At 40.9% G+C, this 72089-nt stretch overlaps 2 protein-coding genes and 4 long non-coding RNA genes across 8 annotated transcripts; 2 read left to right on the top strand and 4 right to left on the bottom strand.

Annotated features, from left to right (window-relative positions):
• Positions 1-5943: 5943 nt before the first annotated feature.
• On the top strand, positions 5944-7580 carry LOC123379374. Its single transcript, XR_006583763.1, has 3 exons — positions 5944-6258; positions 6533-6695; positions 7321-7580. It is a non-coding gene; the product is annotated as an uncharacterized LOC123379374 (long non-coding RNA).
• A 14949-nt stretch (positions 7581-22529) lies between these two features.
• LOC109502612 (late cornified envelope protein 2A-like) lies at positions 22530-32110 on the bottom strand. 3 transcript variants are annotated; one of them, XM_045033543.1, is made up of 3 exons: positions 31959-32096; positions 28913-29005; positions 22530-23109 (listed from the first exon to the last, which is right to left on the bottom strand). In XM_045033543.1, exon 3 carries the CDS (start codon positions 23086-23088, stop codon positions 22777-22779), a length of 312 nt encoding a protein of 103 aa, XP_044889478.1. In that variant the 5' UTR covers positions 23089-23109; positions 28913-29005; positions 31959-32096; the 3' UTR covers positions 22530-22776. The 3 variants fall into 3 exon arrangements, with proteins under 3 accessions (XP_044889478.1, XP_044889477.1, XP_044889476.1); XM_045033542.1 differs by lacking the exon at positions 28913-29005 and having other exon boundaries at positions 31959-32110; XM_045033541.1 differs by lacking the exons at positions 28913-29005; positions 31959-32096 and adding an exon at positions 23746-23862.
• A 15481-nt stretch (positions 32111-47591) lies between these two features.
• LOC123379068 lies at positions 47592-49126 on the bottom strand. The gene is made up of 2 exons (XR_006583053.1): positions 48914-49126; positions 47592-48715 (listed from the first exon to the last, which is right to left on the bottom strand). It is a non-coding gene; the product is annotated as an uncharacterized LOC123379068 (long non-coding RNA).
• A 45-nt stretch (positions 49127-49171) lies between these two features.
• Positions 49172-50210, bottom strand: LCE6A (late cornified envelope 6A). The gene is given in 3 exon segments (XM_045033631.1): positions 49172-49224; positions 49304-49577; positions 50034-50210. Coding segments are annotated over 2 exon segments (306 nt in total). The 5' UTR covers positions 49557-49577; positions 50034-50210.
• Positions 50211-59047: 8837 nt separating this feature from the next.
• On the bottom strand, positions 59048-60864 carry LOC105260846. The gene is made up of 2 exons (XR_002162023.2): positions 60774-60864; positions 59048-59716 (listed from the first exon to the last, which is right to left on the bottom strand). It is a non-coding gene; the product is annotated as an uncharacterized LOC105260846 (long non-coding RNA).
• Positions 60865-66425: 5561 nt separating this feature from the next.
• LOC109503124 lies at positions 66426-68475 on the top strand. The gene is made up of 2 exons (XR_002162022.2): positions 66426-66739; positions 67807-68475. It is a non-coding gene; the product is annotated as an uncharacterized LOC109503124 (long non-coding RNA).
• The last annotated feature ends 3614 nt before the right edge of the window (positions 68476-72089 follow it).

Raw genomic sequence — 72089 nt, 5'->3', positions numbered from 1 at the left:
TGTCAGTGATAATGAAGCCAAATGAGACTTTATAGATATCCTCAGACCCAACCATTCAGGACTTGTGTAATTTCCTAGTTCTTTTAGGAGTGGGAAATTTCAAGACAATCCTGTCTTTGCGCCTCACCCACCCAACCCAGGAAATCCAAGTGCCCCTGAACAGCTCCCAAGGTCTCAGTCCTAATATGTGGCTCTATAGCAGCCCCTTCTTCTCCCACCCCCACACCCTGGTTTTTGCCCCACCTCCCCAATAGCAGGTGGATAAAAGCTGCTGTCAAGGCCTCAGAGCAGGACAGAGGGTCTAGAAGTGGCCAGGAGTCAGAAGGCAGAGGGACCTGGGGAGTCATCTAGACTTGAGGCAGACAAGGAAGAAGGGGGAATGAGCATGTGCCTCCAGTCAGGTACATCCCACAGGCTATACGCCCACACTGGGAGGTGCCAAGTCTGTGAGAGCCTGGCCTCCTGGGTGGAGGACGATAGGCGTGACAGCTGCTGAGGTAAAGCTGCCACTGCCATCTGGCCTCCAGCACTCACGGATAAGCCTCTGGCCTACATGGGTTTTTTAAACTGAACCAATTCCTGCTATGGGCTTTCCACGAGGCATACACATTCATGCATCTGGTGTGTGCGTGCAGAAGCACAGGCACAAGGACAGCAGGACTTGAGGTTTCTGACAACGGCCGTGTGGCTGGACCAAGCAGAAATTTCTGTGGACTTGTTCATTAGGCTCTAACACTGGAGCATGTGTGAGCAGCTCACAGGGAGCTTGTTTCTGCTCTGGCCTCATTGCCTCCTGTCCATGGGCCTTCTCCACCTCATTCCTGCCCTGCCCTGCCCTGCTCCAAATACTCCACTTGATGCTTTGAAAGCCATATCTTTCATCTTTTTGTTCTGTTCTTTTCTATGTTCTGAGGATGGGGGAACTCCATCCCCCTAAAAATTCCCCTCACACCAAAGACTTCCTGAGGGTTACCAGAGAGGGGCAGAAAGCTGTATCATCCCCTCCTTGCCAAGACCGCTTCTGTTCACTGAAAATGTGCAGGACTCTCAAATCAGGTGTCTTTCTGACACCTGAAGATGACCTACTTCACTGCAGACACAGGGCCTTGGTGGCTTCAGATGATAGGTTTCAGGCTGGCAGCCTCAACCCTTTTCATCTGCAAATCCACCCCAGTCTGCTCATGTGTACCAGCGGCCTCCCACTGAGCCAGGCGTGGCAGACACGTCCACCCACTGAAAACAGTAACTTTCAAAGTGACGATCTGTGCGCTGCCCCAGTCTAAGCTCTCCTCACCTCAACTTTTGGAACCAACAGAGCTTCATCTTGGAGTTCCTCTGTGGGAAAGAACCCTTGGGGTGTGCCTGAGGCACCTGTCACTGTGTTCCTTGCTGCTGAGGGACAGACTGTGGCCACTACCCTTTGGAATCCACTATGTTATGAATCTCCTGAACTAGAGCAGCAGACGTGAAAGAAATTTGAGGAGGATCACCTTGCAAGGGCCCCCACCGCTGGGTCTACACCCTTCACACTCCCAAGTCCTTGGTCATTTGGCTACAGTCTGAACTGGGTCAGCGGCAGGCTCTCACCCATGAGGGGAAAGTGACTGTGGGAGGAGGGTGTTGGCCTCAATTTGTTTGTGACTCTTTGCCTGTCTATCTCTCAGGAATTCATTCTGTCATTCAGGAAGAGTTTTCTACTTAGTTTTAAGACGACAGCTGGACCAGGAGTCCTAAGGGGTGGGAGTGGGGACAAGTGACACAGTCCCTTCTTCCAGCTCAAGAGATGCCAAAAAAGCTGAAGTGGCAGAGACCTGTGGATGCCCTGACTTGCCTGGGAGGGAAAAGGAAGGAAGAGGCAGAGCAAGGGAGACACACAGAAAATGAACACAAAACAGTCATCAGCATAAAAGTGGGGAAAAGGAGGGGAGTAAAAGGCCACAGGAGTTTTGCTCCCTGTCTCCTCAGAGACAGAGCTTTGGGAGCTGTTTGGAGTAAAGTCTGTGTGTGTGCTTGGGCACCAGCAGCCACAGCAGGGTGTGCGTGTGCAGGGAGCCTGCTATCTATCCTCTCTGTCTACACCTGTCCCCTAGGGGCCAAACCCAAGTTCAGGATCTGAGAGGTCGAAAAGGTGGAGGGAGCCCCTTTCTCACTTTCTGTTGCTTTTCTTTGTGAATGTTTTTGCCTCCTTTATGACTTCTTCTCTCTGCCCCTCTCTATCTCTCTCTCTCTTTCTCCTCTTCTATGTCTATGGTTTACCTTTCTCCTCTGAAGGGCAGTGCTCCCGAATTGACAGTTTGGAGCTTCCTTTCTGGAAGGCCAGACTGTTTGTCAGGCTCTATGCTTTCAAGTCCCAGCTGGGCTATTTCTACAAAATCAATTCTTATCCTGGTCGCCAGAGGGCACCCAGAGCTCTTGGCCAGGGGTTCCCCTAGCTTCCCCCACAGACATCCCTGCTGAGCCCATCCCCTAAGGACAGTCCCTGGGAACAGGTCCTGAATGGGGGAAGGTTGCCATGTCACAGATGAAGAGGAAGTGAGAAATCAGTCTTCTGCACTGTGGCATTGGGAGGGCAAGGAGTGGTCTCAGGTCCCTACCTCCTGAGCTACCTGAGCTACTGCTTTGCTGCCTGGACAATGGCAAGGCTGGCTTCTATTTGATCTCCGCCCACCAGCCCCACCCCATCCCCTCACTACATGTGAATCTTAACTTCAACATCATCCCCTTGAGGAAAACTTCCCTAGCCCAAAGGGGTGATGCCGCCATGTAACTTCCTGGGGGGGGTCCCTTCACTTCTTGTTACATTCTCACACACTTGTGGTTTCCCTCATGATCTGACTTTTCTAGTCTGTTTGCTTCCTGAGCACAGATATCTGTGCTTCCTGCTTGCCACTATTCTCAGTGTTTAGCACAATGAATGACATGATGTGGGCTTCAACAAGTGAGAAATGACATGAAGAGAGGACCCAAAGAAACAAACTTTCTCTGGGTTACCTGTTTTGGCTACTTCTCTTCAGTTTCTTCTTAATTTATGATGGTCATTTTTGACCCCTCAGAAAAACAGTCTTCTCTGGACTGGTTCCAGCAGATATGACCTCCTCTCAGCAACCTAGTGAGTCCATGACTGTGAGATGCCAAATGGTTTCTCTTCTCTCCTAGATTCTGAGGTTCTAAGCCTCTGTGACACAGTCATTCTTCCCCCAAGATTCTGTGACTGTGACTGATCAACCAGCATGCCCTGCTGGTGGGACCGCTCAAATCCTCTTGTGTTTTTCTCTCCTGAAGGACAAAGGGAGGTCTGTAGTTAATCTAAAATCATTCAATCACCTAAAAAGGAAAACTAAAGGTCACATTTGTATAAACTGGCCACTATCTGCCAGGCTCTGTCCTAAACATGAAGTGTGTAAGTTCAATAAGATATAGTTCGCATGCCCAATGCTCTTCCAATTCAGTATAGAGACAAAAAAAGTGTCAGTCTTATACCATAAGAATGATGTGAAGGTAAGCCCTGGGTGTCACAGGAACACATGGGGCCAGGCCTGGGATAGGGAATGCTTTCTGGAAAGAGTATGTTTTGAAGTGGGGCATGGAGGTACATGTGAAAGGGTGTTTAGACTCAGGTGCACCAGCACTGATGAGCTGTAGGAGGAGCCTAGTGTGGCTGGACAGCCTGGGGAGAAAGGAGAAGAGGTCCAGTAAGCCACAAAAACAGGTACAGGCTGTGTTGATGACGGTCTGTACACCATGAGAGCTTAGAATTTATCCTGGGGGTCTGGGGAGACTTTGAGGGTCTTTTTTTAATGTTTATTTATTTTTGAGAGACAGAGAGAATGAGCAGAAGAGGGGCAGAGAGACAGACAGAGAATCCTAGGCTAGCTCAGCAGGCTCAGCAGGTTCAGCGGTCTCAGCGATGACAGCACAGAGCCCAATGCGGGGCTGGAACTCATAAACTGTGAGGTCATGACCTGAGTTGAAGTTGGACACTTCGCCTACTGAGCAGCCCTGGGCCCCCAGTCTTCAAGGGGTTTTAAACAGGAGAATCAAGGGCAACACAGAATCAAGGAGTCCTTGGGGGGCAAGGACTCCCATTTTATTCATTTTGATATTCCTCTCATCTAGCTCAGCACAAACACACACATGCACATCCAAGAGCCCTTTGTGCTGGCTCAGACTCTCTTCCCTGTGGTGTCTTCTTGACTAACACCCTCACCTCCTCTAAGTCCTCGCTTGTATGTCACTTTCCAAATGATGTGTTATACCGTGATCTTTCCATTTAAAATTACAGTCAGCCACCGTTTCCCTCACTCCAGTCACCTTTATATGGTTCTGTTTTCTTTCCCACAGGAGCACTTTTCAAGTACATGCAATATACTATGCATATGATGCACTATACATACATTATACTATACACACATACAATATTTCCTGGCCATTTTTATGTTTATTGTACACATGTGTGTATAGTATTTTAAAGTTGTTTTATTGAACTATAGCATGCATACATTGAGAGTCTGCACGAACACCACCCAGTCAAGAAACAGAGCATTACTTCCTGTACAGACTCTGCGTCACACAATTCCAGGAACTGAATTAGCAAGGGTAGAGCCGGCGAAGGCTGAAATATCACTGACAGGTGGAGCAGAGAGGCTCTGTGGTAGAGCTTTCTCTGAGATTGCTGTGGACAGCGGCCACAAAGGGGAGTGCATTGTTTGCTTTTGCTGGGTTCACAGGCTCCCACCAGAGATGGCCAGTTGTCCCAATATCTGCCTCTTCTTTGTCCATCACGCTGAATACTGTTCATCTCAGATACTTCTTGGGCCTTGACAGGCTAAGCTGAGCCACATGTGTCATAGTCCTCTCTCACAGGCCTTAGATTGGGGAATGTGTGTTTTCCAGGGAGCAGACCTTTCAGGGTAAGGACTCAATCATCTCCCTCACAAGTGTTTGTGCTTCTGCTGAGGGGTCTTTGGATTTATTATGGGCAATGGCCATATTTGATACCTTGTATAAGACTGAATTGAAACACAGCTAGTGAACTTTTTCTTTGTATAGAACTATAAGCAAAAAAGAATGTGCTTGCTATGCAAAAAAGCTTTTAGGCAAATCCCCTGGCTTCTCTTTCCACCCATCCCGATTGCTGTCTCTAAGCCATGTATACATTCTGGAACCACCCTGGGTCCATTTAGTAAATTCCTTGCTTTGGGGGTCAGTGGCCCCAAGATCAGAACAGGTTCAGGGCCATTTCTGTTCCACAGTATCCTGAACAGTCTGTGTACAACATGCATCAGCTTGCTGTGGTGTGTAGCAGGCCAGGATGGCATGATCAAGGGATGCCTCCTAAGTCCCACTGTATGAGTGGAAGCAAAACTAAAGCTGCAGCCTTGAACTCAAGCCCTTCTCTGTCCCCTGCTGAGATCTGGAAAGACCTCCTGTTATGATTCTGCTTTCAGGGAGTAGAAGTTTCACATCCTTTTCACAACCTCACTCTGACACTTTAGGTCCAAACTGCAATTAGAAATCAGAAGAACTACTCCTGAATGTAACCGTGGTTGCCCCTCTCCCCTTCCCCCCATAATGCCTCACCATTAGCAAGAATTCAGGAGGCCTTCAGGGTCATGACACAGTGTGAGAATGCCCAAGTAATTTGTGTCCATACACAGCTGTGCAAAGTCCAGTTTAAGGCTCAGCTTTCCTGCCCCTGATGGAAAACACAGCCATCCTTATAGTCCTGAAATGTGAACGGCATTTCCTCCTGAGTTGATTTACTGTCATATGAATTACAGTTACTGTCCCCAGTGAATAATCCTTCCAGGACAGAGATGTAGTCCATTTGTCAGAGAAACAAAAGTCACTGTGGCACAGTGAGTGCACATGTGTGAGTGTATATGCATATGAGTGTGTGAGTGTGCGTATGAGCGTGTGGGTGTAGGTGTGGGTGTCTGTGAGAGCACTGTGAGTGCACGTGTGTGTGTGTGTGAATGAGTGTGTGAGTGTGAGTATGAGTGTGTGGGTGTAGGTGTGAGTGTCTGTGAGAGACAGAGAAAGCATGCATGCCAGTATGCCTGTTGTCCATTTATTACCTTTCAGCTCCAAGTGCACCCTTTAGTAGAAGATCTATGATAAAGAATGCAGTCCTCTTGAGCATGCCTCCTCTGAAGTGAGCAGATGGTAAATCTTTTCCGTAGAGGGCACTGGAGAGACACTACAAGGGGGAGAAGCTTCCTGCAGATTCCCTTTCAGAGGACACGCAGGCAGATACAGGTGTGTGTGAAGACATCTGACGGCACCTGCCCAGCCATGGACCCATAATAGGATCCTCTGCCACCTTGCAGCTTCTGCATGAGGGTGACCTTTCCACAGGCCTCTTAACCCTGAAACCAAAGTTCCCACAGGGTTGGACCATGCACAGGCTCCTATGTGAGGGTGGGGTGGGGGTTGTCCATAAAGCTGGTGTTCCCCTACTGGGCATCCCTGCTGCTGGTTGCTCTGAAGGCCTTCTACCCCAATGTGGCCCATGCTCCCATCTCACATACAGGCCACTGTGGGTTCCTGATATCCCCTCCCTGTCTCACCCTGCACCTGAGAAGGTGGCCTCTGTTCCAGCAACTTCAGACCAGCTCCTGTTTGGCTAGACCAGACAACTCCTGTGCTGGTTGATGGCTGAACCACTCCTTTCCAATCATATGGACCCCTTCCAGGTTTGTCCCTGTGTGGTACTCTCCATTAGCCTTTTCCTTATAGTTACCTTTTCTTTTATTATGATTAATAATTCTTATATTGAATCTCCTTTGTCTAACCTAATAGTTGGTTTCTTTCCCATGATTGCATCCCCTGCTGCAGTCAACTAACCTGGACTTAAACCTCACCTCTATAATTTACCAGCTCTGTGACCTGGAACAAATTGCTTAACCTTAAGTTTCTGTACAGTGAAATGAAGAGAGACAGTACTCTTTCATAAAGAGTTGTTGTGAGGGCTGCATAACATAGTACATGTTTAGCTTCTAGCAGAATGTCAACACAGGGTTAGCAAGTATTGCAAGACATGGCCAGTCAAGGAGACAGAAACACTGAGAGACAGAGAAGAAAAATACCAGAAAAGGAAAATAAGCCAGAAAAATGCCAGACAGAACAAAAGAGAAATGTGAACATACATACATCAAACAAAACACAAGAGATCAATGTCCTCTAATTTTTTAAAAATAACATTTTATACAGTAGTTTACAATTTAGAAATAATTTCCAAATACATTATCTCATTTAATCTTTAAACTAAACCAACCTAGTATGTGCTGTCATTAGTGATGGTGTTGTTTCCATTTTCAGATGTCTAAAACAAGGCTCAGAGACAGGGTCTGAGCCACACCACTGGCTTGTACCGGGATCTGCCTCCAGATACTGTGGTCTTTCCATCACTGCCCTCTTGTGGTCTAATAGGTACCAACACCTCATTCTTCAGGCACCACACTACCTGTTGGCCCCAGGGGCAGGCAGGGGGTTTAGCTCTGAAAATTGATGCTCTGTTTCCATTTAAACCAAATGTCGTCTCAAAAAAAAAAAAAACCAAAAAAAAACAAAAGAAAACTACACAACACTGAAGGGTGTCCAATGTGACTCAAAGGAAATATTTCTAATTATTATCACATCTTGTAAATTTTTATTTTTTGTTTTGCTTTATATTGTACTTAAAATTAATACAGTAATATGTGTATAGAATTCATTAATAAATTAACACACATGTGTTGTTTACTGATGGAGTTTTGATGAATGTTGCTCTGGACTACGTTTCTCCAAATTATTAGAACATGGCATATGTAATATTTTTAATTTAATAATGGAAGAATTCATTTAATTTTGTTCAGGAAATACACATAACACCTTCTTGCATTAAAGTAGAGAAAAAAAAACCAAAGATCCCACAAATGTATTTTCTCAGTAACACATCAAAGGGGATATATTTGTATAGTAATTTACCCAATATTTAATAATATTGAATAGTATCTCAAGTATACACTAATACTGTAAAATAAGATAAATAATATTAATGAGTGTTCCCATTCTTTAGACAATATACATCAAGGCAGAGATTAACCAGAAATTCCACATGTGAATTAATGCCTAAGTTATAGGTCATGTGTAACCAGCTCAGATAATCAATTTGTCGGTGACTTTCTGGCTTTCTCTGATTAGGCATGTTATTTTCTTAAAACGCAGATGGCATGTTAAAATAAAAAATAATATAAATGTCATTAATATCACAATGAAACATATTATTTATAATATTTATAAAGAAAAATATTACTTGCAAATTTTAAAAATACAATCCCTATTGGTGTAACATGGAATCTTTAATATTCTTTGGAAGCTTTCAATATTTTAACAACTGCAACCATTTTTCAAATAAAATCTTACATTGGAGGCATTATATATAAAACAGACAAGGGTTTATCTATTCATTTAAGTTTTTCACATTAAAATTTGCATCAGTTAATCAATTTAGAGAAATTTGGCTATTTTGATGAATACACAAAAAAATTAATTAATGGACTGCAGATGATGGTTGCAGCCTTATAATTGGTTTTAGCATCCACTCTACTTCTGGATTTTTTATCTGGTTGGACAGGATTGGTGAATCATAATTGCTGCTTTGCAAATAGTAACCAGGGCCTCTGCTCAGAGTTGCGCAGACCATGTACTGCTCAACCCAGGGGCTTCCCCTATCAGCTACCACCAATGGTTGTCGGTGTTTGTTTCTTTCTTTGTTTTGTTTTCAATAGATCCATTTTCAATTTCAGCTTATTTTTTTCAATTGGACTAATACCATCATTTGAAAAAAGAATCATAGACTGTCAGACCTGCTCACATTCTTTAACTGGAAAGTGTGAAGTCAAAAGCAAACTAAATTTAGTATGTCAGACAATGCAAGTAAGTGTTGTTGAGTAGAAAAATATATATGATATGTATGGTATGGTGTGATGCAGTAGTATTTGATATAATACTTAGGGGTATAGAAGAGTATGAATAGTCCACAATGCTGTTCTTGACACTCTAAGAATCCTTGGTCCTTAGTTCTTACTCCTTGAAAGAAATTCAGTCGCAACCAGCAGGAATGGTGGCAGTGGAGGCAGTGGGGAGGCAGGGTACTGCTCCCCGGAGCTGATGGCCTTCTACTCCACTCTGTCTGGAGGACTCTTGGCACTGACCCCATCACACCCTCTCTGCCCACCTGTTTCAGTCACACTAGATGTGTGTGACTGAAACTCACAGGTCACATGTTCCCTAATGGGACCCCATCTTCCATCCTCTACCAGCACCCCAGACTTCCCCCAGAGCCCTCAGAGACTCATGGTTCTACATAAGCAAAATGCATTTCCAGGCAACGCTTGTCTCAAGGCCCCTCCACCTTCTCTCTTTTTCTTTTTCTTTTTATTTAAATTTTAGTTAGTTAATGTATTTGCCTCATACATTGGTTTCAGGAGTAGAATTCAGTGATTATTCCCTTACATACAACACACAGTGCTCATCACAAGTGCCCTCCTTAATTTATACCCATCACCAATCTAGTCCATTCCATACCCACTTCCATCCATCAACCCTCCTTTTGCTTCTCTATCATTGACATTCTCCCATGGTTTGTTTCCCTCTTTCCTTTTTTTTCCCCTTTCCCGTATGTTCATCTGTTTTGTTTCTTAAATTCCACATATGAGTAAAATCATATGGTCTTTGTCTTTCTCTGATTGGCTTATTTTGCTTAGCATAATACATTGCAAGCTCACGTCATTGCAAATGGCAAGATTCCATTCTTTTGATGCTGAATAATAATCCATTGTGTATATACATACCAAATCTTCTTTATTTATCAGCTGATGGACTTTTGGACTCTCCATAGTTTGGCTATTGTTAATGGTGCTGCCATAAACATTGGGATGCATGTACCCCTTCAAATATGTATTTTTGTATCCTTTGGGTAAATACCTAGTAGTGAAATTGCTGGATCATAAGGTAGTTCTATTTTTAGTTTTGTGAGGAACCTCTGTTCTCCAGAGTGGCTACACCAGTTTGCATTCCCACTAACAATGCAAGAGGGTTCCCCTTTCTCCGCATCCTTGCCAACACCTGCTGTTGTTTCTTGTGCCATTCTGACAGGTGTGAGGTGGTACCTCATTGAGGTTTTTATTTGTATTTCCCTGTTGATGAGTGATTTTGAGCATCTTTTCATGTCTCTGTTAGCTTTCTGGATGTCTTCTTTGGGAAAATGTCTATTCATGTATTCTGCCCATTTTTTAAAGGTATTTATTTATTTTGAGAGAGAGAGAGAGAGAGAGAGAGAGAGAGAGAGAGAACAAGCAGGGGAGGGCCAGAGAAAGAGGGAGAGAGATAGAATCCCAATCAGGCTCCACACTGACAGCACAGAGCCTGATGCGGGGCTTGAACAAACCGTGAGATCATGACCTGAGCTGAAACCCAGAGTCAGACACTTAACTGGCTGCCACCCCAGCACCCCTCTTCTGCCCATTTCTCGACTGGATTATTTGTTTTTGTGTGTTGAGTTTGATAAGTTCTTTATAGGTTTTGGACACTAACCCTTTATCTGATATGTCATTTGTAAATATCTTCTCCCATTCTGTAGGTTGCCTTTTAGTTTTGCTGATTGTTTCCTTCGCTGTGCAGAAGGTTTTTATCTTGATGAAGTTCCAATAGTACATTTTTATTTTTGGTTTTCTTGCCTCAGGAGATGTGTCTAGTTCGAAGTTGTTATGGCTAATGTCAAAGACATTTCTGCCTGTGTTTTCTTCTAAGATTTTAATGGTTTGCTATCTCACATTTAGGCCTTTCACCCATTTTGAATTTATTTTTGTGTATGGTGTAAGAAAGTGATCCAGTTTCATTCTTCTGTGTGCTGCTGTCCAGTTTTCCCAACACCATTTGTTGAAGAGACTCTTTTTTCCATTGAATATTCTTTCCTGCTTTGTCAAAAATTAGTTGGCCATGTGGAAATCCATTTCTGGATTTCTATTCTGTTCCATTGATCTCTGTGTCTGTTTTTGTACCTGCACCGTATTGTCTTGATGACCACAGCTTTATAATATAGCTTGAAATCCGGAATTGTGATGACTCTGGTTTTGTTTTGTTTTTCTTTTTCAGAATGGTTTTGGCTATTTCGGGTCTTTTGTGGTTCCATACAAATTTTATGGTTGTTTGTACCAGCCCTGTGAAGAATGCTGATGGTATTTTGATAAGGATTGCATTAAATGTGTAGATTGCTTTGGGTTGTACAGACATTTTAATAATCTTTGTTCTTCCAATCCATGAGCATAGAATTATTTTTCATTTCTTTGTGTCTTCTTCAATTTCTTTCACAAGTGTTCATAGTTTACAGAGTGCAGATATTTTACTTATTTAGTTGGGTTTATTCCTAGGTATCTTACAGTTTTGGTGTAATTGAAAATGGAATCAATTCCCTGATATCTTTTTCTCCTACTTAATATTGGTTTATAGAAATGAAATAGATTTCTACACATTGATTTTATAACCTGTGACTTTGCTGAATTCATGTATTCGTTCTAGAAATTTTTTTTGTGGAATATTTTGGGTTTTCTTCATAGAATATCAAGTCCTCTGCAAATAGCGACAGTTTGCCTTCTTTGCCCATTGGATGCATTTTATTTCTTTTTGTTGTCTAATTGCTGAGGCTAAGACTTCCAGTACTCCATTAAATAGTAATGGTGAGAGTGGACATCTTTGTCTTGTTCATAGGAGAAAGACTTTTCATTTTTCCCCATTGAGGATTACATTAACTATGGGTCTTTCATATATGGACTTTATGATATTGAGGTATGTTCCCTCCATCCCTACTTTATTGAAGGATTTTATCAAGAATAGATGCTATATTTTGTCAAGTCTTTTTTCTTCATCTATTGACAGAATCATGTGATTCTTATCCTTTCTTTTATTAAGGTGATGTATCACCTTGACTGATTCACAAATATGGAACCAACCCTGCAACCCAGGAATAAATTCCACTTGATTATGAATAATTCTTTTAACATACTGTTGAATTCAATTTGCTGGTATTTTGTCAAGAATTTTTGCATCCCTGTTCATCAGGGATATTGGCCTGTAATTCTCCTTTTTAGGGGGGTCTGTGTCTGCTTTTGGAATCAAGGTGCTACTGGATTCATAGAATGAGTTTGGAAGCTTTCCTTCCATTTCTATTTTCTGGAACAGTTTGAGAAGAATAGATATTAACTCTTCTTTAAATATTTAGTGAATTCCCCAGAAAGCCATCTGGCCCAGGACTTTTGTTTGATGGGAGATTTTTGATTATGGATTCAATTTCTTTTCTGGTTATGGGTCTATTCAAAATTTCTATTTCTTCTTGTTTCAGTTTTGGTAGTTTGTAAATTTCTAGGAATTTGTCCATTTCTTCCAATTACCCAGCTTGTTGGCATAAAATTTTTCATGGTATCCTCTTATAATTGTATTTCTTTGGTGTTGGTTGTGATCTCTCCTCTTTCATTCATGATATTATCTATTTGGTCCTTTCTCTTTCCTTTTTGACAAATCTGACTAGGATTTTATCAATTTATTAATTCTTTCAAAGAACTCGCTCTTAGTTTCACTTACCTGTCCTACTGTTTTCTTTGTTTCTATCTCATTTATTTCTGCTCTAATTTTTATGATTTCCTTTCTTCTACTGGCATTAGGCTTTATTTGCTGTTCCTTTTTTTGGCTCCTATAGGTATAAGTTTAGGTTATGTACTTGAGACCTTCCTTGCTTCTTGATGTAGGTCTTTATTGCAATATATTTCCCTCCTGGGACTGCTTTTGCTGCATCCCAAAGGTTTTGGACTGTCGTGTTTTCATTTTCATTCACTTCCATGTGTTTTTTAAAAATTTCTTCTTTAATTTCTTGGTAAACCCATTCATTCTTTAGTAGGCTGTTCTCTAATGTCCATGTATTTGAGGGATTTCCAAATTGTTTTCTGTGGTTGACTTCAAGTTTAAAATTGTTGTGGTCTGAAAACATGCACAGTATCATCTCAGTCTTTTTGCATTGGTTGAGGACTGATTTGTCTCCCAGTATGTGATCTATTCTGGAGAATGTTCCATGGTGTATTCTGCTTTAGGATGAAATGTTCTTAATATATTAAGTCCATCCAGTCTAGTGTGTCATTCAAAACCATTCTTTCCTTGTTGAAATTCTGCTTAGATTATCTGTCCATTGCTGTAAGTGGGGTGTTAAAATCCCCTAGTATTATTTTATTCTTATCAATGAATTTCTTTATGTTGTTAGTAATTGATTTATATATCTGGTTGCTTTCAAATTGAGGACGTAAGTATTTATAATTGTTAGATCTTCTTGATTGATAGACTCCTTAATTATGATATAATGCCCTTCTTCATGACTTGTTACAGTCTTTGTTTTAAAATGTAGTTTTTCTGTTATGAGTATGGCTACTCTGGCTTTCTTTTGACATCTATTAGCATGATAGATGATTCTCCATCCCCTCACTTTCAATCTGCAGGTGTCTTTAGGTCTAAAATGTCTCTTGTAGGCAGCAGATAGATGGGTCTTGTTGCTTTTTTTAAATCCATTTCGATATCCTTTGACTTTTGATTGGAGCATTTAGTCCATTTACATTTGGAGTGATTACTGAAAGATATGAGTTTAGTGCCATTGTGTTACCTGTAAAGTTGGTGTTTCTGGTGTTGTTCTCTGATCCTCTCTAGACTTTGTTGTTTTTGGTCTTTTTTTCTCCACTCAGTTATAGCATTTTTAATTTTGGCCTGACTAGATATTAAGGAGTCCTCTTAATGTTTCTTGCAGGGCTGGTTTAGTGGTCACAAACTCCTTTAGTTTTTGTTTGGGAAGCTCTTTATCTCTCCTTCTATTCTGGATAGCAGCTTGCAGGATAAAGGATTCTTTGCTCCATCTTTTTCCATTCACAACATTGGATATATCCTGCCACTGCCTTCTGGATTGCCAAGTTTCTGTAAACAGATCTTAATTCTTTCAAAGAGTCCGCTCTTTGTTTCTATCTGTTTGATGTAGGCCTTTGTTGCTGTATATTTCCCTGTGATCTTGATTTATCTTCCTTTGTAGGTTGAGGAGTTTTTCCCCTTGCTTCTTTCAGGATTCGCTTTTGTCTATTTTGTGAGTTTCACTATGATATGCCTTGGCATTAGCCAGCTTTTGTTGAAGTTAATGGGAGTTCTCTGTGCTTTTGGATTTTGATGTCAGTGTCCTTCCTCAGATTTAGAGACATCTTCAGCTATAATTTGTTAGAATAAACCTTCTTCCCCTTTTTCTCTCTTTTCATCTTCTGGGACTTCTATGATATGAATGTTATTACTTTTTTTAATGTTTATTTATTTACTTATTTATTTTGAGAAAGAGTTCACCAGTAGGGGAGGGCAGGAGAGAGGGAGAGAGAATCCCAAGCAGGCTCCATACCTGGGAAGAACCCAACGTGGGGCTTGATTTCACAAATTGCAAGATCATGACCTGGGCCAAAATCAAGAGTTGGATGTTTAACCAACTGAGCCACCCAGGCACCCTTGAATGTTATTACATTTTAATAAGTCACTGCGTCTCTAAGTCTATCTTCATGATCCATTACTTCTCTTTCCCTCTTCTTTTCAGCTTCAGTATTTTCCATGATTTTATCTTCTATATCACCAATTCACTCCTCTCCTTCAACCAGTCTCATTTTTATGGTATCCAGTTGGGTTAGCATCTCAGTTATAGCATTTTAATTTTGGCCTGACTAGATTTTAGTTTTTTTTATCTCTGTAGAAAGGGATTCTCTAGTGTCTTCTATGCTTTTTTCAAGCCCAGCTAGTATCCTCATAATCATTGTTTTAAATTCTAGTTCAGACATCTTACTTATATCTGTATTGATTAAATCCCTGTCTAAGGATTCTACTTTCTGTTCTTTCTTTTGTGGTGAATTTCTCTATCTCATCATTTTGTCCAGAAAAGAAAAGAAGAAAGAGAAGAAAAGAAAGAAAGAAAGAAAGAAAGAAAGAAAGAAAGAAAAAGAAAGAAAGAAAAACACAAAGAAAACAAACAAAAAGGCCCCTAGATGCTGTGTGTGTTTTGTTCAGCTTGTTAAAAGAATCTAGATCCAAAAATGAAAAAAAATTAAATGAAAATAAACAAAAAGCAAATGTAGAATATACATATGTATATAATATATATAAATTATATATATAAATTAGAAATAATAAAAAATTAAAAATAATTGAAAAAAGTAAGGAAATAAATGAGAAAATAATAATAAAAAATAAAGAATAAAAGGAAAAAAAGAAGCTAGATCCTATTTCCTCCAGAGCTGAAGTTTTGCAGTACTCAGTGGTCTGTAGACTTGGTGTCAGTGAGTTGTGCTGGTCTTCTGGGGAGAGGTCTGTTGCACTGTTTCTTAGGTAGACTTGCTGGAGTAGAAACGCGCCTCCAGGGCTCAGGGGTGCAGGGCTTGGTGTAAGCGGCTCTAGCCTCCACTAGGTGGCACTGTTTTGCTCCCTGAAGTCTTTTACTCCTGATGAGCAGGATGAATACGGCAGCACTCCACTCTCTAGCCCCAGAGTTGAAAGACCATGCCTCCCCAGTCTTCAGAGTACCCTCGCAGAAGAGCAGTCACCTTTTGTGTCCCTGCCTGGTTTCCATGAGAACCCCGCGTTCGCACTGCCTGGGTCTGAGGTTTTTTTTTTTTTCCTCAGGTGTGCAACTGAGTTCAAAACTCCAAATTTTAGGGACTCTCATGGGATGGACCTGCACTGTTCCTCTGGGCGACAGTCTCACCGTGCTTTTGCCTTGCCAGCTCATGCCAAGAAAGTGGTCACATAATCACACAGCAGTTCAGAGTTTATGGTAAAACAGAGCAGAAAGCCTCAGCTTGCTGCTCTCAGCCAGTGTCTCCACTCCTCTGCGTGGGAACAGTGCAGCATGTTGGCACCACCTATCCTTCTTGCAACTCAGACCATGCTGCCACTCCTGGGATTCCTCCCTGCTTTGTCTCCTGAGCACCTGTAAGCCAGGCACATCCCCCCACAGTAGCAGACTTCTAAAAGTTCAGATTTTGTGTTCTACTTATAATACTTTGTGGTAGCCTCCATAAACAGTGCTCCCTCCCTGCTGCCTTAACTGCAGCTTTGTCTCCCCCAAGTCAACTCTCCACACCCTCTACCTTTTGAAACATGGTCTCTTTTCTACTTGTAGACTTGCAGTTTTTGTTCTCACAGACTTCTGATTGATTTCTTGGGTGTTCAAAATGATTAACTATCTAGCTGTGTTCGAGGGATGATGTTTGGGGTTCTCTTACTCCCCCACCATTTTTACTCCTCCCCTCCACCTTCTTGTTTTCACTAAAACCTGGATCCTCCACAGTTTTCCCACAGGATGGCTGTCTTTCCCACAGGATGTCTAGATTCCCACTTGTCATTTAACACTTAGCCCACATTTACTCTATCCCACACTATTCCTGTTGTGACCCTTGGTGATTTTAATGTTCACAAAAATGATTTCCTTGATGATTTGCTTCATAATCCCTTGACCTCTGCACCTCTAAATGGTTTGTCCTTCACCCTACCTTTTATCCATTCCCACTTCTACCACCTTAGACTTCATCCTTATTAACAATGGCAACCTCTCCACAGTATCTCATTCAAACCACTCACCTGCTGTGTTTCTGACTGGTTTCCTCCAGGATCTCAACTGAGAGAGGTTTTGACCCCACAGTGCATTGATACTCTATCACCTTGACTTGGCATTATTGCTTCACATCTTCATTTCTCTTCTTGCCCAGTGTAAACCCCATGTGTTGTTGTCATCCACTGGATTAATCCATGCCTCTCTTGCTCTTCTTTCTTCTGTTCATTGAACTCTACTAGCAAAACCATGAAGCTGGCTCTGTCTGGCTCTCAGCAACCACAAACCACAGAGTGACTACATAGAAACACACAGCCGTACCAAATTGATTTCATTTCAACTTCATGAACGTGATCATGAGTGTACATGATAATCTCACTGCAGGTCTCAAGTCTGTTCACTCTGTCACTGCCCTGGACAACTCAGCCCACATCCCAGCTCTCCTCAAACTCCTGGCATTTACTTTCTTGTCCTCCCTTTCAGTGGATGAATATACTTTCTGTTTCATGGAGAAAATAGAAGCAATCAGAAGAGAATATTGACATGCTCTTGTCTGCTAACATACCTGCAATTTGTACCTACATGGTAATATTGTTTTCCTTCCTGCTCCCATGCAGGGACTGCCCACTACTCCACTCTGAGGTCTGTTCCACCCCAGATGCCCTGGATCCCACCCCTCTCATCTACCCAAGAGTATCTTACTGGCAGTCATCCTCTCTCCTATACTGTATCCTTCCCGTCATCATGTAAAAATATTGCATATATGTACATATACATATATATTCTTTAAAAAAATCTGTCTCTGTCTCTGACTCTCTCCCTCAATCTGACATCCACTTCAAGTCAACACTCTGTTTCCTGTTTTATGTACCATAAAACTGCTCAGAATTCTCATTTCCAGTTCTTTCAACCTAGCCACCCAGCTTGCATCCTTACAATTTCCACCAAATGCCCTTACATAGGTCCTGCTGATCTCCCTGTTGCCAGATACAATGGATGGGGCTGGCACCAGAAGCAGCATCTGGCTGGGGTAAGCACTCACTCTTTCTGGAAGTGCTTCCTCTGCCTGGTTGTTTGGCCACCACCCTGTCTTGGTCCCATACTCTTCACTGACCACTCTGCCTCACTTTCCCTCAACAGTCAGTTCTCATGTCCCTGATTTCTAGGCATTGGAGCATCCTGAGGCCTACTCATTGAAGATGTTCTCTTCTCTCTCCAGGTGTTACCATCCTGTATCAACCATCAAAACAAACAAATAAACACACCGAATCCATTTTTCCTAAAGTCTTCCTTATCTCTTTAAAAGTATTTCCATCCTAAAAAAGTTGGGGCGGGGGGGTGGTGCCTGGGTGGCTCAGTCAGTTGACTCTTGATTTTGACTCAGTCATGATCTCAGGGTTGTGGGACTGAGTCCCATGTCCGGCTCTTCACTGAGCATGAAGCTTGCTTAAGATTCTCTCTCTCTCTCCCTCTGCCTCACCCCTACTCACTCACATGCACTCTCTCTCTTTCTCTCTCAAAAAGAAAGTAACTCCATCCTTCTTGTTGACCAGATGAAACATTCTCTGACTCCTTTTTGTCATACATGCTCATATCTCTTCAGCAATCCTGTTGCTTAAGTCTTCAAAATATGTCCAGAGTCTGAAAACTTCCCATCACTTCCAACACAAATATTCTGTCTACACCATTGTTAACTCTTGCCTTGATTGTTGTGGTGGCCTTCTCTATGGGCATCCTGACCTGCCCTTAATCTCTATAGTTTATTCTTAACAAAACAAAGAAAATTATACTTTTAAATGTAAGTCAGGTAATGGCACACCTCCACCCCAAACCTTCTGATGGATGCCCATTCCATTTATTGTAAAAGGAAAATTTTGTGAACACATCATAACAGAATATAAGTTATCTCTATGATCCTACCCCTACCCAGACACCCACTCCCTCCCTCCAGCTAGAATCTAGCGTGTTTCTGCCCAAACTTTGTATTCATTGTTCCTGCTGCCTAAAATGCTATCACTCTAGATATTGGTGTGGTTCAATTCTTTGCTTCCTGATAAGAAGACTTTATCACACAGGTATTCCCTGACCATACTGTATCAACTGCCTCCCGCCAGAATTCTCTGTGCCCCCAACCTTCCTTTATTCCTCCTCCATTCCACTTAGTAGCATCTAATATATTGTTTATCGGTTTGCAGTTATTATCTGCTTCCGCCACTAGACTCTGGGTTCCATGAGCGCAGGGACTATTTTCTTTCTGTTTATAGCTATATCCTCAACTGCTAGATTAATGCCTGGCACACAGTAGGTGCTTAATAAATATTTATTTAATGAATTACTAACAATTCAATGTTTAAAAGTTGAATTTACTTTCTTCTATGTTGAGTCAAAAGCTTTCATTTCATTAAGAGTACATTTATCTTGAGAAGCACTGAGTAATGTATAGAATTGTTGAATCACTATATTGTACACCTGAAACGAATATAACATGGTATGTTAACTACACTGGAATTAAAATTTGGAAAAAAAACCCTCTCATTTCATTGTTTGTATCTGATTTTCTGTTTTAAACACAGTTACATTGCAATACCGCATATGTTGAGCTTTTTCAGTTTATTAAGCTAATCAGAAAAATTTGGCAACTGAGGCAACCATGATGTATTTATGAGATCTTCAGCGACCATAATGATGTTTGACAACAAACAAAATGGTAATTTCTTATTGCATTTAAAATATCTACACCAGGAGGTTGCCTCTGTATTGGCAATGATCTGTGATATAAAAACATAAATGCCATTTCTTCTCATTTCATACAAATACTATTAGAAATCTGTCAAGTTAAAGCCAATTTTTATGAATGGTTATCAGATCTTGTCTTTCAATATCTCAGCATCTTATTAAATCCATTTATTTTTCATGCCACACACAAGTACTTCAATATATATTAGCAATAGTGTCTATAGAAAGCACAGTTCGTGCAATTTTTCTTGCCTTTTGCCTTTGCAATATCAGTATGTAAAACATCACATTTTCCCTATGTATTTAATAATGTGTTAAAAATCCAATCTCAATATATAAAGTTGTTTTCTTCTGTTAAGTATGTGTAATCATCTTTATATTTACTTGCTTAAATATACTGTAACAAAATAAGCAAAATGGAAAGATTCTTAGCTATACTCCTCTTGAGCTTTGTTATAAATATCTCATGATCTGAACCTTTAAGGTAATTCACAAAGTGTGGTTGATGTCATACTGGAATATTTCTGAACTTCTTTATGAGCAAATGTTCCAACTGTAATTCTAAATTAGTCAGTCATAAACATCCACGTTACAGTGTCAATTGTATGTGATTTTTTAACAAGCTATTCTATAGTGGTATATGTTTTTCTCTCCTGTAAAATGTGGGAATCCACTTTTGATATAATATAAATGAGTTTTCATTGCCAGATTTAAATTTCTCTTAATTTTTTTATTAAATTTTTTTAATGTTTATTTGTTTTCAAGAGAGAGAGAGAAACAGAGTGTGAGCAGGGCAGGAGCAGAGAGAGAGGGAGACACAGAATCTGAGCTGTCAGCACAGAGCCTTATGTGGGGGTCAAACTCACGAATTGTGAGATCATGACCTGAGCCAAAGTCGGATGCTTAACCAACTGAGCCCCCAGGCACTCATCCAGATTTAAATTTATCTGTACTTTTAACATTAGCTATTTCAAGTGAATGTATGTTATACTTTATAGCAAAATTATAATTGTCAGGAAGTAGCTGGCATAAACGATCTTGTGAAATTTCACTGCATTAAACATGTCAGACCAGTTACCTTATTCCTAACCACCGTAAATGATGAATCCTGATGACAATAAACATAATTATAACGTGCTACTTTAAGGTATGTTAAGATCAAATTTTGGGCTGATGGCATTAATTTTGTATGCTATAATTAATGTAGTTATTGTTAGTTGAAAATCATGTGGTACCAGTACTATATAACGTGTCTTATTTTAAGCCTGAACATTCTGTTGGGCACAGCAGTGATTACTCTTTAGTTTTTTTTTCTGTTTAATCAATGATCCATTTGTAAAATTATTTTATCTTTATTTAAAATAAGTTTTTATAAATATAGCCAGATAAGAAAACTTACACAGTACTCAGATTAGCTTTAGCACTATATTATTACATAGGTCATATGACTTGTTTACTAGTTCTTAAGATACCTTACCATAAGACACTGATGCATGTGGACTAATTAATCACATTCCTTTATTCTCCAAACTCTGAATCAATTGAGAGAGATTTAGGTGTAAGACAGATGGTCAGTAAAGCATTGAAGAATGTAACTTGTACCATGGTCAAAATGGAAGCCATAATATTTATTCCAAAGTCTAAGACCTGGGACCTGGATTGGGACAGAATCTGGTCCACAGATACACTCCCCCAGCTACCAACAACAAGCACAGCAAAGAAGTGTACACATGAGGAAAGGCTCTCACAACCTCCCCTGTCAGATCACTTGCACTTCCTCTAGAGCTAAGGAGTGAGTTTGAGTTTGAAAATATTATTTCAAAGAATAAAGCTAGAATGTTGAAAAAAGATATTTCCCATTAAATCAATAAATATGACTAAGACCTTAAGTGCACCCTAATTTGTTACAACATTTTTACTCTGACATATGCTAATTATGCTAATGGCCCAGATTGCCTGGAGATCCTGATGACCTCCAAGATGTTACCATTTATCATTGGTTATTTAACACTTTGAGTAAGCATGCTAAATATTATCACAGAATTTTAAATAAATGAACACACACACAGTTTCTCTCTCAAAGACATCTCAAGAACCTCTGAAACATCTTTCTGGATGCCTACTGTTGCTTTTGTCAGAGGTTGAAAACCACTGATCAAGCAATTTCCTTTCTCAGACTGAAGGTTGATTGGGATGTAAAAGAATGTGGCTTTCAGTGACCTGGATGCCACATGACTTCCAATGCCATGACCTCTAATTATTTTGGTCCAAGAGGATGGCCTGGAGCAGTTGCCCTCAATCTCTCTTCTACAGCATACCTAGGGGATGGCATTCAGGTGTCAGACTCACTCCACCACATGAGCCCAGATGTTCACATAGCTGTGGCTTGGTTGATATAAGATGTGGATTATGTGCAACTTCTGACCATAGGGGCACTGACCATAGTTCCATCCCTTTGTCTTCCACTGCCCCAAGACACCAGTGTCTCGATCCTGTGGCTAAGAAGCCTAGTCCTGGAGGATGGGCATGAACATTGCTGTTGCCTATGCTGACTGCTGGGTTAAAAAGGACAGTATATTGATAACTTGCCCCAAATCCATACCATTTGTCCCATTGAATACAAAGAGAAAAGAAATCACAAAGGGTACACAGCAAAAGTGTCTCAGAAGAATTGTGCTGTGTCACTGTGTAGACTCCAGTTCCTGGGTGAAGAGAAGTAGTGAGGGATTCAGTCAGGTAGATATGTTCAAGGAGAGTATTTGTCATGGATTTTTGAACCAAGGTCTGAAAACAAGTATCCCTGTGCCACTTCTTTCTTAAGGATGAGATTCCCTCAAGTCAAAAGAGTCTGGAGGCTGAATTTCAGGGCTGGGGATCATAGTGTCTCTAATGAATAGGAAGAAACCTCATGGATTGTGGCAGCAACATCAGTGGAACAGGGTCACTCAGGTTTTGGGAGTACCCCATTGCTCCCCTCTGGATCTTTCTTTTCCACAGCCCTCTCAGACGGCAAATGTCTGGGACTTCCCTTGGTGGGAATTTCCCATATATAGCTGGCTCATTCTGGAGTCTGCTTGAAGAATCCAGGTTAATAGGGGCTCCCCAGAACTGAGGATGGGGGCATCAACAAACACTAAAGAGCTCAGGGTGCCAGGAAAGATAGGCTTTATTTTTACATGTTGATAACGCTGTGGGAAGCAGAGTTTTTTTTGTAGCATTCAGGTATTGATGTAGGAAAGGGCCAAGGCCAAGAGGTCTGAGGTTTTTAGCAAAAAGAGGAATTCTTTAAGTACACATCTAGGCATCTTAGTTCAGGAGGAGAATGAGAACAAGGTGCGAGTGAGGAATGTCGTCAACTCCAGGCTCAGCCTTGGCTATGGATGAATCAAAGCTCATCAAAAGCTGCAGCCCCCAAATCCATGGCAACAACTGGAACACCCAGAGGACTCCCTCTCCCAGCAGTTGGAAGGCTGAAGTGGGCCTAGACAGACATCCGGAAGCCGATGAGACCCCAGAGAGCAGCAGCTTCCGAAGCCAGTGGTACAGCAACTGTGGACACAGCAGGAGGGGACAGGTGGGGGGCAGGGAGCTGGGCAGGGAGCCAGGGCCTGTGGGGCCTGAGGGGCCTGAGCGAGGCACTTCGGTGGACACTTGGGAAGACACTTGGCAGGGAGCTGACACTTCTGCTGGGTTTGCTGGCTGGACATCTTGGGAAAAGTTCAGTTACTCTGAAAAGCAATGCAAAGGTTTTGAAAGTTCAGTGACTATAAACTTAATTTGCATCAGTATTTTTCTCCAGATTCTGAAGTTCTATAACTGATTCTATGACTCCTGGATCCATATCTTTATAGCAGAGAAGCCCCACTTTCCAGGCATAGGAAAAATCAGGCCAGGGGTCAGTAACTTCTACTGACCTGATTCTCCCAAGACTCTTGACTTCTGAGGCAGCAACTTGGGTAGTTTCCAAATTATTACCTTGTTTTTATAATATATTCTAATTTATGCATTCTAGAAACCACGTGGTTAGCCTGAGTCCATGGTTATACCACATGTCTTCTTCACCTCCTATTTTTTTTTTAATCTTTCTTACATCATGGGCTTGGCCTTCAGTTCTACTTTTCAGCCCTATGTGTGTCTCTTGTCCTAAAAACTAGCTTCCCCCACCCCGACCCCAATCTCAATTAACACTCATCCCTTCTGGGATTGCTGCTTCTGAGCCATCTGATGATTTCTGTGAGCCTGATCTTCCTGAAATTACCAGTTAGTTCCCATTCTCTCCAGCCTAGAGTGGCTTGTCCCATTCAGCTATGGTGTGGCAATTCCAGCCATTCCCAAACTGCCATCCGATGAGTAAGGACACTTACCTTGCTTCCCAATGTCAGGCAAGCAATGGATAGGTCAGGGGAAGTGAGGAGACAGTATGGTCTGAGGCCTTTTATACACATCCTGCACTCAACTCAAGAGAATGAGGCATGATAATATGAAAGCTCTGCCCAACCAGGTGGTTATGATGGCAACTTCCCACATTCCTGTGGCTCTGTCATTCTACCACTTTATCACTCTGGATCACTACTGGATCCTCATGAGTATTTTTCCAGAACATCCCTTCCCTCTATAAAACTTAGAAGTATTTCTATAAAGATAAGAAGATCATGATTTACAAGGGCATTTACAATGGCCACCCTTGGGGATTGAACTTAGTGTTTCTGCAGGAATCTAATGCAAGCTTTAGACAAAAATCTAAGGCCATTATTGTTGGATCAATCTAGGACATAGATGGGAGTTTCTGTTGATTCTATTATCAGTTTGAAGCCAATAATCTTAGCACCCCTGGGTCACTACTGAGGGCTTAGTGTATCTGATTCAAATCCCAGGGTGCATAAGACATCAACCAACAATGTAGCATCATAGAAAGGCCCAGTTGGAAAGGATTTCAGTCTTGTACCTACAATACACACATAGATGAGGAACTGAGCACCAGAGAGGGCAAAGGAGATGTTCAAAGTTGTGCAGTGTCTGAGTTGTGCAGTGAGGGCCAGGCACCCCTGCCTTTGACCTCAGTCCCTTCTTTTGAACCTGCTTGGTCATGTCCACTAGAATCTACTACCTCTCTGCCCACCAGATCCTTCTTCTTCATGCCACTCCCTACTCATTTGCTTTCCTTAGTTTATTATTTTAACCACTCTGTCACCAATATAATAAATGTTCTTGGTCCTTTGGCTTATTAATGCACTTGACTGACAAAACACCAACCCTGGCTAAAACCTTCATGCTATGCCTAGCTGTTATAAAAACAAAAACAAAATCAAAACAGACTCTTTGCAGGTTGGCATCATCATAAGATCATGACCATCCACTTATGCTGGGCCCCAAACACTGCTTGGTGATTCTATATACTTCTCTGTGTTCACTCCACACACACACATCATGCCTTTTCTCCACTATGAACATCCAAAATATTCACTGTTACCTCTAGACAGATGATACTGCCTCTACTCCAAGGGTCAGACAGTAGTTGTCAAATGTAAGGCACTTCAGCTTCCCACTATTGGGTCTTCAATCTTATGCCTATAGCCATCCTTTATGATCTCCTTGTTAGAAGAGATATGGCCTCTTTTCCTTTCTAAATACTGTCCCTGCTACTTTGCTCTGGGTCCTTGTGTGTTCAGACTTAGTCATATTAGTTTTTCCTGTGAAATGTTGTCATGATGCCCTATACTCCTATAACACCATTCTTGTATTTATTTTTCAGTATCACTCATCCTGGATAGAATGAAATCTCCATGTTCCTCAGTGCTTGCACAGTGCCTGACATATTGTAAGTGCTCAACAAATATTTGTTGAATGGCAAACTATGGAGAGAGACTAAATGTCCATCGACTGATGAATGTATAAAGAAGATGTGGTATTGGGGTGCCTGGCTGGCTCAGTCAATTGAGTGTCCAACTCTTGAATTTGGCACAAGTCATGATCTCAAGATTTGTGGGATTGAACCCTGAGTCAGGCTCTGTGCTGACCATGTGGAGCCTGCTTGCCATTCTCTCTCCCTCTCTCTCTGTCCCTCCCCTAATCATGCTCTTTGTGTCTCTCAAAATAAATAAATAAACATTATTTTTAAAAAAAAGATGTGATTTCAACAGCATATAAAAAGAATTATTCACCATGATCAAATGGGATTCATTCCTGGGATGCAGGGCTGGTTCAACATTCGCAAATCAATCAATGTGATACATCACATTAATAAAAGAAAAGATAAGAACCATATGATCCTGTCAATCGATGCAGAAAAGGCCTTTGACAAAATTCAGCAACGTTTCTTAATAAAAACCCTCGCGAAAGTCGGGATAGAAGGAACATACTTAAAGATCATAAAAGCCATTTATGAAAAGCCCACAGCTAACATCATCCTCAATGGGGAAAAACTGAGAGCTTTTTCCCTGAGATCAGGAACATGACAGGGATGTCCACTCTCACCGCTGTTGTTTAACATGGTGTTGGAAGTTCTAGCATCAGCAATCAGACAACAAAAGGAAATCAAAGGCATCAAAATTGGCAAAGATGAAGTTAAGCTTTCACTTTTTGCAGATGACATGATACTATACATGGAAAATCCGATAGACTCCACCAAAAGTCTGCTAGAACTGATACATGAATTCAGCAAAGCTGCAGAATACAAAATAAATGTACAGAAATCAGTTGCATTCTTATACACTAACAATGAAGCAACAGAAAGACAAATAAAGAAACTGATCCCATTCACAATTGCACCAAGAAGCATAAAATACCTAGGAATAAACCTAACCAAAGATGTAAAAGATCTGTGTGGTGAAAACTATAGAAAGTTTATGAAGGTAATTGAAGAAGATATAAAGAAATGGAAAAACATTCCGTGTTCATGGATTGGAAGAATAAATATTGTCAAAATGTCAATACTACCCAAAGCCATCTATGCATTCAATGCAATCCCAATCAAAATTGCACCAGCATTCTTCTCGAAACTAGAACAAGCAATCCTAAAATTCATATGGAACCACAAAAGGCCCCGAATAGCCAAAGGAATTTTGAAGAAGAAGACCAAAGCAGGAGGCATCACAATCCCAGACTTTAGCCTCTACTACAAAGCTGTCATCATCAAGACAGCATGGTATTGGCACAAAAACAGACACATAGACCAATGGAATAGAATAGAAACCCCAGAACTAGACCCACAAACGTATGGCCAACTAATCTTTGACAAAGCAGGAAAGAACGTCCAATGGAAAAAAGACAATCTCTGTAACAAAGGGTGCTGGGAGAACTGGACAGCAACATGCAGAAGGTTGAAACTAGACGACTTTCTCACACCATTCACAAAAATAAACTCAAAATGGATGAAGGACCTGAATGTGAGATAGGAAACCATCAAAACCCTAGAGGAGAAAGCAGGAAAAAACCTCTCTGACCTCAGCCATAGCAATCTCTTACTCGACACATCCCCAAGGGCAAGGGAATTAAAAGCAAAAATGAATTACTGGGACCTTATGAAGATAAAAAGCTTCTGCACAGCCAACAAAGCTAAAAAGGAAACAGCCAACAAAACTAAAAGGCAACCAACGGAATGGGAAAAGATATTTGCAAATGACATATCGGACAAAGGGCTAGCATCCAAAATCTATAAAGAGCTCACCAAACTCCACACCTGAAAAACAAATAACTCAGTGAAGAAATGGGCAGAAAACATGAATACACACTTGTCTAAAGAAGACATCCGGATGGCCAACAGGCACATGAAAAGATGCTCAACGTCGCTCCTCATCAGGGAAATACAAATCAAAACCACACTCAGATATCACCTCATGCCAGAGTGGCCAAAATGAACAAATCGGGAGACTATAGATGCTGGAGAGGATGTGGAGAAATGGGAACCCTCTTGCACTGTTGGTGGGAATGCAAATTGGTGCAGCCACTCTGGAAAACAGTGTGGAGGTTCCTCAGAAAATTAAAAATAGATCTACCCTATGACCCAGCAATAGCACTGCTAGGAATTTACCCAAGGGATACAGGAGTACTGATGCATAGGGGCACTTGTACCCCAATGTTTTTAGCAGCACTCTCAACAATATCCAAATTATGGAAAGAGCCTAAATGTCCATCAACTGAAGAATGGATAAAGAAATTGTGGTTTATATACACAATGGAGTACTACAGGGCAATGAGAAAGAATGAAACATGGCCCTTTGTAGCAACGTGGATGGAACTGGAGAGTGTGATGCTAAGTGAAATAAGCCATACAGAGAAAGACAGATACCATATGTTTTCACTCTTATGTGGATCCTGAGAAACTTAACAGAAACCCATGGGGGAGGGGAAGGAAAAAAAAAAAGATGTTAGAGTGGGAGAGAGCCAAAGCATAAGAGACTCTTAAAAACTGAGAACAAACTGAGGGTTGATGGGGGGTGGGAGGGAGGAGAGGGTGGGTGATGGGTATTGAGGAGGGCAACTTTGGGATGAGCACTGGGTGTTGTATGGAAACCAATTTGACAATAAACTTCATATATTGAAAAAAAAATAAAAAGATGTGATGTGTGTGTGTGTGTGTGTGTGTAATGGAATATCACTCAACCATCAAAAAGAATAAAATCTTGCCATTTGCAACAATGTGGTTGGAGCTAGAATGTATTATGCTAAGCAAAATAAGCCAATCATAGACAAACACCATATGATTTCACTCATATGTGAAATTTAAGAAACAAAACAGATGAACACATGGGAAGGTTGGGGGAAGAGAAGAGAAGGAAACAAACCACAAGAGACTCTTAATGATAGAGAACGAACTGTGTGTTGATGGAGGAAGTGGGTGAGAGATGGGTTAGATGGATGATAGGTATTAAGGAGGGCACTTATTGTGATGAGCACTGGGTGTTTTATGTAAGGGATGAATCACTGAGATCTGCTCCTGAAACCAATATTGCACTGTATGTTAGCCAACTAGAATTTAAATAAAAATAATAATAAATATTTGTTGAATGAATCAATGAGTTATTTGTGTTTGAGACAAGGGTCTGCCTCCTTTCACACCTTGAGAGAGGTGTACTTGGGAGGACAGGCACATGTAGCAGGTGTGGGAGATACTCCCAGGGTGGAGTTACCCATACTGACAAGCTGCAAGAATTTTGCAGTGGATCAGGGCTCTGGTCCTGGCTCTGCTACTGCCTCTGGGTTTCAGAGGAGACTGGATCAGATTATCTAAGTACATCACCAAGCCTATATTTGCACTTATGAGCATCAGACCTCCAAGTGCTGCCTTTCCTGTTTTTCTCTTTTCCCTGAACATATTTTACCTGGGATCAATGTGGAAGTGAACTCAATGAAAAGGAGAAAGATGAAGGCTAGTGTGTATATGGTGATGTGGAATATTGGAAGGTGTATGAAGTTGTTATATGAGATAGCAACTTCATATAGCCTAGTTAGTTCATCCCACTTATCAAATTCCTTACTTAACTTCTTGTCTGGTTGTACCAAAGCAGAGAATTATGTATATATGTGACTCACCTAATTGCTCTTCTCCTAGTTGCAAATGTGAGCTCTTGAAGTCCTGATCAGCAGGGATAGGCAAAGTTATGTTCCTTCCATGCATGGCCCCCACTAAAATATTGCAAATAATTTCCAAAGGTTGTAAAACATTGTTCTATTGGATTGACTCGATACCACCAATGAACCACTGGTTCAATGAAGAAAATTATTTATCCTAACAGAAATCCCTTTCTTATAGTAACTTTGCAAATATCACTTTAAAGATATTTATTTACTGAGTGATGGTTATGTGCAGGGTTTTGTGAATTCAGAGAAGATTAAGATTCTTCTTTGTCTTAAGATGCAAGTGGGATAATAAAGGGAAATACTGGGAATTAAAATTTATTCTCAAACCATCAAACATGTTATTTGGATTATCACAATATATCAGCTCTATGAGTTTCTTAATGTTAACGCCACTTTACAGATTAAAAAAGACTGTGGCCCAGAAAGAGAGTGAGCACTAGTCAGGAAGTGAGAGGAACTGGTATTCTAGATAGAGGGAAGAGAAGCACAGGCATAGGCATGGAGATGTGTAGGGGCATGATCATTTCTGGAAACAGATGGGCCATAATATTTGGTAAGAGCATAGTATTGGACACTAGCTAGGGAGAAAGAAATGAAGGGCCCAGAACATCAAGAGTGTTACTTGTTGGGTTATATACTTTAGCCTATAGATCAATGGCTTCTAAATTATACTGCTTGGAACCCTGTTGCCAAGGATGTTCAAACATCAACTCTTCCAAGAGCCACACCTCTGGGTAGAGTGAGTTGATCTGTGTTGCTGCCCTTCCAAACTTGTTCCCTGCCTCCTCCATTGTCTATTGCATCAGCTCCATGTCTTTACATGTCATGGAAGCTGGAAGATCAGTCTTGGAATCGGAGCACTGGCATCTTGACCATGGGTATGTTATTTAATATTTTTTTGAGATTCATCTTTTTTTAAATCTGTATAATGGGATTAGTAATAAGAACCTCAGAAAGCTATTGTACTGTGATAATGCAGATAACGTTCTACAGATAGTAGTTTGGAAATACATTTTAATTTCTTTCCTTTCCTCAACATCATGTCCCATCATCACATGGGGGTCCCTAAACTTTTTGAGTCACAAAAATTAAAATATCACAAATACTTAGTTCCTGACTAATTGGGCTGCCTGGGATGGGGATCATGAGCAGAAAACACTCTGGGCTTCTGACTTACCCCCGTTGCAGAGTAATTATACCTGTACCTGCTTTATATATTGAAGGTATACATTCAATTTATTTTTTTAAATTTATTCATTTTTGAGAGACAGAGCATGAGGGGGGAAGGGGCAGAGAGAGAGGGAGACACAGAATCTGAAGCAGGCCCCAGGCTCTGAGCTGTCAGCACAGAGCCCGACGTGGGGCTTGAACTGACGAACTGCGAGATCATGGCCTAAGCCGAAGTTGGACACTCAACCGACTGAGCCACCCAGGAGCCCCAGGTGTACATTCAATTTAATTTGAAAACAGTATCATGCTGCTTTAAATGGTTTGACCAAGACAATCTGGGCATCCCTGACCATTTAAGCAACAGAAGAACCTGATAAGATTTACATTTTAGAAAGATCACTCAGCTCAAGTAAACTTAGGTGTTATGATTTAGTTACTCAAGAAGATGAAGTCCATGGTGAATGTCCAGGCTACAAGTTTAATGCGAAGATTAGAGATGGACACAAGTGAGCTAGCTCTTTGTTAATGAGCTTGTAGACAAGGGACCAGTTGGAGGGTTACTGAAGGGTTTTTACTTGGCTGAGTTGAGTCTGGACACAGCCCATGTATTCCTGGATTCTGTTCTTATCAATTGAAGCACTTCCTAACCACCCTGCCTACTTGAGGAGTCAAGCATGCTATAGATTCCTGCTTGTCTTAGGTGTGCCCCTTAATAGAAGGGTGAGACCAGCCTTGGCATGCATGAAATTCAGATTCTTATCAAGCTAATTCCCAAGTGATGAAAGAACGGAAAACAAGGATCTTCCTTTTGCAAGAGTAGTCAGACCTTTGAACAATCTTCCTATAAGCCAGAATCCCAGTGGGCAAGCAGACATATGGGTCTGACCCTGGCAAACATCACTGAGAGAGGATTCATGGTTCTTCCAAAGGCAATGGGATTTATACCTGGCTTGTTCAAGGACTAATGTTGCTTTTGCTTCTCTTGGGGTGGAGGGAACAGTCATGACCCATGTTCAATGACCTGGCCCCATTGGTCTCAAGCCATCCCAATTAGTGTGTAAAAGAGAGAGGACAAGACTAACTCAGCATGACACATTCCCATCACTTCCATGAGGTGGCCTCAAAAGTCAATCACCCTCCCTTATCTGTATAGTGTGGGCTACAGACATAGGCCTACTATATATAATATGGTGGTTAAAACAAATGCTTATGGCCAAGGAAACCAACACCCTGCCCAGCACTGAGTAGGTGTTCTGTAAGCTGTAGTTACAATGTAAGTATGATCATTGACTGAAGTCCTGGGTATTTCCCAGCTTCTGAGTCTTGTTCCTGTGGCACTGGTGGGGGGCATACAAAAAGATCATCTGGTAATGGTATTATAGCCCCTCTTTTCTCTCATATATCCAACTGCAGAAAACTCCCTTGGATTGAAGTAGTAGGTTGTCCCTGGAGCACAGGCCTGGTCCTGACACTGAGGCATGAGTCATTTGCCTTCTCTAGGCCTCAGGGTCTCCATTTGTGAAATGAGTGTTTGCTGCTGTGGTTTTTATCTTGTTCCCTGGCATAATCATGAGAGAGCTCTGTGCTTGGAGCTGTCAGATCACACTAGATCCTGGGTGACATGATGAGTTATCATCCTTAATAGTTGTAAGGATCCTTCTACTATGTAACAAATGTTAAGATATACATATAGGCTATACATATAGGCTATAATGCCTCTTTCAACCCCAGGCTCTACCCTGGCCCCTCAGCTGACTTCAGTGAGTGGGGCAATAGCTAAAACATCTTGTTGTGTCTTGTGTTTACAAATGTCACCATCAAACAATACCTTTTAGTCTTAAGATAGGAAGGGATGAAGAGTGAGGTCACTTTGCCTGTCTTCTTCCTATAGACACTGATCCCAAAAAATACTTCTAAATCTTCCAAGAAAGTAGGGCCCACAGCCTATAGTGACAGAGCTTTCTTGCTCCTGTGTGACTTCATTCCTCTCTTCTGATGTCATAGTAAGTACCTCCCACCAGGCTTCACAGGACAGCCCTTTGGCTCCATCATCTTCCCATTCTTAAAGACTGCTGTACTAATAATGTCTCTGACTCATCACAACACTATGCTAATGACTTCACTATCATTCTCCCCACTGTGCCAAAGGAAGATAACTCAGGAGACTGTATTTTCTATCCTGCAATTAACACATCTTCAGAATCATCAGAGAAGGATAGGGACTGTGAAAACCTTTTACCACCACCACTGCAACTACTGATCCAATAATTGTCTTTACCTAGGAAGGCCACTACTATAAAATATGAGCATAGGGGGCGCTCATTATTAAGACTTAGGCAAGTTCCTCAGACTTTTTGTGCCTGCACTATCATCTGTGACATCAGGACTTTCTGTTCTGTTATTCTGTGAATGTATAGTTCTCAGCCATTCATACTTTCAGAGACAGTGGTCACCCACCTCTCCCTAACATTTGTACCACATTTCATATGATTTGGTTTTGCCTCTTAACAACCCTGTGGGGTGGATATCACTACATACAGAAAAACTGAGCATTGGAGAGTTTAAGAGCAAGTGCAGATCACAGTTTCTTGGTTCTGAAGTGATAAAGCCAACCCAGCAAGGATTGCTTGAAACAAGAAAGTTGTTCTTTCAGTCTCGGTCCAGGTGCTGTTATAGATCAGGGATTCTAAACCTGGTTGTACCATCTGAAAAGCACTTTTAAAGTTCAGATTCCTGGTCCCCAACTGAGGCCTATTGAGTTATAATCTCCACAGAATGAGTTCTAAGCATTTGCAATGTTTAAATCCCCAGGGGATTCTGCTAGTTTGGAAACTATAGTCCTAGAGTGTTCTGTTCTTGGAGTACAATAGAACTGTAGCCAGCCCACAAAACATTCTGGTAACGTTCCCACAGCCTCCTACCTTCCTACAAGCTCTTCTGGAGATCCTCATAGACAGCAGACATAGGGAGGACAGGCAATTCACAAAATCCTTCAGCCCTCGAGGGGTCTTAGCACACATCTAGTATATTTTTCTACCTGGTGCTTCCATATTCTCTCCTGTATGCTTAATGATAAGCTTTCTGGGATAAACTGACTTTTAGTTGGAGAACTCTACCTCACAAAGCAGCCCATTTTTTTCTATTATCTTTGTTAGAAATTTTTCTTTATAAATGCATGCACTAGATAATAAATGATGATAATGCTTCAAAAAAGCCATTCTTGACATAACTGGCACTTAAGTACTTATTGAATGACTGAATTAATGAATAATAAATATGCTATTTGGCTTAGTTATATGCCTTCCTTCCACAACTAAGAGTTGAAGATTCAAAGTCATTTTACTCAATTCACACAGTGAAAATTGTGGCAGAATTAGAACTATACCTAAGGTCAATTGATTTCCAACCCATTGTTTATGCCTGGGGGTGGGCAGAGGAGGAGAGGGACACAGGTAGCAAGAGGAGAGCAGATTCATTCAACACCACCCCCTTGGGGGTACAACATCAGAGTTAAGCGTCTATGTCTGCACCCAGATCATCTGGCTTATATTCCAAGTTCCCTTATTTATTGGTTGCACAAAATTAGGCTTGTCACTTGTCTTCTCTGTGCCTCAATTGCTCATGTGTAAAACGTGATAAACATTAATTCTATTTCCTAAAACTGTTGTGAGGATTAAATAAGTAGTATGTATATGGTAATAGTAGAGTGTTCCTCCACAGTAAGCTCTGTGTAAATACAGATTATTGCTGTTGCTCTTTGTGCTATTATTGTTGTAATATTTATAATAATAATAATATTTAATATTTGGGTGGTTCATTGTCCCTTGTTATAATATTTATATAATAATTTATTATTGTTGTTATTTGGTTAGTTCACTATCCTTTGTTGTAATATTTATAATAATTTAATGGTAATTATTTGGATAGTTCAGAATTCCTCAGTGATGAAAACCTACATTTTTATTTCTCAAAAGACTTACAAATAGTCTTTCCAAATACCAGTAAATGCCAAGAGAATTTGTCAGGACCCAGACAAGCTGATTTCACTATCCTCTTTCCACCCTACCCCCAGGACCACCACCACCTTCTATAGAAATCTCATGGGGCATGCATGGGTTGGGGCTGTAGCTATGACAATGGATACTGAAATGGATCAGACAAGAATTCAAGGTGAATTAGAGTCAAATATTTGGGAAATGGTTTTCATATATCGGGGTTATTATATGAAGCTATAATCAGGAAAGTTCCCTACAATTCACTCATCTGAAAGCTATGAGATCAAACTAAGTAGGCACTAAAGACACAGTAGGGCTAGGGCTTGGTTCAGGCAGGGGCTGAGTCTGCATGGGGCTTAGGGTGTGGCATTCACTGCTAGTCCTGTGGCAATAGAAACAGGACAGAAAGGAGGATCCTGGGAAGATGGCAGCGTAGGAGGATGTTGGGCTCACCGCACGTCCTGCTGATCACTTAGATTCCACCTACACCTGCCTAAATAACTCAGAAAACCACCAGAAGACTAGCAGAACGGAGTCTCCAGAACCAAGCTGAGACAAGACGCCCACGGAAGAGGGTAGGAAGGGCGGAGAGGCGATGTGCACTCCACGGACTGGCGGGAGGGAGCTGGGGTGGAGGGGCGGCCCGCCGGCCAAGCAGAGCCCCCGAGTCTGGCTTGCAAAAGTGGAGGGACCGGATGGAGTGTGTTCCGATAGCAACCGGGACTTGACATCTGGAAGATTATAAGTGAACAGCTCTGCTCGGAAAACGGGAGGGCTGTAGGACAACGGAGGGAGAGTTGTTGAGCCCCAGACAACAGAGCTCAGCTTGGCGGGGAACAAAGGCGCTCTCCTGCGCCATCTCCCTCGCCCATCCCCCAGCCAAAATCCCAAAGGGAACCAGTTCCTGCCAGGGAACTTGCTTGCACCACGCAAACACCCAACGCTGTGCTTCTGTGGATCCATCCCTCCAGTGGCGGGTCTGACTCCCTCCCGGTGCCACAGCACCCCTCCGGAAGCAGATCTCTGAAGGAAAAGTGAGCTGAGCCTGCCCCTCCTGCCCCTGTGCACCTTGCCAATCCACCCCAGCTAATACGCCAGATCCCCAGAACCACAAGCCTGGCAGTGTGCAAGTAGCCCAGATGGGCCATGCCACCCCACAGTGAATCCCGCCCCTAGGAGAGGGGAAGAAAAGGCACACACCAGTCTGATGTGGCCCCAGCAGTGGGCTGGGGCAGACGTCAGGTCTGACTGCACCCTGCCCACCAACACAAGTTATTCAAGACAGCACAGGGGAAGTGCCCCACACTCCCGCACCACTCCAGGGACTATCCAAAATGACCAAACGGAAGAATTCCCCTCAGAAAAACGTCCAGGAAATAACAACAGGTAACAAACTGATCAAAAATGATTTAAACAACATAACAAAGTGAATTTAGAATAATAGTCATAAAATGAGTCGCTGGGCTTGAAAACACTATAAAGGACAGCAGAGAATCTCTTGCTACAGAGATCAAGGGACTAAGGAACTGCCAGGAAGAGCTAAAAAATGCTATTAACGAGCCGCAAGATAAAATGGAGACGACCACAGCTTGGATTAAAGAAGCAGAGGAGAGAATAGGTGAACAGGAAGATAAAATTATGGAAAAAGAAGAAGCTGAGAAAAAGAGAGATAAAAAATCCAGGAGTATGAGGGGAAAATTAGAGAACTAAGTGATGCACTACAGAGAAATAATCTACATATAATTGGTATTCCAGAGGAGGAAGAGAGAGGGAAAAGGTGCTGAAGGCATACTTGAAGAAATAATAGCTGAGAACTTCCCTTATCTGGGAAAGGAAAAAGGCATTGAAATCCAAGAGGCCCAGAGAACTTCCTTCAGACATAAATTGAATCGATCTTCTGCATGACATATCATAGTGAAACTGGAAAATACAAGGATAAAGAGAAAATTCTGAAAGCAGCTAGGGATAAATGTGCTCTACCATATAAAGGGAGACCTATAAGACTCGTGACTGATCTCTCTACTGAAACTCTAAAGAAAGGAATGGCAGGAGATCTTCAATGTAATGAACAGAAAAAATATGCAGCCGAGAATCCTTTATCCAGCAAGTCTGTCATTTAGAATAGAAGGAGAGATAAAGGTCTTCCCAAACAAACAAAAACTGAAGGAATTCGTCACCACTAACCCAGTCCTACAAGAGATCCTAAGGGTGATCCTGTGAGACAAAGTGCCAGAGACATCACTACAAGCATGAAACCTACAGACATCACAATGACTCTAAACTCATATCTTTCTATAATAACACTGAACGTAAATAGACTAAATGTGCCAACCAAAAGACATAGGGTATCAGAATGGGTAAAAAAAACAAGACCTATCTATTTGTTGTCTACAAGAGACTCATTTTAGACCTGAGGACACCTTTAGATTGAAAGTGAGGGGATGGAGAACTATCTATCATGCTACTGGAAGTCAAAAGAAAGCTGGAGTAGCCATACTTATATCAGACAAACTAGACTTTAAATTAAAGGCTGTAACAAGAGATGAAGAAGGTCATTATATAATAATCACAGGGTCTATCCATCAAGAAGAACTAACAATTATGAATGTCTAAGAGCCGAATACAGGAGCCCCCAAATATATAAAACAATTACTCACAAACATAAGCAACCTTATTGACAAGAATGTGGTAATTGCAGGGGACTTTAACACCCCACTCACAGCAATGGATGGATCATCTAGACACATGGTCAATAAAGAAACAAGGGCCCTGAATGATACATTGGATCAGATGGACTTGACAGATATATTTAGAACTCTGCATCCCAAAGCAACAGAATATACTTTCTTTTTGAGTGCACATGGAACATTTTCCAAGACAGATCACATACTGGGTCACAAAACAGCCCTTCATAAGTATACAAGAATTGAGTTCATACCATGCATACTTTCAGACCACAATGCTATGAAGCTTGAAATCAACCACAGGAAAAGTCTGGAAAACCTCCAAAAGCATGGAGGTTAAAGAACACCCTACTGAAGAATGAATGGGTCAACCAGGCAATTAGAGAAGACATTAAGAACTATATGGAAACAAATGAAAATGAAAATACAACAATCCAGACACTTTGGGATGCAGTGAAGGCAGTCCTGCGAGGAAAATATATTGCAATCCAGGCCTATCTCAAGAAACAAGAAAAATCCCAAATACAAATCTAACAACACACCTAAAGGAAATAGAAGCAGAACAGCAAAGACAGCCTAAACCCAGCAGAAGAAGAGAAATAATAAAGATCAGAGCAGAAATAAACAGTATAGCATCGAAAAAAACTGTAAAGCAGATCAACGAAACCAAGAGTTGGTTTTTTGAAAAAATAAACAAAATTGATAAACCTCTAGCCAGGCTTCTCAAAAAGAAAAGGTAGATGGCCCAAATAGGTAAAATCATGAATGAAAATGGAATTATTACAACCAAACCCTCAGAGATACAAACAATTATCAGGGAATACTATGAAAAATTACATGCCAACAAACTGGGCAACCTGGAAGAAATGGACAAATTCCTAAGTACCCACATGCTTCCAAAACTCAATCATGAGGAAATAGAAAGCTTGAACAGACCCATAACCAGCGAAGAAATTGAATCAGTCATCAAAAATCTCCCAACAAATAAGAGTCCAGGACCAGATGGCTTCCCAGGGGAGTTCTACCAGACGTTTAAAATAGAGATAATACTGACCCTTCTCAAGCTATTCCAAAACATAGAAAGGGAAGGAAAACTTCCAGACTCATTCTATGAAGCCAGTATTACTTTGATTACTAAACCAGACAGAGACCCAGTAAAAAAAGAGAACTACAGGCCAATATCACTGATGAATATGGATGCAAAAATTCTCAATAAGATACTAGAAAACCGAATTCAACAGCATACAAAAAAATTATTCCCCATGATCAAGTGGGATTCATTCCTGGGATGCAGGGCTGGTTCAACATTCGCAAATCAATCAATGTGATACATCACATTAATAAAAGGAAAGAGAAGAACCATATGATCCTGTCAATCGATGCAGAAAAGGCCTTTGACAAAATTCAGCAACGTTTCTTAATAAAAACCCTCGAGAAAGTCGGGATAGAAGGCACGTACTTAAAGATCATAAAAGCCATTTATGAAAAGCCCACAGCTAACATCATCCTCAATGGGGAAAAACTGAGAGCTTTTTCCCTGAGATCAGGAACACGACAGGGATGTCCACTCTCACCGCTGTTGTTTAACATGGTGTTGGAAGTTCTAGCATCAGCAATCAGACAACAAAAGGAAATCAAAGGCATCAAAATTGGCAAAGATGAAGTTAAGCTTTCACTTTTTGCAGATGACATGATATTATACATGGAAAATCCAATAGACTCCACCAAAAGTCTGCTAGAACTGATACATGAATTTAGCAAAATTGCAGGATACAAAATAAATGTACAGAAATCAGTTGCATTCTTATACACTAACAATGAAGCAACAGAAAGACAAATAAAGAAACTGATCCCATTCACAATTGCACCAAGAAGCATAAAATACCTAGGAATAAATCTACCAAAGATGTAAAAGATCTGTGTGGTGAAAACTATAGAAAGTTTATGAAGGTAATTGAAGAAGATATAAAGAAATGGAAAAACATTCCGTGTTCATGGATTGGAAGAATAAATATTGTCAAAATGTCAATACTACCCAAAGCCATCTATGCATTCAATGCAATCCCAATCAAAATTGCACCAGCATTCTTCTCGAAACTAGAACAAGCAATCCTAAAATTCATATGGAACCACAAAAGGCCCCGAATAGCCAAAGGAATTTTGAAGAAGAAGACCAAAGCAGGAGGCATCACAATCCCAGACTTTAGCTTCTACTACAAAGCTGTCATCAAGACAGCATGGTATTGGCACAAAAACAGACACATAGACCAATGGAATAGAATAGAAACCCCAGAACTAGACCCACAAACGTATGGCCAACTAATCTTTGACAAAGCAGGAAAGAACGTCCAATGGAAAAAAGACAATCTCTGTAACAAAGGGTGCTGGGAGAACTGGACAGCAACATGCAGAAGGTTGAAACTAGACGATTTTCTCACACCATTCACAAAAATAAACTCAAAATGGATGAAGGACCTGAATGTGAGACAGGAAACCATCAAAACCCTAGAGGAGAAAGCAGGAAAAAACCTCTCTGACCTCAGCCATAGCAATCTCTTACTCGACACATCCCCAAGGGCAAGGGAATTAAAAGCAAAAATGAATTACTGGGACCTTATGAAGATAAAAAGCTTCTGCACAGCCTACAAAGCTAAAAAGGAAACAGCCAACAAAACCAAAAGGCAACCAACGGAATGGGAAAAGATATTTGCAAATGACATATCGGACAAAGGGCTAGCATCCAAAATCTATAAAGAGCTCACCAAACTCCACACCTGAAAAACAAATAACTCAGTGAAGAAATGGGCAGAAAACATGAATACACACTTGTCTAAAGAAGACATCCGGATGGCCAACAGGCACATGAAAAGATGCTCAACGTCACTCTTCATCAGGGAAATACAAATCAAAACCACACTCAGATATCACCTCATGCCAGAGTGGCCAAAATGAACAAATCGGGAGACTATAGATGCTGGAGAGGATGTGGAGAAATGGGAACCCTCTTGCACTGTTGGTGGGAATGCAAATTGGTGCAGCCACTCTGGAAAACAGTGTGGAGGTTCCTCAGAAAATTAAAAATAGATCTACCCTATGACCCAGCAATAGCACTGCTAGGAATTTACCCAAGGGATACAGGAGTACTGATGCATAGGGGCACTTGTACCCCAATGTTTTTAGCAGCACTCTCAACAATATCCAAATTATGGAAAGAGCCTAAATGTCCATCAACTGAAGAATGGACAAAGAAATTGTGGTTTATATACACAATGGAGTACTATGTGGCAATGAGAAAGAATGAAACATGGCCCTTTGTAGCAACATGGATGGAACTGGAGAGTGTGATGCTAAGTGAAATGAGCCATACAGAGAAAGACAGATACCATATGTTTTCACTCTTATGTGGATCCTGAGAAACTTAACAGAAACCCATGGGGGAGGGGAAGGAAGAAAAAGATGTTAGAGAGGGAGAGAGCCAAAGCATAAGAGACTCTTAAAAACTGAGAACAAACTGAGGGTTGATGTGTTGGGGGGGGTGGGTGATGGGTATTGAGGAGGGCACCTTTTGGGATGAGCACTGGGTGTTGTATGGAAACCAATTTGACAATAAACTTCATATATTGAAAATAAAAAAAAGAAACAGGACAGAAAGGACCTGTCAGAGAGAAAAGTAGAATTTCCAGGACCTTCAATCAGAAGGAGAACAATGGAGACAACTATAGGCGCACGTAGGAAGGGCATGCTGAAGCTCCAGGGAGGAGGATGGCAAGTGCGAACTAGAGAGAAGTATGGTAGTTAACGTGTGTATGTATTGTGTGCATGTGAGAGAGAGACGTATGTGTGTGTGTGAGAGAGAGGTGTGTGTGAGAGAGACGTGTGTGTGTGCATGTGTGTGTAAGAGAGACACGTGTGTGTATGTGAGACAGAGACGTGTGTGAGTGTGTGTTAGAGAGATGTGTGTGTGTGTGTGTGTGAGAAAGAGACGTGTGTGTGTGTGAGAGAGAGAGACGTGTGTGTGCATGTGTGTGTTAGAGAGAGGCATGTGTGTGTGTATGTGAGACAGAGACGTGTATGTGTGTATGTGAGAGAGAGAAGTGTGTGTATGTGAGACAGATGTGTGTGTGTGTGTGCATGTGTGTGTGAGAGAGACGTGTGAGCATGTGTATGTGAGACAGAGAAAGGTGTGTGTGAGAGGCATGTGTGTGTATGTATGTGAGAGAGAGACGTGTGTGTGCGTGAGAGACAGATGTGTGTGTGTTAGAGATGTGTGTGTGAGACATATGTGTGCAAATGTATGTGAGGACATGTGTGCACGTGTGTGTTAGAAAGATGTGTGTGTGTGTATGTGAGGCAGAGAGAGATATGTGTGTGAGAGAGATGTGTGTGTGTGTGTGTGTGTGTGCATGTGTGTGTGTGTGAGAGAGAGAGAGAGAGAGGTGGGGCAGGAGTCCTGTACTTGTCACGTGGTAGATAACACAAGCAGGGGGTGAATGAAGCAGAAAGTCATGTATTTAGGCCCCTTTATCTTAAGTCAAGCATATCTCACACCAGAATGAAGAATGGAGATATTTTGTTGGCCACATTTCAAGGATGGGTCAATTCCATCCCTCGTGAACAAAGCTCTAAATAGACCTGAGAGATCTTCTGCTTTCAGGCATCTGCTTTTTCTTCATTGACCGTCTCTGCCATTGCATAAGCAGCATTTGATTTTAATACAACATGCCTTTTTCAGTGGCAGACAAAACAATAGTGCTTTGTCATTTTCATCTGTGATTGTGTTCTAGGAATGTCGTTAAGTATATCGCTGATCACTGCAAAAAAATTCCTTTAGATTCCACTGTTAGGAGGGCAATAATTCCCTTGAAGTCTGTATATATTAGACCATTTGTCTCTGTATATTTTATCTTTCAGGAAGCTCAGAACTAATCATTAGTCTGAGGTATAATAACTGTGTAGGTCACAGATTGAATATTTGTGCTCTTTTCTCAACTCACAGTCTATTTCCCATTGCTTTCTGATTTTCCACTTGTAGTTTTATGACAAAGATGCTATGCCCTCTCCTGCTCTGGTTCATAGGAAGAATCCAAACTGGTTCTAACATGTTTTGGGTATGGAGTGAGGCTTTCTCCTGCCCATAGTCCTACATGGGTATCCATTGATCTCACCTTTTGTGCCAAAACCATGTAGGAAGAGGGTCTGCTAGGGTGGGATGGTGGAAGGAGGAAACCAAGCAGAGCCTCTGTTTAGGAGATGATCTCTGGTGGGTGAAGGTCCTCATGAAAGACTGTCCATTTCAATTCAGTCCCTTGATCCTCATGATGCCCTGTCTTTCCCTTGACCTATCCTTACCCAGCCTCAAGAATGCTGGCTCACTCATTCTTTCCTTTTTAATCAACAGTCTTTATAGCCTCTAGAGGAAAGAAAAAATTGCTCATTTAGCATGCACTGACTCCAACGCATTCCACAATTTTGTTTTCACAGTAGAGGACCTCATATCTGCATACTGGGATTGAACAAATATGTGAATGTGTGCAGATGGAAGGAACTAGATTTCTCACTGTTCAAGTGAGAGGTTGTAGATAAGAAAGAAAGAGATGTTGGCCAAGAAAGAATTCACTGAAAATTTAAACAAATAGGTATTTATTTGGGCAACTAGAATTGCAATTCCAGAGACAGATTCAGGTAAAAACCTGACTTGTGAGAAAAACTAAGAGGCTGCCAGGGAGAGTGGTAAAGGAAAAGGGTCATGAATACAACTGTCATTTAGGTCCTCCATGCAAAACAGGGGTTTCAAACAGGTTAACTTCAGGGTACCTGGGTGGCTCAGTCAGTTAGGCATCTGACTCCAGGTCAGGTCATGATCTCTCAGTTCTTGAGTTCGAGCCCTGCACAGGGCTCTGTGCTGACAGTTCAGAGCCTGGAGCCTGCTTTGGATTCTGTGACTCCCTCTCTTCCCCTACGCTGCTTGCACTCTGTCTCTCTCTCTCTCTCTCTCTCAAAAAATAAATAAACATTAAACAAACAAACAAACAAACAAACAAACCAAGTTAACTGGGATTGGTTGGATTAATATGCAAATGAGGGATTGAAACTTGTCAAATCACATTGGCTCCTTCCCAAATGAAGAATGCAAACAATTCAGGGGCCATAGTGAGGAGGGAGTTAAGTTCAGGCTGAGCTTAACTTTTCACAGCTGGCAAAAATTTAGTTTCTCCCATAAGGATGCACATAAATTTCTCTCCTTTGGCCTCCTAGCTAGGCTTGCTTGCTCCATTTTGAAATCTCCTTTTACAAAGTCTAGAATAAACCATGGGACACTGAATTAATGTAGACATTATGAACTCATGTTTAGCTTAATATAGATACAGAGGGATTATGACTAAAATAATTATAGGTATGTGTGTAGATGCTGGTTACTATACACACATATATTTCCAAGTACTGAGAAGTGATGACACCCCAGTAGTAAGGAATAAACCAGCTCTCAGATCTTGGTTTACAATCAATTTCCCAATAAAAGAAACTAAGGGTCGTAATAAAAATATCTGAATCTAGGTCTGGGTCAGAGATTATACAAAGTGAGCCTGAAGCATATGATACATAGTGCCCTACAGTAAGGATGTGCTTTAAAAAAAGGACACAGGAGCTGACTGAGAGAGGTCCCAAAGCTGGAAGGTTATGAACAACAAAATAGAAAGCATGGCATTGGATTACAACCCAAAATATAATATAGTTATCCAATATCCATGAGTCAATACTGATATTAATAAATGATGTTAGAAAGAGAGAGAGAAAGAGAGAGAGAGAAATATGAACAGACAAATCTTACAGAAAAATTCCAAATAACTTATAGATACTGTCCCTTCAAGGAGATAGAGTGTAACTCCCTACCTCTTTGAATGGGCTACACTTAGTGACTTCCTTACAAAGAGAAGAGCATGGAAAGAGAAAGAAAAAGAGGACCTTTACATGGAAAACCTGCAAACACTGCCATAGACAGATGGTGAGAATCAGTGTCAACAGTGAGGTCATGTTGATAGCATGTACCCTTGATATAATAGGATGAGAATGGCTTTATTCCTGTGATTTTTCTCCCCCCAAATCCATAATCCCATTCTAAGCACTAGAAAAACACACCACACAAATCCCAGTTGAGAGACATTCTACAAAATACATAACTAGCACACCTCAAAACTCTCAAGGTCATCAAAAATAAGTAGTCTAAGCATCTATCACAGTCAAGAGGACCCTAAGGAGACAAGACAACTGAATGTAATGTGGTGCCCTAAATGGAATCCAGGAACACAACAATGACATTTAGTAAAAATTAAGGAAACCTGAATAGAGTATGGATATGGACTTCAGTTGATAATAATACAGGGGCACCCGGGTGGCTCAGTTGATTGAGCATTTGACTCTGGCTCAGGTCATTATCTCACTGCTTGTAGGTTAAAGCCCCAAGTTGGGCTCTGTGCGGACAGCTCAGAGCCTGGAGCCTACTTCATATTCTGTGTCTCCCTTTCTCTCTGCCCCCCCTCCCCCACTTATTATCTCTCTGTCTCTCTCAAAAGTAAATAAACATTAAAAATTTTTTAAAATTTTTAAATAAAAAACAATATCTTAATACTAATTCTTTAATTGTAACAAACATACCATGCTAATGTAAGATCTGAACCACAGAGTAAACCACATGCAGTAAACATGGGAAATTCTCTATACTATCTTTGCAACTTTCCTGTAAATCTATAACTACTCTAAATAAAAAACCTATTAAAAAATTAAGTGCATGCCAAATATGTTACAACTAATATTTATTGAGCTAAATATGTCAAAATGTTACCTATGACATCATATATAATCCCCTCCACAGCCTCATGAGGCTACTATTATTTTATCTAATTTTAAAAATTTTATTTTGATGTTTATTTAATTTTGACAGAGAGAGTGTGAGCAGAGGAGACACAGAATCCGAAGCAGGCTCCAGGCTCTGATCTGTCAGCACAGAGCCCGACTTGGGGCTTGAACCTATGAACCATGAGATCATGACCTGAGCCAAAGTCAGACACTCAACCAACTGAGCCACCAAAGCACCCCACCTAATTTTTAGATGAGAAAACTGAGGCCTAGAAAGGCACAGAAACTTGCATAAGATCACAGAGTTTTCAAAGATTTGAAATGGGTTTCATTTGACTGGGGTCTGAACATGTACTTGTTCTGTTAAGGAAGGTTTGGCCTCAGATTCACACAGATGTGTGTAAAAATGGGATGTGATTTCATTTGTTTTTAAAATAAAGTAATACATTTACATGCAAATTAAAAATCAGGTAATCCAATAGGTTGTAATATGAAAAGAAATGTCTCATTCCAAATAATCAGAGTATGCATTTATTTCTTTGTCTCCTTCTAAACATATCTATTCACTTCCCCAATGAAGCACAATGGACCATGTTCGCCATCCCATCCCACCCTCCCTTTTATTTAGACATGTTTTATTTTTCATGCTCCTATTGGCTTACTGCTATAACTTTAAATACTATAACTCAAACCCAGTTTCTTCACCTGCCAAGCTGAGGCAACATTTCCTGACTTCCCATTAAATAAGAGATCACATCAGCACAACATAGCTTCTTTTGGCTTAGGATGATTTTGTTTTCATATTTTATTTGTGACAGCTTTACAGGAAAAAATAAAGCAATGACTTTTTATTACTATTTGTGTTATATCATGGAACACATGGTATGTAGTAACAAAGTATGGTCCACCAGACGTTGTAAAGTAAGCTGCTGAAAACACACTGGACCCAGGGCATAAGCTAGGCTAGCCTCCCTAGAGGTGACCAAGGGGCCAGGCTGGTGAGAGAACGTCTATGGCAAATGGAGACCACAGGGAGCCGGGCACTCTGAGGCAGGGCTAACCTGACCTGAGGCCACTGGGTTCAGTTCAGTTCCCAAGTGAAAATGTCCCTTCTGGAAGGCTGCTATGACTACTGGTTGGAAGAGGACAGAGCCCTGTTGAATGGCTCACCCAGGAGTCTTTCAAAGTCCCTCCAGGAACTCTTTAAAACATCACAGCTCGCTTTCTTAAAAAATTTACATGTTTTTCACTTAGCCCATGCAATACTGCGGTAACAATTTTTAAAAATTAGACAAAAGAACATATTAAATATCAAATACTCTGTCAAAATAAAATTACCTAATTAGAAAATGTTGAAAATGTGTAACTATTTAACATTCATTAAAAGTGTGTAGTTAGAGGGGCGCCTGGGTGGCGCAGTTGGTTAAGCCTCCGACTTCAGCCAGGTCACGATCTCGCGGTCCGTGAGTTCGAGCCCCGCGTCGGGCTCTGGGCTGATGGCTCAGAGCCTGGAGCCTGTTTCCGATTCTGTGTCTTCCTCTCTCTCTGCCCCTCCCCCGTTCATGCTCTGTCTCTCTCTGTCCCAAAAATAAATAAACATTGAAAAAAAAATTGTGTAGTTAGAGTCAAAAGAAAAGTGGTTGTACCACTTTAACTGTTTTGGATATCCCTATAAATATAAGATTTTGGATATAAGATGTTTTGCACAAAATGTGAAGTCTACATTTTAATTATTTATTATAGAAAAAAATGTAAATGTGCAATATTAAAATGAAACCTTACTGAATCCACACCAAAAAAAAATCAACAATATTAACATTTTTGATGTACAGACATATTTAGAAAATGCAAAGATGCCAAATGCAGACCTTTATGAAGAAAAATAATGATCAAATTAGTAGATTTTTTTCAAGGTAGGAATTTCAAAATCAATTTGATGCAGACTGGACACTGTAGTATGCAATAATATATAAGTTGAACAGTTACCAAGGGGAATCCAAGTACTGACTGGAGAATTGAGGAGACCAAATATTAAGTAGTACTCTTGTCAAAGAAAATTTGTTTCAGTCAAAACTTTTTTTTTAATTGTTGTTTGGTGAGTGTCCACCTTTGTATAGAACAAAAATAAAAATAGAAGAAAAGAGATTCTTAGATATTACACAATCAACCAAATGTTGACATTTTGCTTTTTTTCTTAGGTAAAAATGAGATTTTTCCACACAGAATTCTCTCACACAAACATAACTGAACATCTAAAATCAAGGATATTTAAAACTTATCAGCCAAATATGGAAGTGCAACCAATGGTATATCAAAATTCATAAGACACTGCTTTATACAATAAATAGCATGCTTTTTCACTTCAAAAAGAGAAGGCATCTAATCTTTTTTTTTTTAAAGTACAGATTTCATGGCAGTACAATAGGTAGATACTTGGTAAGTTCCTCAGAAAGTATATTTTTATTTCCCCACAAAGTGGATCTTTCCTTTAGCTATAGTAATTTTTTAACATAGTACTCACTCTTGCTCTGTTTAAAAAAAAATTTAACATTTATTTATTATTGAGACACAGAGACAGAGCATGAGCATGGGAGGGGCAGAGAGAGGTGAAGGCACATAATCTGAAGCAGGCTCCAGGCTCCAAGCTCCAAGCTGCCAGCATAGAGCCTGACACGGGGCTCAAACTCATGAACCATGAGATCATGACCTGAGCCAAAGTCAGAAGCTTGACTGAGCCACCCAGGCACCCCCACTCTTGCTCTTGAACAAAATAAGTCTCTTTCCCCAAAATGATTTTCTTAAATGGAGGCATTTTAATTGCCTCTAACATGCAATCTTTCTGGAGAGTCTGAAAAAAAACTTCATAGTCTTTGACAATTTTAAAATTCCAACTCTAAAGATTTATCTTAGGGAAATTACTAAGAATAATCACCAATGAGAATGTTTATTTTATTATTGTTTACGGCAAAACATGGAAGCAACATTAAGTCCCCCGAATCAGGGAACTCATTACACAAATCATGATGCATTCATATAATGGACTATAATAGTGTTGATCAATATTTATTAGCACAGAAGAATATTGACAATTGTACTATTAATTAAAAGATCAGGTTATAAAGTATTCTGAAATTATCCCATTTTGTGACTTTCTGTAGAAAATTTGGAAATAGATCCTGAAATTATTAGCAGGAGTTATTTTTAGGCAGTAAGATTTTTGCTTGGTCTTAATCATCTTCCTTATGCTTATCTACATTAATACATCTTTATATGGGTATGCATCATTTTTTTAGAGAGAAAAATTACACATTCAAAATTATAATTATATACAATTATGCTCTATCTATATACCTATATAATGAGATATATGCTAGCAGAGGCAAAATCAGGTCACAGCAGTCAGGAGGATTGCTAAGGTTTCAAAATTGGCATCTTGTGTTTTGGGAATCATAGACAAGCTGACACTCTGCCCTGAGACTAAGCAATAGAATTCATTGGGCTGGGTACTTAGTTAAAAACATATTTTCAGTTTCCCCCAGGAAAATGGGAATCAGCTAAAAATTATCACCTGGAACTTACACTGATATGCAACTACATTGAGCCTCAAGCCTCAAGGCCCCCAGGTACCTCTACTTTATTTCAAGTCTGCACTACCCTGGGGCAACAGACCCTAGGCATGGGCCCAGACTGTCTTCTAAGGTACAGTCCTTTGGGACCTGGGGTTTCATACCTGGCTTATGAGTTGTTTCATATGATCATCTCACACCTGGAAGTCCAGCCAAGTTGAACTCCATGTCATTGGCAAGTACCCCACTTGTATGTGGAAGGACCATTTCCACCTGGAAATTTCTTCCCCTCGTTCCACACCCAGCACCAAAGTCTGCTTGTCTTTAAAAGCCTTGTTGAAAACAACTACCCCAGAGGCCTGTTCTCCCTCAAGCAACATGCTCTGCTTCAGATTTCTCTTTCCAAGACCCAGGAAACCACTTTTGATCTGCACCGTCAGGATGAGTCTCTCCCTTCTGTCCTTGACTTTTTGTACTCTTTTCCTCCTTTGAGTTCATACAAAGTGAGAAAAAAAGAAGTATGTCAATCACCTTAAAATTATATTTATTATTATACATATTTCAATCTACAACATACATTGCTTCTCGCACTAGATTGTAAGCTTTTCTAGAACAGGAACAAATCTCCTATTACATTGAGGAACACAGAGCACGGTATAGAGTAGGTGCTCAACATATGCTTACCACACTGAAGCTGTCAGTGCGAGGATTATGCAACAACATGGGTTGACAGCTATGAGGATACAGAGACAGAAATCTCAAACCATGTGTCTTTGAATCACCAGCATCTTGAAACAGTCAGCATCTTGGGAGGAAAGAAGAAGGTGCAGCCTACACCTCAGCCCTTATAAGGGATCTCAGGGGTTCGTAGCAGCCATAGCTTCAACTCCAAGTTGTTGCTGAGATGAAGGAGTGGGTGGAAGACAGGAGCAGGAGTGCAGCTTATGGGGGCCAGGAAGTGTTTCCCAGTCCAAATGAGAAGGGGGGACCCTGAGCTTCCCAGCGGAATAAAAGCAGAAACCTGGGTAGGGAGAGAGAAACTGTACCTGTGTCCCTCTCCTTCGGGCCAGTCACCTTAGCACTCCTCCTCTTTGATGTGGTAGACTGTGGCACCACTGAGGCAGCAGGGTTTCTTGCAGCGAGCCCTCTGAGAGTGTCCCAGACTCTGATCTCCTGGCTTCTGGGAACTGGAATCACTGACCTGGACTCCTGGACGGAGGTCACAGAAAGGAGCAGAGTAGGCAGGGAGGGAGGGGTTTGGGCACTGGGGAGGGGTACATTTGGGAGCAATAGGGGGCTCCCAAGATTGCTGCTTCTTCTGTGACATCAGTGGGCTAGTGAGTGGAAGCTGGAAGGAAAAAGAGCATTGGATTAGGTCAGGGCCTTGATTCTTTCTCGATGGGCTGGGACTGTCAAAATGAAGCTGGCATTTACAACCTTCTAAAATCCATCCCAGGAAGGACAGAAATGGGTCTGAGAGGGTAAATTGGGGGAGTGAGCCATGGTGGGAACTCTCAGGGGACCCACTCACCAACAACCAAGCTAATAACTTATTCTTCTTAAACAAAATGCAGCTGAGTTGAGCAGACCATCCACTTTCCCAGGCCAGTGTCCACCATGTTCAAGTGTGAAGGAGAAGCAAATCTCTACTCTTTCTTCACTCAGTCTTACTTTGCTCTGAGTGTCCTAATCCTGCTTGTATCTTCTTTGCCTCTTCATCCCTCTGTCTTCTATAATTTTCTCCCATGTTAAATAATTTGAGGTCTTTTGCAGGGACCACTTCCCTTCCCTAAAACTCTCTTACCTGGTGAGAGGAGAAATCAGGCCTGCTTTTGCAGCACCTGGGTGAGGGACATCCAAGTGTCTCCCCACCCAGAAGTAGTATCACCCTAGAGGAGGATGTGTGGACAAATCATCCAAGAAGGAGTCTGGAGGCCTTTTATACACCCTCCAGTGAAGACTTCAGGCTACATGTTATTGGAAGACAGCTGTGAGTGGACTATTTATGTGAATGTTTCACAATTCCCAGGACTGGATTCCTCAGTGGCACGCAGCAGGATGTGGGTCAAAGGAATCCCATGTGAGTGAACAACCAGAGGCTATAGCCTTCAGAGTGGCCTGAGTGGGCTGGGTACACTGGCCAAGTCTAGATGACATCTCTGGGGACCTGAGAGGGACATGATGACTATGGAGATGTCTCTAGGATTGATAAGGAAGGACTAGGTTAAATGCCACCCAAGTGTGAGGAAGACACTTCTGGTCCACCCCTACTCTCTATCCATGCTTTCTTCCACTCAGCTCAAGGCCACCACCTCCATGAAGACTTGCCTGGTCTGCCAGACCACATCTGAGTCCTCCCTCCTCTGAATGTCAGAGATACCTCTCACAGAATTTTTAGCAGCTCATAATCAAGGTGACCTACATATTTGTCCTATCATCTTTGTTACACAGTTACTTGATGACAAGATCTTGCCTTTATCATTCTAAATTCCTAGGGCCTGATTCTGTCCTTGACATTAATGTTCATTAATACTTGTGGGATGGAATAATCTATGTGCCATTAAAATAGACTTTGCATGTGGGGAGAACAAAAAATAGGAGAAAAACATAAAAAACCCACTTGTTTTTTGTTTTGTGGGCCAAATCTCAACTTCTTGTAACCCCACCTAAGACTTCTAGGAACACCCTTTCATAAATAGTACAGAGAAATTGGTGGGTGGACCTCACCTTAAAGATCAAGCTGTGAATACTGTGGAGAACAAAACATTCATAAACCCTGCTACCTCTTAATGCAAAGTGGAGTTGCTTATGTAATTATAGAGAGACCCCAAGGAAAAGCTTTTTACAGAGTGAAAAGTTTTCACTTATCTATTATGAAAATTGACATCAGCACATGGTGGCTGTGCTTACGGTAGGAACATTCGCATTGAAATACAGTCTTTCACTTCTGGAGGCTTCTGTCTCAGAATAGCTGCAGACATGCCTGGCTAAGTGAAAAGATCCTGTTGAAATTTCTGGTGGTAGGGACAGTGTCTTGCCTTCCTCTGTGTTCTCAGTGCCTGACACAGTAGGGACTCAGGAAACAGGTAAGTGGAAAAGGTGAGCTATTACAAAGGATTTTCTGATTATAGGGGCTGTCCTCAAAGACTTCAAGTCATACATTGTACAAAGGTGAGCAAGGTCAGTGTGTGGGATGACAGGTAAGAACTTAACAATACTGGAGAGTGGGACAAGGCCAGAGGAACAGCTGCTGGAGTAAATCTGCAGGACAAGACTACCAGGGCTCACCTGCTTCATCTTAGAAGGCTCCCAGGGGGAGGCAGGCTTTGACATGTAGTTTGGCTGAAAAGAAGAGTCTATATAAGTGAAACAGAAGGTGAGATGGTAAGAAGCCTTTCTCAGCCTGTTAGAACAGGACCCTGGGGAGACAGTACCTGAGTTATGGGGCCTCAGAGGTCAGAACCCTTCTTCCCTAAATTCCTTCTCCCTCCTATCTCTCCTTTTCCCCCTTTCCCTCTTCTCCTCCCTGTCAGGCCTCAGAAGTAATCCTAACTGCTCCTCAGAAAGGAGTGATGGACAGTAAGCACTGAGAGGGCAGAGTAACTCTTGTCTTACTATCACAGCGGTTCCTTTTCCCCACCCAGACTCATACCACATAAGCCCACACTCTGATACCTCATGCACCACAAATGCATTTCCTTGAGGTTAACTAACAACCACCCAACCCAACTAACACCACCTCTACCCAAGGGCTGAGGACTCTTTCTGGAGGCTCTTTCCCCCTTCCTCTCCAGTTCCCCCAGACCACTCCTCATAATGCTGGCCCCCTGAAGTCTCAGAGTCCAGTCATTTTCAATACAGTGAATTCCATCACGGTGTTGGGGATTGACCCCACCAGGATTGGCACATTTAGTGGAGGAGGCAGCATCTGGCTTTGTCCACTCCCTGAAGTGAGCCTTTTTGAAGTCCTTGAGCAGTCCCTCACCCTACTAGACTTCCAAGTCCAGCCAATTCCAGGTCAGGACCTCAGACATGTGTCTCCCTCCAGTGCCACTCCATTTCTCCCTGGCAGAGGTGTCTATGGCATGATTCTATGATTTGGTATTTGCTAAGCACCTACTCTGTCCTGGATACAAAAAGCAGTAAGAGCCCTGCTTCATGCTTTGGAGCTTTCACTCTAGAGATAGTGTAAACACATTACACATTAATAGATAACACAAGATGATAAGTGAAAGATGGGCAAACAGAGAGGCAGGTGAATTCTGGTTATGGGTTGAAAATGGTACTAGTCCACCTGCATGTACCACATCAGAATGATAGTATTTTGAATGATGTTGTTCCTATTATTATTAGCATCCCATCCTGGGCTGGGGACAGGAGCCCATCCCTGATAATTATCCACCCCTTCTCATTCCTAGTCCCAATTTGTTGTGACCCTATTGCTCTGAGCAATAGATGTCTCTTCCTTCCTTCCTTCCTTCCTTCCTTCCTTCCTTCCTTCCTTCCCTTCTTTATTTCTGTCTTTTTCTTTTTTGTGCTGGTTCTTCTTCTGAGAGTATTCTCCCCCTCTTCTCTTTGTCTTTGGAAAATCTTTCAAGAACCAATCTAAATCCTCAATTCTTCTGTAACGGGTTCCCTGGTAATGCCTGACCAAGAAAATCTTCCAGAGGCTTTATTGCTTGCTGCACATGTAATTTATTATTGTGCACATTTTAATGTGAGATTGTAAACATTTCAAGCATGAGGCTATGTCTCATATATATCCTATTTCTTTTCAGTGAATGCAATGGTTCATTATGCATATTAGTTATTAGGTATTGAAAAATCCTTGTCATCAACATTTGTAAAAACAGTTTACAGAATGCTTTCCATATATTATGTCCTGAGTCAATTAATTTCACATGACTATGAACTCAGGCCATGACAAAATCAGAGACTTAAAGTGAGGTGGATTGCCTACATCACACTGTGGACACTTCAACTACATTTCCCGAATACTATGATATTTTTATTTAGATTGTACCAAAAAATTCAATTTGGAGTCAGTGTTCAGGTACTTCTTATTTCAGAACTCATACTTGCCTTTTTTTCCTAGGAATAGATACTAAGAGATCTTCTGTCCCTAGAGTTTTCCTCCTGGTACAACTGTAGCCAAACCACCATAATCCTGACTTGTACCCATGGCTACAAGTAACATCACGAGGACAAACCACTGGGTTTAAATTCTTGGTTTCTATTTCAGTAGAGGAAATTGTCACTAGCAAAGGATAGGCTTAGTGTAACCTATTCATCGTCAAAAGGCTCAGTCCCTTATGTTCTCCTTTTCTCTCATCCAAAGGAGAGAAGTAGAGGAGAATTTTCTGGTATTTAAAGAACAGAAATAAAACTGTGCTCAAAGTTATCCATACTCCTCATAAAATAAATTTTTAAAAATATAAAATAAAATATAAAATAAATCTATACATACATAAAATCTTAAGATGTAGAGTCTTCTTAAGTCTCAAAGAAAATCTAAACCAAATTGAACCAAAGATTTTACAGGATGACTTCTGGAACGACAGTATGAAGAACTCCATCTCCCCAACAAAATAGCTATAACTGTTGACAATTACTTTAAAAAAAACTTTTAAAGTTTCTATAAATTGTCCTATGGCAAATTAAGAAAACATTTATTCAAGAAAATCTACTAAATGTCAGTAACAACTAAAAGCCAACATTTCTCATAACATCTCTAGCTCTATGTTGCAGAGGCTAAATCCCAAGATGGGGCAGCCAATACACAGGGCTTCCTTCTTCTACCCAGCTCCCACTGAAGAGGCAGGCAGTGATCCTACCTCAGTTGCAACAGACCTAGAATCCTGAAACCCTTATCACCTTTGCCTCACCTCACTTTTAGGATAGAAAATCCATGGTGAAGAGGCAATTTAAGAAGACTAGAGGTTGCCATCCCAGTACAATGCCCTGCTTATACAACAGGATGTCTCTCCAAGAGAAGCAGACAAAACTGTCCCCAAACTCAGCTCCAGAGCAGTGGCTCAGAGATTTTGACCAGCGGAAGGGGTAAACCAAAAGATAAAAAGCTTTGAGGTTCTTGCCAAAGGAGCTTCCTTTATTCAGAACAGAGTTTGGGAGAAGTTCAAACCTAAAACCACTCTGAGAAATAAGGGAGATTTTATTAAGAAAAGTTGCTTATCCATGGCAGCAATACATTGAATCACAGCAGGACAGCTAGTTTACCAGAGAGAATCAAGGAAAGCAAAGCCCTTCTGGGTTCAGAACAAACCTCAAAGATCCCCTCAAAAACTACCTGCAAAGGGCACTGCACCTAATTGGATCTGACCAATTAAGAGATTTGAGAGTTCAGAAATAAACCCATCAATGCCTGGTCAATTGATTTTTGACAATGTGTCAAGACATTTCACTGAGGAAATCATAGTCTTTTCAACAAATGGTGCTGGGAAACTATATATCCACATGTAAAAGAATGAAGTTGTTCCCTACCTACAGTATTTAAAAAAAATAACTCAGAATGGATCCAAACCTAACTGATGGGATTAAAAATATAAAACTCTTCATGTATGAAAAAATCTTCATGACCTTGTAGGGAAACATAACCTCTGTGTTCATGACAATCTAATCTGAGGTAGATATTTATAGCACCTGACATTAGGAGGTATCCAGTATAAGCGAGGAGAGACAACCCCTGACCCATTTCAAACTGGAATATTACATTCCTCAGAAATATAAAATCCTCTTGTCTGAGAATTCCTACTTAGAAAACATGGTGGTCATGTGTCACTTTGGCCAGCAATCAACTCCATACATGTTAGTATGCTAGTTGACTTTTTGGAAGGGATCGCCCAACCCGTGTAGTGTTTGAGCTTTCTTGTTAATGACATCAAAGGAATATACATCCCTCTTCTAGCTTTCTGAAATAGCCAAGGAGCAGATACATGCTGAAGAACAGCCATATGGATGAATCCTCATGAGACTTTGAATCTTGAATGATTAACTAAAGACACAGGGACATCTAGAGGTCGTATTAATCACAGCAGTTGTGATGGGTTCTTACTATCTGCTCCACCAGACACTTGTGTTTTTTCATGAATTAAAATATAAATTTGAGGTATTGGCCACTTATCCAGTTTATAATAAGACTATCAAGACTATATCAAGTTTATCAAAAAATGAAATCTTGCCATCTGCAAAAACATGGATGATCTAGAAGGTATTATGCTAAGTGAAATAAGTCAGACAGAGGAAGACAAATACCATATAGTTTCATTAATAAGTATAATCTAAAAAACAAAACAGGGGCGCCGGAGTGGCTCAGTCGGTTAAGAGTCCGACTTCAGCTCAGGTCACACTCGCGGCTGGTGAGTTCAAGCCCCGCGTGGGGCTCTGGGCTGATGGCTCAGAACCTGGAGCCTGCTTCTGATTCTGTGTCTCCCTCTCTCTCTGCCCCTCCCCCGTTCATGCTCTGTCTCTCTCTGTCTCAAAAATAAATAAAACGTTAAAAAAAAACAAAACAAACAAAAACAGAAACAGATTCATAAATACAGAGAACAAACTGGTGGTTGTCACAAGGGAGGGGGGTAGAAAACAGGCAAAATAGGTGAAGGGGATTAAGAAAGTACAAACTTTTAGTTATAAAATAAATAAGACAGGGATGAAAAGTACAGCATAGGGAGTATAGTCAATAATATTGTGATAACATTGTATGGTGATGGTGGTAAGCACACTTTTCTTGGTAAGCATTATGTAATGTATAGAATTGTCAGATCACTATGTTGTACATCTGAAACTAATATAGTAGGTGAACCATATTTCAATAATAAAAAAGACTATCAAGGCGAAATAAACTCAAAGTAAAATTAATAATAATTAAATATCATGTGAAATTTTTAATTAAAAACATTTTGATAAAAAAAATCAAGACTATTTTACAAAACATAGATATGAAATATTTGACTCTAAAAAACTCAGGGAGAGAAAAGAAAGAAGTGACTGATTTTTTTAATTCCCTGATTCCTTTAATAGGCATTTTTAATTTTTACAATCTTTGCCGCGTGCTATATGGATGTTTCTAGTTAGAATTAACCAAGATTCATGGGCTATTTGTAAAAAGTTCAAGTACACTTTTCTAAACAATTTTTTTTGGCTGAAGGTGAAAGAAATTCAAAGGTGAGTTGGGGCAATGTCATACAGGGGGAAGGAGGAGGAGACTAATGGAGGGATGGAATATGCATGTGTCCCTGCCTTGTCCCAAGGACTAAGCTGCACCCTGAAGAAAACCCAAGTCCAAGTTCAGGGACAGCTTCATAGGAGTTGTCTGGGAAATGGTGTCAGAGTATGAGGCAGAGCTTTTCATAAAACAGACATGGTGAACTTCTCTGAAAGCAAAGATATAGAGGACAGCTGTATCAACAAAATTGCCTAAAGTCAGTGTCCTTTAAGTGGAGATGGTAAAATGGGCATTCACAAAGTGTGACTAGAGTCCATGTTCCACACCACTCAGAATTCTGAAAATGTCCCACCTAAGAGCCAAGTCAGAGTGATAGAGCTCTTTCCTGAGCAAGTAAAAAGAGTCCCCTTTTGGAGGAACTTTGCAGATAGTTTTTGAACGATATATATTATCATCATACATCATGTATTATATATGATATACAAATAATATATAATTATCTCACAGAATTATATATATAATAAATATTTGATATGTAAATATACAATAAATACATATAAATATATAATAAGTATATATATATGTGTGTGTATGTATTTGTGTGTGTATATATATACATATATACATACATATATACATGTATATATGTATATATGTATATACACACACATGTATATATGTATATATGTGTATATATATATATATATATATATATATATATAGTAACCTAACTGCTGGAAACAAATAAGAAATTTTCTATGATTAAGAATTCAGGACACTGTCCTCTTAATTCTTCCCCAGGGAGGAGTCTGCCAGATGTCTCCCTGATTTCAGGGATAGGAAGTAGGACCCAAGTCTTACCCAGGAAATGGCAAGGAAATGAAACCAGCTGTGTCACCTAAGCAAGTTCCTCTACAAGTGTGAGTCAAATAATGTACATTAGTGCAGTTTCCTGTGACCAAATGTCCATCACAGTGGAAAGAACAACTGGTCCTGGTCCTGAGCCATTTCATCCTTTGCTTAAGAGAAGATTCTGGAATTAGGTGTGACCTTGCTGCCATAGGAGAGGCATCATTCACATCACAGATAAAGGAAAGGAGGAGTCAGAGACTGGAATCTGCTAAGTAATTGCATCTAATATCAGAAGAAAATTGCACCCCATGTAGACTGTGCCCCTTCCCCCAGTGTCCAAGCAGCAATCAGAAATGCATTTTGAAGACTAGAAGAAGCAACAAACATCGGGAAGGAAATGGAGAGGCTCCCTTTTCCTGCTGTGATCACCCAGCCCACAGGACTGACAAATGTGCCGTTAAACCAAGTTTGGCATTGTGACTATTTCTTACACTGAATATTTTAATTTCTAAACTGAGACTGGGTTTGTGCTTCAAAATAAATTATTTCATTTACTTGGAAAGAGCTGTAAAGTCACTAGGCCTTCCTAGGTCTTTAGGAACTAGAAGATCATCCCATTGAATAAAATTTTAAAGATAGCAGCATAATATTAAAAATTTCTATTTTTATTACATCCCATAAGCTATGTTTGCTCAATCTGATGGTTATAGTCAGATTGTTTAACATCCACCTGCTTGAGGAAGTGCTTAGGTGACCAGATAAGGCTTTACAAAAGGATGATATTTGAGGTGGGCCTTCAAGGGGGAATAGAATTTAATGAAGATGTAAAATGTTCTGGATACTGAGCTACAGATGGTAAACTCTACTGCTTCCCAGATAAAAGACATCAAGATGTACAAGTCTGAGTTATCTCTAGATAAGAGTCAATTGTTGAGTGTGGGAAAAGCATGAGTTTTCTTGGAGCACCATGAAGGGCAAACCTTGGAAATTAAGTTGGAAACACTTTCTGTTGGGTCTTAAATGCAGGACTTAAGAAGCATGTGCATTATTCTGTAGAGACCCCTGCTTCTCAGAAATGAAGTGGCAAGCTCACAAATGTGGCACAAAGGGTATGTTTGGGGGAAAAAAGGTGTAGAGGATTTAATGGAGCCAGAAGAGGAAGAAAGGTTTGCTGGGAGGTGAGTACAAGAGCAATTTTTACTCCCAAATGTTCTGGGCCTAAATGTATTACAGAAGTGGTGGGTAGGAAACATGTATTTTCAAAATATGTCTATTTTTTTCTTTTTTAATTTTATTAATTTGATTTTTTCTTCATGTGTGTGTGTGTGTGTGTGTGTGTGTGTGGTGGGAGAGGAAGGATGTTTGGTGGGGTAGGTCAAGAGCACCAGAATGAGTACATGGAGAGAGGACAACATGGGGTTGGGGCCCTGAAAGTGACCAGAAGCTCAAGCATTTATGTTTACAAAAAGGTAACCTAACTGCTGGGAAACAAAGGGAATAAGAAATTTTCTATGATTAAGAATTCAGGACACTGTCCTCTTAATTCTTCCCCAAAGACTTGTAACCAGAGACTTGGTTACAGCAATCTGCTTCAGAGCCCAGACAACATGGTACAAAACAGAGTGGGAAGCCTTTGTCTTTCATGCTACACCTCCATTTACCCCAGTTTAGGCCAGAGTGCCCTCTGGCCCCTGAGGTTCCAAGGCCACTACCAGCAGAGGACAGGGTGGAGGAGAACAATGATAATCCAGGAAAGAAATGGTCCTTTCAGAACAACATGCTGAGCAGATTCCTGATTTTATTGTTTTACATCAGCCAGAGAGCACTGTGGAATAAGGTACAACATGAGTTACTTTGACATGGGGATGAGATCCAAGGCCAACAGATGGGGGAGTAGGAGACGGTTGATTTCTAAACCCCACAGATGTCATCTTGTCTTTAAGTTCAGAGTCTTCTCTGGGACCTCTCAGACTCTGAGTTAGGCCTAGGGGGAGAAAGATGACGTTCTCTGCAGTTCGTTGCTTCCAAGTCTGCTCTTCTTGGCTCAGGCAGGGTCCATGTCAGCAGCAGCCTCCAGATGACTGACCGCTGCTGCCTCCACAGCAGCTGGAGCCCCTCGAGGGCTGGCTGCAGCATCCAGAGCCCCCTGAGGGCTGGCTGCAGCAGTCAGAGCTCTGGTGCCTGTGGCAGTGGGACCTGCGTCGCCTGTGGTGGCTCAGACAGCAGCCACCACCCCCAGAGCTACAGCAGCCACCACCCCCAGAGCTACAACAGCCCCCGCCCCCAGAGCTGGAGCCACAGCAGCCCCCAGAACTGACATTGCAGCAGGAAGAGACTGGGGGACACTTGGGGGGGCACTTGGGGGCAGGACACTTGGGGGGACACTTGGGAGGGGGCTGGCACTGTTGCTGGTTCTGCTGGCAGGACATCTCGGCAGGAGGGGTCAGGAGCTGAGGAAGAGTCACACAGTCAGACCCAGGACACAGAGCCCCCCACCCCACCCCTTCCTGTTCTCAGTATCATTTCTAGAGCTTTTATTTTTAACAGTTTAAATGGAGTTGTTGATAATTCAACACTGGAATTTTCATTATTTCTAGTGGTTAGGCAAATGCTCTCACACTGCCTCCCTTGAGTCATAATTTCTGTTTGAGGTAGGCAGGGATTATTCTGTATTTCACAAAAAAAGGAAACAGAGGCAAAAACCAGTAAGAAGAAAATCTATGATTAATTATCTGATAAGTGAAGGTGGTAATTTCTCCCATCTTGTCAACCAGAAGTCTCAAATTGTCCAGCCTGGAAACCAGATCAGAATGTAAATATTGTCTTGAAGAAAGGAATTAAGGATCATAACTTCATCGAAGGTTTTGTTCTGTAAGGAATTGGACATGCTGATAGAAATGGTCTGGGAGGCTGACTGGTCTCACTGGCTCACTTTCTTACTGAGATAGGTAAAGAATGGTATGTTTGTGGAGGTGGGAGATTCAAACTTGGACACCCCAGCTCCAGTCTGATGCTCTGGCATTTCCAGCACACCCAAGGCCTCTCACTATATCTTGGCACAGTGAGTCTCAGCTTGGTGTGTCTGACTTCTTACACAGACCCCAATTTCATCTCAGATCCATAGGTATGTAGGTTTTAGAACTGCCCCAAATATCCTCTGATTAGCCCTTTCTCTTCCCAGCTGAACTTTGCAAAGAGTCACAATTTAAGATTTTACTCTGAAAGGTGATATCCTCTTGTGAAAGCAATTCTAGTGGAGCCTGATGGCCAGCACTTTCATTCTCTCTGACCTGACAGCCCTCCCAGCTAGAGCTCAGTTTGGTATAACACAAAGACACTGCCATCCACTCTTCTATCCAGCACTCAGTAGACGCACTTCCCCATGCATGTCCTCCTTCAGTCTTCCTGAGTCTTTTCTCCCCTTTTCCACATGGCCTCCAATCCCCAAGGCCTTTTCTCACCTGCCCCTGCAGCTCTGGTCTAAGTTCCCTCCCAGGGAACACTTACCGTGTGCAAGCAGCACTAGTCTGTCACCACCTCAGGAGAGGAGTATACGAAGGTGCTCTGAGGCCAAGGCCCTTTTATCCTGGCTTTGAGCTCTGCCCCTAAGCTGTGAGACAGGACTTGGGCATGAGGGGACCTCCTCCTGCCACCCACATTGTCCTGTCACCTGTGACCAGATGGTGACTGGCAGTTAGTCCCAGTTAGCAATAGGGTTGCTTAGAAAAAGGATCAAGGGAGAAAAACTGCAATCATCCCCCACCTGACTCTCCCATTGTCCCTGCAGGATACCTGCCTGGCTCAGTTTTGGAGCTTGAGTTCTATTTTCTTGCCTCCCAAATCTTAATTCAATGTTTCTGGACAATCTGGTTTAATCCAAGTTTCATAGAATCCTCCAACTGTTTATTACTTTTATGTAAGTGTGTGTGTGTGTGTGTGTGTGTGTGTGTGTGTATCCACGCATGTGTGTGTGTGCTATAGCAACCAGGAACCTGCTTGAGGAGTGTAACCCTGGAGAGAATCTTGGTTCTGCCACCTATTAGCTGCATGACCTTGTGAAAAATACCTCATCCTCTTGTTCTCAGTTTTGTCCAACTACAGTGGAGATCATATAAAAATAACTTTCTTGTTGGAGGGGTGTGAAAGTCAGTAAGCTAATGCAAGGGAAATTTCTGATAGTTTTTAACATGCTATATTCTCTAAGAAAATGTCAACACATTCATTTTTTTTTTAATTACAGTTGTTTTCTAAGGAGAGTGAATCTGGTTAGAAAATACAATCTTCTTCTGTTTTGTTGAGCTTATTGGTAGGTTTTAATAAGACATTGTGAACCAGGAGTGAAGTTTTATAGAGGAAGGAGAGAGGGAAGACCTGGTCCACCAGTGAGATAAATAATTCAGATTTTCCAGGTGTCATGTCTAAGGCTAAACTGAAGTCCACATATGGCAGTGAAGAAACAGTGAGACTGTGTAAGACTGGACACTGCCCAGTGTAAAGCAGCCAGGAGAAAGACATCCTTAGTGGAGTGGAAGATGGAGTGTGTTTAAGAACAAGAGTAATTAATATATCGTATAACTTTTGTCTCTTTCTGTTTTATAAGCATCTCCCAACACTCCTAGTCTCTTAAAGCCTCAATTCAGTTATATGAAAACAGGCTTTTCAAAATAATATTGGTATTTTCACATTTTTAGGAGATAAAGAAAAGAGCCAGAGTTCACATCTGGGTTGGTAGTAAGTCGGATAGCAAGACCCCCATCTATGGTGGTGCAAGGTTATTAAACAATTAAACCACTTATCAGATGAAGTAGAATCAGAGCTAGGGAGACTGTATGAAGGGAGTCTACTTCCCTCCAGGCTTGTGAAGAATTCTGGAATTTCCTAGACCCTGAACGGATGTTGATTTGAAAATATCCAGGTTACTTGGTGTGGTATGAACCCTACTAGTATGTGGTTGAGGTATGTGTGTGTCTATGTGTTCTTCTACTTAGAGATATTATAGAGACCATGAGAGACCACATATATGACTATATGTACGTGGGTGTGCACACATACACATCTGTATATCTTGCCATGTTCCTTCTAGCATCTGGTATCCCCTCATGTCCAGCCTTTCCTGAATTGTTCTGCCTCTTGCCTGCCATATGTCCCCTACATTCTGTTCCTCCTTGTGTTTCAGTTCCTCATTGATTTTTTTTCCACATTGGGTTCTACCCCTCTCCCTCAGGAATAATTGCCTCAGACCATGATGGGCTCCAATCTCTACTGGCTGATGGTTGAAGCCTGTGCAATAGGACCCTTGCTACATCTCCAGTTTAGAAATATTCTTCTTAAGCTATTTTCTCTACCTTGAATTTATCCTCCCTGTTAAACTTCCATGATTTATTTCATGATCCATGCACTTGTAAAACTGTGCTATTCACAGTTCACTGTGATTCCCTGTATGAGTTTTTTTTTCTTCTTCTTCTTCTCTCAAATCCACTTATAATAAACTCTCCTAGAATCCCCAGCTTGGGTTTTACATTTCTATATCCCTCATCAGCTCTAATATGCATTCAATGAATACTGAGTTTAAAAATGTCTTATTAATACTAGCATTAGCTTTACTTTGTGACCTAAGCCATTATCATCAGATTTCTCACTCTGAGATATTCACATTATTATGTCCTAGACTTATCACCCTACAGAAATCTGCTGGTGAATTATCTGGGTGTGGCTCATATTGTTTCAAAGAATGTAACCAATGTGAGTGTAGACAAGATATTGATTACGGGCTCACATAATCCTGAATTACATGATTCAGGAGCCCAGCTCATCCATTCCAAGTGTGATGAGACTTGGAAGCTATTTTGTCCATGCCCTAACTCCACAAAGAGAAACACCCAAAATATCAACCAATCTGTTTGGGCTTAGGTGACAAGATAGCAGCATGATGTAACACTGAAGTCGGGCACTAGATCTCAAGGGCTTGGGTATCATTTTAACATAAACAATATGCACTAGCAAAGGATGAGTTTTCTGAAAGCATATGTTTTGTTTCTTATGTTGTCAGGCTCTCATAGTCTCAGGAGATAGGAAGGAAGAATGCTGAGACCTAGTAAGAATTCAGACTCAGTGTCCCCAAACCAGCAACTTCAAGTCTCTATAGTAGCAACAATATCAACACTCCAAAAGTACTAGACTATTTACCTAATTATTCCTTTATAAGTAGTCAGGTAAAATATTTTAAGCATGGCAAAAAATATTGACAAATTTCACACATAGAAAAATAATCCGTATGGCAGAATGCACCATTTTTAAAAAAGATGGAAAAAATAACCATATTAGGAAAAACAAAACACACAGCCCAGTAGCAGAATTAAAATTTATAGTAAACAGTAAGTTCTTACAATTTTATAGAAAATACATAAAACTATCTACAAAACATTCTACAAAACTATCTACAAAATCAATAGATTTTGAAATTTATTGCTTTATGTTTCTGCATACAAATAACCAAAGAATTACATATAAAACAAGGATGAATTTTCAGGGATGAGTTCTATTAGATTTATTCCTTTATACTGAACTGGAAAAGACTTGAAATGTATTACAAAACTCAGTATTGCTGAAGGTGATCGGAAATAGGTCTTGTGTTGTTGGAAATATAAATTATCATAATCATCTAGTTGAAAATTTGGTGAATTGTTATTCAACAAATAATTGTATATACAAATTAAAATCTAAAATGAACATACTCTTTTATATAGCAATTGAGCTTCTAATAATGTAACCCAAGAGGAAAGAAAATATTTGATAAAGAAAATCATATGCATAAGAATGATTACTACAAGAAATTAAAATAATAGTAAGAATTAGAAAAGTTGCAAGATATAAGATCAGAATACAGAATAAATTAGGTATAAATTTATCAGAAATAAATAATTCAAAATTATAAAAGTTGCTATTTAAAATAGCAAAAATTGGGACACCTGGGTGGCATACTTGGTTAAGCGTCCAACTTTGGCTCAGGTCATGATCTCACAGTTCATGAGTTAGAGCCCTGCGTTGGGCTCTGTGCTGACAGCTTGGAGCCTGAAGCCTGCTTCAGACTCTGTGTCTTCCTCTCTCTCTGTCCCTCCAGCACTCTCAAAATAAATAATATTTTAAAATATTATAATTATTTATTATAATAATTATAATTATATATGTATAATAAATATATAATATATAATAAATATATAAATATAAAAAATCTCTCAAAAATAAATAAATATTAAAAAATAAAATAAAATTGCAAAAATTATAATGTCTAAAATATTATTGTAAAATATTTTTGATAAAATGAGGAAACTTTACTGAAAAGCATTGCAGAATAAATACCAAAATAGAGATATACCATATTCATGGATGGCTGGAAAGGAAAATTATTTTTAAAAAAAATTGACTATCCTTCATATATGAATGCATATACTTAGCGGTATTTCTATCAAAATTCTAAAGATATTTTGTTTTTCTTTATTTTCATTTGTAGTAAGTGGCAAGGTGTCCCTAAATTTTATACGATAGAGCAAAGCTCTAATAATCACCAAGACAATCTTTTTTTTTTTTAATTTTTTTTTCAACGTTTATTTATTTTTGGGACAGAGAGAGACAGAGCATGAACGGGGGTGGGGCAGAGAGAGAGGGAGACACAGAATCGGAAACAGGCTCCAGGCTCTGAGCCATCAGCCCAGAGCCCGACGCGGGGCTCGAACTCACGGACCGCGAGATCGTGACCTGGCTGAAGTCGGACGCTTAACCGACTGTGCCACCCAGGCGCCCCACCAAGACAATCTTAAGGTGGGGAACAAAGTTATACAACTTATGTGGTATCACAATTGATTACACACCTATAGTAAATAAGGCAGCAGGATAGTGTCACTGGGATAAACAAATTGACAATGAAAAGAATGATCAGTCTAATTACAGAGCTATACAAATGTAGAAACTCAGCCATGACTGAGGAGGTATTTCAAATTAGGGAGGGAATAAAATATTTGATTATGATAGACAACTGATTATCCATTTGGAAAAAAAATGAAATAAATATCAAATGTACAAAAATTCCATTCCAACTTAAAGAAAAACCTTAATTTTTAAGAGAAAATGAGTTTTTACAACTTTTTAAAGAAAACAGAAAAGAACAGATTTCTGAGCTTATCAATGGTTGAGATTTCTTAAAGTCATGAAACGTGCAAATAGCATTGTTAATGTTGCAGAGATAGAGCTATATTAAAAATAAAACACCTGCTCATCAAATGACACCTTTAAAAAGCAAACAAGAAAACAAATTATTGAGGAAGGATGTTCACAACTCATGTAATAATAGAGGATTAGCAACCAGAATATGTGAAGAACTTACAGATCCTAACAAAAAGAGACAAATAGAAACAATGTTTTTTAAAAAGAACAGATAATTCATAGAAAAGGAAACTAAAAGCACCAACAAGCATAGAAGGATGCTTGTTATCTTTACTAAGCAGGAAACACATATCAAAAAAAAAAAAAAAACAAGAGCACATGGATTCACAGGCATCAAATGGCAATCATTTAAGTTTAGCAACAATGTACAGAAAGAGTGATTCTTATAAACCATAAGTGGAAACAAATCGACAAGAACAAATCAGAGGATGTGTCTGATCTAAAATTCAACAGTTCCACTTACATATGCTTAACTTGGAGACTCTCTCCAACAGATATCAAACACACACACACACACACACACACACACACACACACACATCCCTATAGGTGCAGTATTTATATGGCAAATAGCGCAAACAACCTGAGTGCCATTCCAAAAGAGACAGCATATCAGAATCATGCTGTACTCACAAGATAGATACTATAAGGTTGTAAAAATGAGTAAATGACAGCTACAGTTTCAATTGTAGAACAATTTCAATTCAAAGATCAATTTAAATAATTCACAAAAATAATGTTTAAAGAGAGCAAGTTACATTAAATGTGATGGTGTTTATAAAGTTGAAACCACACACAGTATAACATGTAATGTGTCAGGATTACCAATATGGAATAAAACATGAAGGAATATATTAAAAACCTGGCTTAAACCAAGTTAGATGTAGTCATTAAATTAACATTTGGGAGGAAAGAAAGGAAGCTGGAGCTGGGGGGGAGGGGTTCCAAGAATGAGAGGCTAGAACCCTGAGTGGCAGATGATGGTAGGGATTCACACTCCATCCCCATTTCTAAGCAGCCCTATTCCTAGCTGGAAGCAGCTGCCCTGGGCCCCATGGAGAGGCAGGAAGGAGCTGCCAGTCACCACCTGTCACAGGACCATGTGGGTGGCAAGAGGCAGTCCCCTCATGCCCAGATCCTTTCTCACAGGCTGGGGCAGAGCCCAAGGCCAGGATAAAAGGGCCTTGGGGACTGAGGCCTTCCATACACTCCTCTCCTGAGGTGCTGACGGACCTTGTGCTGCCTGTGCACCGGTAAGTGTCCCCTGGGACAAGGAACAGCACCACCTTCCTTAGGAGGACTCCAGGGCAGAATGTGTGCGCATGTGTGTGTGAGTGTGTGGGTGTGTGTGCACACATGTGTGTGTGTGGTGGGTGGTAGTGAGAAGACTGTGAGACTGGGTTCATATCAGCATGGAAGGAGTCTCAGACACACTGAGGGACAGGCAAGGAGCAAGACTGGGAACACGAGCAGGAGGAACTTCATGAGAGTGACAGCACTCTTAGAGAAACCACACTGACCCATAGTTATTGGTCTCTGGTTGGAATAATTTGCGACACTGACCTTCATACCAACCTGTAACTGTTGTCAAAAGGGAAGTTTCTCTTTGAAAGCATAGCTGTCCCTCCAGGAAAAGTAGAGATAAGAACAGTGACACTCAGCCAGCAGAGAGGAAACCACAACTGACTGACTTACTTTAAGTGCTCAGACTAACGGGGCTGCAGAGTTGAGTAGGAACAACTCAAATCTTGGTGCTGAGGTGTTACTTTGAGATGAGTGTCCACAAGATGCCAGAGAAGCAGACTCAGTCAGGGCCTGGTGCAGTCCCAGCTTAGAGTAACCATAGTTACCCTCAGCCAGTTCTCCCAGCCAATCTCCAACATTCTGTGCATTTGTAAGCTTCTATGTCCATACAGGACAATAATATTTAGAATATTCTCCAAGAGGGAATGACTGTTTCCCCTAAAGAAAAGAATTCATTTATAAACTGCTACCTAGATTAATTGTTTCAATGATTATTGTGGTTTATGCCAGTAGAATATCTCCCCTAAATACTACATGTTTGATTCTGAGAACTTAACATCTTTGCCTAATTTCTCTACTTATATAATAGGTTAAAACACTTTGTTAGAAAATTAGGTTCAAGGAGATGATATGAGAGCATTTGGACAACTATGAGAAATAATGAGATTTTCTGTGTTGAATTATTAAGGACTACATTAAATAGTTCATCAAATAAAGGCTCTAGAAATGTACTAATAGGAGGTGGTGGGACAGGGGGTCTCTGTGTCCTGGGTCTGACTGTGTGACTCTCCCTCAGCTCCTGACCCTGCCTGCAGAGATGTCCTGCCAGCAGAACCAGCAGCAGTGCCAGCCCCCTCCCAAATGCCCCCCCAAGTGTCCTGCCCCCAAGTGCCCCCCCAAGTGTCCCCCAAAGTGCCCTCCAGTCTCTTCCTGCTGTGGCTCCAGCTCTGGGGGTGGAGGCTGCTGTAGCTCTGGGGGCGGGGGCTGTTGTAGCTCTGGGGGTGGTGGCTGCTGTAGCTCTGGGGGTGGTGGCTGCTGTCTGAGCCACCACAGGCGACGCAGATCCCACCGCCACAGGCACCAGAGCTCTGACTGCTGCAGCCAGCCCTTGGGGGGCTCCAGCTGCTGTGGAGGGAGCAGTCAGTCATCTGGAGGCTGCTGCTGAAGTGGATTCTGAGCCAAGAAGAGCAGATTTGGGGGCAGCCAATGCCAAATCCTTCCTCCTGCTCCTGCTCCTCCTGCTGGACCTACCCATGTGGCTGAGGGGTCTGACCTCTGGCCCAGAGGATCGCTGTGTCCTGGTGTCCGGAAGCCAGAACTTCCCCGAACCCATTCACTCACCTTCTCGCCCAAATGTGTGGCTGCCCTGGGAACCCAGAGTACAGACCCAACGTCCTTCTTCTGCTTACCTTGTGGCAAACCCAGCCTAATGGGAAACAATAAAACTAGAACTCTTCGTTCCTTCTTTTGCCTTGATTGTTTCTTTTTATACTTATGTTGTCCTTCTCATATGTGCCCTCACTCCTTCCCCTGAGTGTCTACAGAACTTACTCAGATTTGCCATTTGCATCACTACTGTTCTTAAGAGCAAAACAAATTTCTGTTGGCTCAGAATCCAATCCAGGAGCCAACATTGCCTCTAGCTACTGTGATTCCTTAGTTTCCTCCTATCTGTGGCAGTCCTTTAGGCTTTCTTTGTCTTCCATGTACTGACACTTTTTGAGCCATTGGTAGAACAACTCTCCATTCACATTCATCTGATATTTCTTCTTGACTAGATTTGGTTTTGCATTTTTCAAAGATTCCACAGAAGTGGTGCTGTGTCCTTCTCTGAAACTGGTATCAAGCTTTGTAAGGTCTCTAATTGCCCTATTCTGGTAATATAACTTGACCACTTAGATGACTTTGGCTGAATTTCTTCATTATATACTCACTATTTCTCCTTTTTCTGTTTTTCTTTTTATTTCTTTTTTTTAGAGAGAGAGAGAGAGTACATGTGGGGGAGAGGGGCAGAGGGAGAGAGAGAGACAGAGAGGGAGAGAGACAGACAGAGAGAGACAGAATCCCAAGCAGGCTCCATGCTCAGCACTGAGCCCAAGGCCGGGCTCAATTCCACAAGCCCAGGATCATGACCTGAGCCAAAATCAAGAGTTGGATGCCCAGCTGACTGATTTCCTTTTAATCAATAAAAGGTGTCCCACTACTTTTCCTTTTTTTTTTAAATATGAAATTTATTGTCAAATTGGTTTCCATACAACACCCAGTGCTCATCCCAAAAGGTGCCCTCCTCAACACCCATCACCCACCCTCCCCTCCCTCCCACCCCCCATCAACCCTCAGTTTGTTCTGTTTTTAAGAGTCTCTTATGCTTTGGCTCTCTCCCTCTCTAACCTTTTTTTCTTTTCTTCTTCCCCTCCCCCAAGGACTTCTGTTAAGTTTTTCGGGATCCACATAAGAGTAAAAACATATGGTATCTGTCTTTCTCTGTGTGACCTATTTCACTTAGCATAACACTCTCCAGTTCCATCCACATTGCTACAAAAGACCATATGTCATTATTTCTCATTGCCACATAGTACTCCATTGTGTATATAAACCACAATTTCTTTATCCATTCGTCAGTTGATGGACATTTAGGCTCTTTCAATAATTTGTCTATTGTTGAAAGTGCTCCATAAACATTGGGGTACAAGTGCCCCTATGCACCAGCACTCCTGTATCCCTTGGGTAAATTCCTAGCAGTGCTATTGCTGGGTCATAGGGTAGATCTATTTTTAGTTTTTTGAGGAACCTCCACACTGTTTTCCAGAGTGGCTGCACCAATTTGCATTCCCACCAACAGTGCAAGAGGGTTACCGTTTCTCCACATCGTCTCCAGCATCTATAGTCTCCTGATTTGTTCATTTTAGCCACTCTGACTGGCGTGAGGTGATATCTGAGTGTGGTTTTAGTTTGTATTTCCCTGATGAGGAGCAAGGCTGAGCATCTTTTCATGTGCCTGTTGGCCATGTAAATGTCTTCTTTAGAGAAGTGTCTATTCATGTTTTCTGCCCATTTCTTCACTGGATTCTTTGTTTTTTGGGTGTGGAGTTTGATGAGCTCTTTATAGATTTTGGATACTAGCCCTTTGTCCGATATGTCATTTGCAAATATCTTTTCCCATTCCGTTGGTTGCCTTTTAGTTTTGTTCATTGTTTGCTTTGCTGCGCAGAAGCTTTTTATCTTGATGAGGTCCCAATAGTTCATTTTTGCTTTTAATTCCCTTGCCCTTGGGGATGTGTCAAGTAAGAAATTGCTGCGGCTGAGGTCAGAGAGGTTTTTTCCTGCTTTCTCCTCTAGGGTTTTGATGGTTTCCTGTCTCACATTCAGGTCCTTCATCCATTTTGAGTTTGTTTTTGTGAAAGGTGTAAGAAAGTGGTCTAGTTTCATCCTTCTGCATGTTGCTGTCCAGTTCTCCCTGCACCATTTGTTAAAGAGACTGTCTTTTTTCCATTGGATATTCTTTCCTGCTTTGTCAAAGTTTAGTTGGCCATACGTTTGTGGGTCTAGTTCTGGGGTTTCTATTCTATTCCATTGGTCTATGTGTCTGTTTTTGTGCCAATACCATGCTGTCTTGATGATGACAGCTTTGTAGTAGAGGCTAAAGTCTGGGATTGTGATGCCTCCTGCTTTGGTCTTCTTCTTCAAAATTCCTTTGGCTATTCGGGGCCTTTTGTGGTTCCATATGAATTTTAGGATTGCTTGTTCTAGTTTCGAGAAGAATGCTGGTGCAATTTTGATTGGGATTGCATTGAATGTGTAAATAGCTTTGGGTGGTATTGACATTTTAACAATATTTATTCTTCCAATCCATGAGCATGGAATGTTTTTCCATTTCTTTATATCTTCTTCAATTACCTTCATAAGCTTTCTATAGTTTTCAGCATACAGATCTTTTACATCTTTGGTTAGGTTTATTCATAGGTATTTTATGCTTCTTGGTGCAATTGTGAATGGGATCAGTTTCTTTATTTGTCTTTCTGTTGCTTCATTATTAGTGTATAAGAATACAACTGATTTGTGTACATTGATTTTGTATCCTGCAACTTTGCTAAATTCATGTATCAGTTCTAGCAGACTTTTGGTGGATTCTATCAGATTTTCCATGTATAATATCATGTCATCTGCAAAAAGTGAAAGCTTAACTTCATCGTTGCCAATTTTGATGCCTTTGATTTCCTTTTGTTGTCTGATTGCTGATGCTAGCACTTCCAACACTATGTTAAACAACAGTGGTGAGAGTGGACATCCCTGTCGTGTTCCTGATCTCAGGGGAAAAGCTCTCAGTTTTTCCCTGTTGAGGATGATGTTAGCTGTGGGCTTTTCATAAATGGCTTTTATGACCTTTAAGCATGTTCCTTCTATCCTGACTTTTTCAAGGGTTTTTATTAAGAAACGATGCTGAAGTTTGTCAAATGCTTGTCCTGCATCGATTGACAGGATCATATGGTTCTTATCTTTTCTTTTATTAATGTGATGTATGACATTGATTGATTTGAGAATGTTGAACCAGCCCTGCATCCCAGGAATGAATCCCACTTGATCATAGTGAATAATTCTTTTTATATGCTGTTGAATTTGATTTGCTAGTAACTTATTGAGAATTTTTGCACCCATTTTCATCAGGGATTTTGGCCTGTAGTTCTCTTTTTTTACTGGGTCTCTGTCTGGTTTAGGAATCAAAGTAATGCTGGCTTCATGGAATGAGTCTGGAAGTTTAACTTTCCTTTCTATTTTTTGGAATAGCTTGAGAAGGATAGGTATTATTTCTGCTTTAAATGTCTGGTAGAATTCCCCTGGGAAGCCATCTGATCCTGGGCTCTTATTTTTTGGGAGATTTTTGATAATGGATTCAATTTCTTCGCTGGTTATGGGTCTGTTCAAGCTTTCTATTTCTTCCTGTTTGAGTTTTGGAAGTGTGTGGGTACTTAGGAATTTGTCCATTTCTTCCAGGTTGTCCAGTTTGTTGGCATATAATTTTTCATAGTATTCCCCGATAATTGCTTATATCTCTGAGGGATTGGTTGTAATGATTCCATT

The sequence above is a fragment of the Felis catus genome, chromosome C1 (genome assembly GCF_018350175.1).
Source record: "Felis catus isolate Fca126 chromosome C1, F.catus_Fca126_mat1.0, whole genome shotgun sequence".
NCBI lineage: Eukaryota > Metazoa > Chordata > Mammalia > Carnivora > Felidae > Felis > Felis catus.
The sequence above is the reverse complement of the archived record's forward strand: the minus strand, read 5'-3'. Positions and strand labels throughout refer to the sequence as shown.

Bases quoted from the DNA above. Each gene is read 5' to 3' on its own strand.
- LOC109502612 (XM_045033542.1), bottom strand. From the start codon at position 23,088: ATGTCCAGCCAGCAAACCCAGCAGAAGTGTCAGCTCCCTGCCAAGTGT.